Genomic DNA, 62,058 nt, shown 5'->3' with positions numbered 1-62,058 from the left:
ATCAAATAAAACACAGCCCTGTGTTCTCCTGCCCCTACAGAGAGAAGAGAAGAGAAAGTGCCAGCACCCTGTTGCCCTTTATGCTCACTTCATATAGATGTAAATGATAATGAATCTGAGCTAATGACACAGATTTCCATCATCTCGGGAGCTCTGATCCCTCAGCTCAGCTCTGTGGTGTTAAGGTGTAAATTTAATCCCCGTTACATGGGGACGTGCAGCTCCTGGCATAACCCAAGCTAGATTACAAGTTGTTTGGGGTTTTAGCAACCTGCATAGCTCCCAGGAGGATGCTGGTGTTGGGGGGGCTTCTGGAGACAAGCACATCCCTAACAGCCAGGCTTGGGGATAAGAAACTCATGGCACGATGGACAGGGTGAGGACTTTATCTGGCAGCTCCTGTTCCCCCCAGCGGCACACAGATCCTCATGGCAGCTTTAAAAATCACTGTCTGCCCACAGCTCAGCCAGCCTTGCCCATAAAATCCTGAGCACATGCTGCTATCCCCTCCCTCAAACATCAATCTCCTGAACCTTGACCGTCGGGCAGGCCATGTTTTCTAAATCCAATGTCAGTAGGCACAAAGGAGGTGCTCCTCTCAAGTTTCCTTGCTGCTTGTTCTCATTCGGGTCTGAGGGGGCAAAGGGACTGGTTTTATTGTCGGGGGTAGCTATTTATAGCTGCTCTTGTTAACGTCTAGAGACAACGCCCTTGTGAGAACACAACTTTAACACGAGCTCTCAGGTCCCAAGTCATAAAACCAGTTGATATTAGCCCCATGCACAAGTTCAGTTTCCATAAGCAGTATTTTCATTTTCACTGTCTCTACTGCTGCTGTCCATCTACTTGCACAACCCTCCCAACATCTACAATTAGAGTTAGAGGTCACCTTTAACCCTGGCTTGATCATGACCTGCAGCACTCTTCCTTAGGATTTCCTCCCCTTATTTTTGACACGTTAGGTAAGATTAATCCTGCCGAGAGAGCTGAGGTTTGCTAGCCTCAATAAAAGAAAACTCAGAGGGATTTTGTTGAGGTGTACAAATACCTGATGCTGGGGGATGTAAAGAAAATGAAGCCAGACTCTTCTCAGTGCTGAGAGGATTGTCAGGATGAGAGGTGATAGGCACAAACTAAAATATGGGAAATTTCACTTCAACCTTAAAAAATACCTTTTTTACTCTAAGGGCGATCAAAGCCTGGACCAGACTCCCCAGACCAGTTGTGGAGGCTCCATCCTTGGAGATACCATCCTTGATGGCTGGACCAGATGATCTTGAAGATCTTTTCCAACCTTCATGACTGTATGATACACAAAGCTCAATGGGGCACAGCCTGCTGTCAGTGACTCTGGTTTCAGGAGAGGGAAGCACTGGAGACCTCCAGAGACCTCTTCAAGCCTCAGCTATCCTGCAGCTCTGTGCATCCCAGACATGCCCAGAGCATGGCCAGAGATCTCGGGCAAATGTCCAAATGTCCTGTCTTGAGAACAGCTCAGTGCCTCACTGACAGTGTAGTGAAGTCAGCTAAATAGGGTGCTGTGAAGCCCTTATCATGTCTACTCCAACCACTGCTAATTATGAAGCGAAGAACATGACTGAAGAGGATGTGGTGCAGACTAGAGGGTGTGAGAAACCCCAAAGTTTTGTGCAGCTGCTTAAGCCTAAGAAAAGTCATGACGCATAGAAAGGAGTTTATTCAACTCTCTTCTCCAAGTCGTAAAAAATATTCAGTGATAGACACAAACCTTCTGGATGGTGCCCAACAGCGGACACCTAGAGCCTGTTGTCCTCACATCCTTGTGCCTGAGCTCCTTTGACAACTATATCCCTACTCTGTGAGTCCATAAAGTCATTCCTAGGGGTTGGGAGCCAAGGCAAAGAGAGCAACCTGTGGAGGAAACTCAGGAAATCTATAACAGGACAAGGAATTAATCCCAAGTTATTAGATTTTTTTTAAAGTTCACTTTTTTTTTTTTTAATATATCTTAGAGATTAGCAGAGAGAATTTCTCAGAAACAGAAATTAGCAGAGAGAAATCTGCTTTCCTGACCCTTTTTCCATGAAAAAAAAAAAAATGGATGAATGGATACCAGTGCTGGTGGCAGCTGCTGGAGGCTTCATCCCTGCTGGAAAATGTGCAGAGCAGTTCTGATTATGGGAGGGTCTATCAGAGCTCCGTCACAAATCCATAGCACAAAGCAAGGAGGAAAACTCAACCCCAGGGACCGAATATCAGCTGAGGACACTAAACTTCTGTCTGCTCTGGGCAGGGGGCTGAGCTGTGGATCGTGGTGGCTGGCTGGAGCAGCCTTTTCCTCAAGTTGACGTGGAGCCTCAGGCCAACAAGGGACTCCCGGCAGAAGGACACTCCAGGGAGCAGGAGGGAGGTGGTGCTGGCTCTGCCTATGCTTTGATCACCCTTTCCTAATGGCTTGCCTCACTTTGGGTTGTTTTTCACTGTCTTTGATGTTAGAGGGAAGGACGGGCGCAAGGCTCAGCGATGCTCAGACGCAGACGCATGCATCGCCCCGAGCACTGGGGAAACGACAGAAGACGTGATGGGAAAGGACATCAAGAAGCCACTTGTCTACCTTCTGCTTCAAGGCTTCTTCAGTTTTACCCAGACCATCCTGATAATGTGTTTCTAACCTTCTTCCTCCAGGGACATAAGCCCTTCCCCAAAATCTCTTCATGTTTTGAACTACCCTTACCATCAAGAAGCTTTTCGTAACATTTAACTAAAAATCCCCTGTTGCAGCATAAACCTACAATTCCTAACCTTTTCCCTTTGGATGTGGAAAATGGTTTATTCCCTTTGGTTTTATGGCTCCCTATTACCTTCCTGAAGACTATTAGCATCTCCTCTGCTCTCTCCCCTAGTGCTGAACAAATCCATTTCTCCCATATGACAGTAGGATATAAGATGCTCTGACACCCTTATTGCCAGCAGATCTTAAAACCTGCCCTTTATCTGATTCAGCCTCACTCGCAGAACCTTTCCTTGTCTCCCCCATTCCTTAAATATCTGCTGATGAAATATGAAGTGAGCAAGAAGTTCAGAAGCAAGGACAACTCAGACTCTAGGACCTGAGCTCAGCCCCTGGATCTTCTATTCTGCAGCCCAGAAGCACCATTATGCTTACCACAATGGAAAGGTTTTTCACTTCAACCCATCTCACTGCTTCTTCTTGGGGTGCAAACTTACCTGCACATGCCTCTCACACCCATACCAAATGCAGTCATCAGAAGGCAAACACACCTAAAAAAACCATGTCAAAACATCCAAGAATGGTGAAGTTGCTGGGCCCATTTCCTTCGTTACATTCCCAGTGTGATCAGAGGGCTCTCCTGCAGCTTCCTCCACCAGGGCCCCATTCATTTGCTCTTCTGCTCACAGCAGCTCTGAATTGAAATGGTTTCATTGACATCTAAGGAGTCACTCTGGATTTGTGCTGGTTGAACGGATGCGAACCAGTCGGCAGTTTTGTTAATGTTCGCCCCTCGAATCGATACTTAATGGATGAGAGGGATACCTCCGAGTGAATACAATTCCTCCAGAGTGTAAGATGCTTCATTACAACACGACTGTCTGCTTTGTTTCCAACAGCCAGCGTGCAGTCTCTTAAAGTGATAATAGATATAACTTAAATCAAAACAAACAAGCAAATATCCCATGTGAAAAATAGCACAATATTGCCCTTGGCAGATCTCCCTTTGGAAAGAGAAATGGTATTATCACCATTTTAAAGGTTTTATCCAAGTTATAAAGACAAAAGTTGCAGTTCAGAAGAAAGCTCAACTTGTTCAAGGGGGATGTGGTCCCAGCACCATGCTTTGGGTAGTCCTGGCTTGGACCTGATGACCTCCAGGGGTCCTGCCAACCTCAGCTGTGCTGTGACCCTCTGGCATCTCCCCAGACACATCCAGAGAAGCAAAGACACACCATAGCATAAAACGCAGCGTTACATTGCTGCCAGCTCATAAATACGCACTGATTTTGTTGTAAAACCTTTTTTCTAAAGCAGCAGGCCTTGAAATCTTGCAAGAAGCTAAGTAGATGCATCTCAGAAGGCAAAGGCCATCAAAACTTTACCTCCCTCTGTTTTCTGTTTGAGACAATGGGTGATATGAGACCGTTGCCCAGTTCTCCCATTCAGACCAGGCTGCAGTTGCCTCAGGTGACTTTTCTTATAAAACATTAACTTGACCCTAGTAAAACAAGCCCAAAGGCAAGGCCCGTGAGCAGCAATAGAAAATAGCAAAAGAAATTACTTATTTATGGAGGACAATCCACAGCAGGGCTGGACTGGCTTTATATCAAGGTGACAGACTAGGCTGGGAATGTCCATATCAATAGGAAAGCGGCTGAATGAAGCAGCCCCATGCAGCAGATCCCAGAGGAACAGGGCAGCATTAACCCCACTGCCAATCCCACCAGGTGTGAGGGTGCTTCATGACATCTCTGATTCCCTGTGAGAGAGCCCTGTACTCTCAGGGAGCTACATTTTTGCACCCAGGGATTTGAGGAATGGAGTGAATCACTGGTTTACCTCCTTGTGATCCAGATGTCAGCATCCTGCAGAGCACCACAAGCTCAGTTACACCAGCCATCAGCCGAAGTATCTGTAGAATCCAGGGAAAGAGGGTTTTCTTTTATAATTTGTTATCTCCTTTAAAAAATAGCTTTAATTTTTTTTTTTTTTAAATAGCAGGAAGGACGTGGGATTTTTCACACCATTACTGCCATGATGAAGACATTTGAGCAGCCCAGTTTTAGTGTCTGCTTGTCTAGCATGCTGACTATCACATGCTCTTGGCATCCAGAACAAAGTGGGAAACCACTTTTAAGGTAACTCCGGAGGAGTTCAATAAATTTACTCAAAGAAAACTGGAGGAAATCAAACTTCTGCAAGACACTCATTGCCATTTTCCTGCTAGAGAAATGGGCACTCCTGTTAGCACAGAGCACATTTACCTGGTTGGTAATATCACTGTTGTCTCCACCAGACAGAGCAATGGGGTTTGGCTCAGCACAGTAGCTTCTCCTTCCATTCATAACTCTCATAAACACCCTGACCTCAGCACTGGCTGTGGGAACAGAAAGCATCTTCATACACAAGAGCCTCTCACAGCTGCCCTTGCAGCAGCTCAGCTTGGCACGGGGACAGTGAGCTTGGCTTTGGTTTGAGGAAATGTTCCAGGAGATGATGGGACTAAAAGCAGGAGTTATTCTGGGAAATCCACGGCAGGTTTTGGCCGTGGCCCTAAAGGAAGGAGGAAACACAGGGCAGTAGACTCAATAAGGAAAAGAGCAAAGTTCCAGGATGCAGAGGTATGCTTCAGACAGAACCACAGGTGGGGTTTCCTGCCTGAAGCATAAAAAAATAGAAGGGATGGACTGAGAAAAAGGATGTCCATCTACCCATCTGCCTGCCTGCCACCACCCCTGGAGCAGCACCCAGTCTTCTAGAAGGAAAGATCTCTAAAAGCAAAGTCATCCTCCAAAAGCAATTCTCCAAGATCTCTAGAAGTCATCCTCCAAGGCGTTAGGATACCCCAGTCAGCGGAAAGAAGGGGAAACCAGAGATGTCCTTGGCTGAGAACTGCACGTTGCAGCCAGTTTTCTCCAGGTACGTGGTCCCTGTGGTGGTACTTTTGACCCCCTTTGGTGCTGAGCTGTTGCTACTGGAATGTCTCAAGACCAACTTCATCCATCACAGTCCATTGCAGAGCAAGCCCCATCCATGTGGACATCCAAATTCCTGCAGGTGGGAGTCCCAAAAGCCCCAGCACTGTCAGAGTGTGTCACCAGTTTATTCCAGCTGAGAATCCAGGCTTTTATTTTGAACTCAGTCGCATGAAAACTGGCAGCGACCTGAGCTACAACAGCCAGAGACAACTGAAAAGTTAACAGAGGGTGCTGGAAAAATAACCAGACTTAAGAGAGAGGTTTTTCAAATAAACATGACCTCAGGTTGGCTCCAGCTCAACAGAAAGACAGAGATTAATTAACTTTTCCCAATAAAATCCTATGCCCTGCTACTGTCAAGATACGGATGGGACTGGTGATATTTTCTTGGCTAGGGTACGGGAAGAGCAAATTTATGTTGGCCACGTGAGCTCTGGAAGATGACGGACCTTTGAAACAGGGATACACACAAATTCAGCTTCCACACATCTACACAAATGCACTTCTCCATGGTTACGTATCTCTGTGCCTTTACTACCCTGCAGTGGATACATGAGGGTGTGTGCGTGTCTTTGTGTCACCCTGGGCTCCTCCACACCCCAAAGAGGTCCCCTAAATGCAGCCCACCTTGCGAACAGCCATCCAAGCAGAGAAGATTACCTTCAAAGTGCTGATGTGGGCGGCCACAGGACTCTATATAAGATTAATCTATATAAATCACGTGGTTTAAACGTGGCTAGGTCATACACCAAGGACAGCACAAGTAGTAGACAGGGTGAGCAGCTTATTCCTGCTGTGACCTCAGGGAAAATGAGCATCAGGAAAATCATTGCACATGTGCTATGTTTGAAATGCCACCAGGAAGAGTCCCCTGCTCAAGAGTCGAAAAGGGCTCAGGGGACATAGTGATGGCCTGGAGGTGTTGGAAATGTCCCCTCTGTCCCAGTCAGGAAAGGCACAGCAGTTCTGTCTGATCCAGGTGACACAGCTCCTTCCTCCATCCACCGACCTGGGACAGAGGATTTAGAATTTGGGTAGAAATCTTCTCTGGGTGATATCTTTCAAGGGCCAAACTTTAGAAAAGAGTCGGGTTAGGTTCTGACACACTGAGCTCACATCATTCCCTAAACACAGATATCTAATGACACCTGAGAAGTGCTGAGACACCTGATGTGCCCACACAGGACAGGCACAGACCTTCAGGAGAACAAACCTGGGCTGGCAGCATGGGACCAGCCAGGGAGCCCAAGAGGACCTCAGGAGGCCTTAGGCACTGATATTCAGACAACCGAATCTCAGTGTGCCTAAATTAGGGGAAAAAAATAACCAAAGACACGAATTTACATGTCTCTTTATCAGAACCACATTAATATTCAGATGTTTACCACACCACTTATACCACAAATCATTTCTTTTTAAGCACCGCTTTTATATGCTTTGTATAAATCTCTTTGCAGAAGAAAACCAGCAATTATGCTAAGCTCTCTTCAAGTAATTCAAGCCTTTATCGGCCCAGTTTCAGTGTCTGCTTGTCTAGCATGCACACTAGCACTGTCTGCTTGAATCCTATGTCTGATAAGTGATCTTCATACTGATGGGTATCAACTAAATTTATGGATAAAATTTGATGCATCCACGTCATCAAAGGGCACCCAAGATGCAAGGTGATAGAAAGACCACCGAGCAACTTTTACATTTAAATAAGAAAAGTCTCCTTCAATCTTTAGAGAAACACCACTGAGTTCCTGCCCTTCATGTGTTAGCCACAGCTAAGGAGGGTGAGCTCATATCTTCTGTTAGAAGATATCATTCCAAAAACAAAGAGGATTTTCTGAACAAGCAGTCCCCTCTTCAGACTGACACCAAAACCTAGGTAGTGAAACTAAATATAGGGTGAGAGGAAAAGCTCCAAAACTAATAATGTTGGACATACAGGCAAGTTGAAAGAAGCAAGTAGTTAGCACCTGCAGGCCTCAGGTAAGGCCATAAGCTTCCTGAGGCACAACATGATGGGAAGGGGAGGGAGAGAGCAGGAATGTAATTATTTATTTACTTATTTATTGCCTGCCACTGCCAGGGGGGATGAGATACAGTGTGGGAAAAAGTGTAATATACCATGAAATCAATGTCTCTATTGATTTTTCACGTCTAGTAGATTTATATATTTTACTTGATAGGCTCAAGTTTCAACAGATTTTATAGGTCTTGCTTGGGGATGAAGATGGAGTGATTGGAGATGAAAGTGTCAGCCCATGAAAAATATTTTCCTGTGGGCGTCAGAGTGTTTCTGCCTGTACACATTTGCCCAGATGGGTTTTTGTTGGTTTTTTTTTAGATCCACACAAGGTGTATGGAGGTATTTGGAACCCTGAGTGAAATAATATGAAATATATCCCATTCTGCCATGTGATTGTACAGGGTTCAGGTTGGAAATGAGGAGACATTTCTGCTCAGAAAGAGCAGTCAGGCATTGGGACGGGTTGCCCAGGGAGGTGGTGGCGTCCCCGTCCCTGGGGGTGTTCAAGGAGAGGTTGGACGTGGTGCTTGGGGACATGGCTTAGTGGTGACACTGGTGGTAGGGGGATGGTTGGACCAGATGAGCCTGGGGAGCTTTTTCAGCCTTAATGGTTCTGGGATTCTATGATTCTAGGATTTTGGCAGTCTGGTAGTGGTGCATTTCTTAGGATACATACAGATAATCTTTGCATTTGGTTCCTCACCACCACCGGGCTCCTGAGAATGCACTGGTTCATGCAAAGTCTGTAAACTCAGCCAGCAGGGATTGAGGCGACATCTGAAGACTTGATCATGCAATGAAACCTTTTTTTAGGATATGTTCTTCTGTGAGTATAATTCTTTCATGTTTTTCTACCACATAGTTGGGTGTGTTAAGACACAGACATACACACAGACAACTCGGAGTCTATTGATGCTGGGTCTCCCTGATTCGTGTTCCTTGATACGTGTTGTTTTTTGTTTTTTTTTTTTGCTCTCCCTGATTTGTGTAGCAGTGAAGGCTGGCTGGATGTTCAGGCAGCTGGTTTTGAAGGTGAGAGCTGTCTTCCTCGATAGTGATTTGGAGCTGGTGTTTTTTCATGGTGTCCAGCAAGGGGATAGATCCTAGGAAGGAGGAGGAGAAGGAGGACAAAAATGGGTCAGTGACAGCTCAGCACTACGGTCGGAGTGAGGTGTTTTATTGCTGTTATTGTTTACTACATCACATGCAAGAAATAAAGCTCGGGTATTCGTTGTGCCCTTTATAGTGCAACCTAAGGTAAATTTAGCAACCCCAAAGCTATGCTGATGCTACAAAGCATCTCATGCTGCCATCCTGACTGCCTTTTAACTTCCTAAATCAGCTGAACAGGAGGATAATGAATTGCTGGAGAGGGAAAGCAACTGCACACTGAGCAGTTGTTTCATTTGCTTTCTCCAGCTTATGTATCCAACTCTCCAGTGGCACTTTGCCCAGTTCATTTTACTTTAGCAGCTGGTAAATGAATATGTGATCAGGAAGCATTTCCAATAAATGTAATTACTCCTCTGCTGGGGAGGCTTGTGGCAAACGCAGCCCAGCAACATTTTATACGAAACAATAAAAAGAGAGAGAAGAAATTAAACAGGGAGGCTTTTCTCAAGAAATTCCAGCTTAACTTGATTCTCACAGGCTAAAGAAACCCGGTGCTCAGATCCTTTCCTGGTGGAAATCGGGAAACAGCCCCTTAAACCACGGGCAGGATTTCCTCCAGTGGCTCTACACGCTCTGCAGCCTCTATGAGCTTTTCTTTAGGGGAATAAGCTGCGGGTGGAAACAACAGAGATTTTAATGCAGCAGCAGCTGGAAGCTCAGCCGAGAGCGGGGTCCGGCCGTGCAAGGCACTGTACAAAGCACAGCAGCTGTGGGGTTTGCCCTCAAGCATCCAGGCACTGAAGCTATGCCCCTCTGCTCCGCAGCCGGTTGCTCTCGGGTTGCAGGCTGTGGTCGCAAAGCACGGCCTCTCTCTGAGCAAACATGATATATGCAATGAAAGCGTTCCCAACCTGCGTTCAAAGGCACAGTTCTTGAAAATGCTGCATTTAAGTAAAGGAGAAACAAAGGAAAAAAAGAAAATAATAGCTGCTTGGAGACCCTATTATTCTTTTCTGTTTAAATGTGCTTGCAGAAGTATTGCCATTCCACAACAGAAGCAAAATGGCTAAGGTGAGGGATTTTTTTTGTTGTTGTTTTTGAGTTGTTTTGGTTTGTTTGCCTGTTTTCTGAAAGAACTTCTAGTTGGGCTCATTCAGATGTTCCCACAGCAATAAAGCTGAACACCGTGGCAAGACTTCGACTTCTGTTTCATTTGATTACCAAACTGAAAGAGGAGGAATTGTTTCAAAATTTCCCAATGCTCCGGTGTTTTCAAGAGAAATTTCATCAGAACAGGCTCATTTCCATCGGACTTTTCTTTGACAGAGAATAATCCAACAAAATCTTGTGTGGTCATTTTGTGCATGAAGACAAAGTGAGACATCCCACAGCCTGTGCACAGGCCAAAAAAAAAGCTCCCCTCAGTGTCAGATCTACCGCTCTCAAGGGGACTTGAGCCTGGGGAGGAGATGCTCCAATTCACTTTCTTGAGCTTAGACATTCTCCTAACCATGATGACTGATTCCTGTGCCTACGTGATGGAGCCCGAGCCCTAGGTGAGCTGCCCAAAGCCATGCAGGGTTTGTAGAGAGGAATTGAACACAGGTCCTTCACAAGGGGGTCAAAGACTTCATCTCCTTGGCTTTGCAGGACTCTCTGTTGAGACCTAGGTTGGTGAATCCAAACTGGCAACCCTCCAAGTCTTCAAGATGGAAAAAATATTATCAAATTAAGTAAACTTATGAGCTGGATTCAGTACAATGAGCTTCAGAAATCTGGCCCCAAGTCCAACCTATGTACATAAAGAAAGGAGTTGAATTGTCAGAGGTGCTCTGAAATTAGTCCTGCTTCTTGGGTTCCTGGGCATGCATCTCATAATCTGACATGAAGTTCTCTTTCTGTGTTCCTCGGGCTTCATCCTTCCTTCCCTCCTCACTACACCCAAACCCTCAGGTCTCTCCTAGTGGAGCAGTATGAGCACTCCTACCAGCCACATGGGACCTGGCACCATTTCCTTACCCCTCAAATACTCCCATAAAACAGTGCCTACTGATCCTTGGTGCAATTTTTTTTTTTTTACTGCTCTTTCTAAATCCAGCCTGTGGCATTCAGCACCCACAGGCCAATTAAAAACTTTGGGACTTGTCCATCTTGACAATTTCCTTTTGTAGCTTCATATAATGCTGCAGTTTTACAGCTGAGATCCTTTTTACTGAGCCATTCGTAGCCGTCAGGTAGACCAGATCTAAGCTGTCACCCTCAGGGACTGCAGACAGTTCTCTGGTTTTTCAGTTCTGCATAAATCTCTGCATCCATCACACCACAGCTCCCATTTTTTCCTCTATTCCCCCCATATTCAGTCTTGGCTCATGAAGTAGGTTTACATTGCTGCCACTCTGAAGTAACTAGAGTTACTGATGAAACAGAACAATTTAGTCCAAAGGAATCTCAGGATGTCTTTAATCTAATCCAACTCCCCGTTTCAAAGCAGACCCAGCTTCGGCATTTACTAAGGTGCCCCATCTTCTCCAGCCCAGTTTTGAATATCTGCAAGGGTGGAGATTACACGAAACCTCTCCAGACCCCTGTTTAAGTGTTTGACCACTTCCATGGTGAAAAATGTTTCTTTAATATCACTGAAATGTCCTTTGATACAGATTTTGCCTGTTGCTTCTCATCCTTTTGCTGGGCATCTCCAAGAAGAAGATGGTTTTGTCTTCTCTCTAGGTAGTTGAGGACAGCAATTAAATTTCCTTAAGCCACCTCTAATTCAGGATGAACAAGTGTAATTCTCCCAACTTCTCCTGTGCCATATGCTCCAGCCCCAGAGCCATCTCACCTCAGTTGGACTCACTTCAGTATGTTGGTGTCTTTCTTGTGCTGGGGAGTCCAAATATGAGCACAACACCCCAGGTACAGTCTCACGAGTGCCAGCTGGGAGGGAACCAGCTCTTCTCTTCATCTGAGGGCTACACTCTCGCTGGAAATTGACACACAGTTGGTCTTGTCCTGATCTCCCAACTATCCAAGAAGACCACGACTTGGTGCCACCATGGCACCAGGCTAGCTATGTTGTACCCTACCACGGATGTGCCCATGATGGCACAGATGAGCCACAAGGGAAATAACCCCTCCACCTAGGAATCTTCTGTATTGGTGTAACCCTCATTGCCACAAAGTCTGGAGACATTACAGCCTTCGCAAATACCCATATATATATATTTATTTTTGCAAATACCGTGAGCATCTACCTGGTGCCCAAAATCGTGCCATGACTCTCGGAGATGTCCTTTGAGGAGCTGCTGTTGTCATGCCATGGGTTGGTGCCTGTCCCACTGCAAGCACCAAGCAATGCTCTGCTAGATAGAAAATCAATCCCACCTGGCCAAGGCAGCTCCTGATGTCCCTAAACAGAGCAGACTCCGATGGGATAGGGTCATCCTCGAACTGGAGGTTCCTGGGCAGCACAATGTGCTGAGGCAGCTGGATTGCTGCGAGATGGCTTGGCTGCTGTGACAAATTGAACCACAAACATGCAGGTTTTAAAAGGCAGAGCCATAGACCATTCCTCCTTTAAGACACCAAGGCATTGTGTGCGGCACTGTGACCTTTTGCATTATTAAATATGCTCTCCGCTACAAAAATGATTGATTTTCTTCCCAAGCAGTTCTGGATGGGTAGATATGAGCCGGGAGGAAGAGCTGCTTATTAAGTTGGGTCAAAAAAACTCTCAAAGCCCTTTTCTTCCTTTGCCCAAACACCCAAGTGTCTGAATCAGCACCAGGTCCCACAATTAGCTGTCTGAAGCCCGTAATTACTGAGTACATCAATGGATTTGGGCACTATACAGCTGACCAGCCAGCAGTGGATGCACTCAGTTGCATTCTTTATTTTATTTATTGAGTATTTCAGTTTTTCAGCCAGTCCTAAAAGGCAGTGAGGTTTACACAGGGCTGAACACTGAATTTTAGGTGCTCAAGATTGTCAAAACAGGTGCTGAAGCCAGATATATCCCTGTCTTTAAAATCCTCGTGATCAAGCTGTTTGCTCACAGCTTACTGCTGCTGTCTCTAGGCCTTTCGGGACAAAAACTGTCTTGAATTGGACAAAATGTTTCATTTTCAGGATGTTTTCCTTTTAGCTTTTACTGAGATTGCAGCTGACAGTGAAGGAAGACAACATTTTGAACAAAAACTGCAACATTTCAAGTTAAAAATACATCATCATCTTTGTTTTTTTTCTCACCTTGTGACTGAAACAACTTAATTATATCAGTTCATGTTTGAAAATCTCCCTTTTTTTCTGAAGAAAATATCCACCAAAAATTTTGTGCTTGGCCCTGACGCATTATAAAATATTCATTGATTGGAACAGCGAGAAAGGATTGTCCAAATTCAAGGCAGCAGGCATCACGAATGGCAGATATTGCGGTGTCTGTCATCCCCCTCTCTAATGAGCATCATTCCCATCCATTAGATCAACTCCACAGCGTGTTTGCAATCAGAAGTGATTCACAGAGCTTTCAAATGGCCAGAAGTGATCAAATCAACACCTCCTTTCTGCACGAACCTGACTCACCCAGCCCCCAGGGGATGCCAAAGCGGCAAGGTCCACGTGGATGCTGCTGAGAACCAAGCAGCATGGTAGCAGCCTGGCTGGCCAAACCAAAACACAGCCCCGCAGGCCCCAGCACACTGGTTTTGTTCAGGAAGACAGAGTCTCACTCTTTGTTGCCACAATGAATGACTAAAAGTGGCTGGAAGTCCTCCAGAGAGTAGAAGCTCCCAAGAATGTGGACAAAGGTAGGGCTGGGAGTATGTTGGTGCTTCTCATTTCAGATCGGATCCTCACACACCCAATTCAATTAGTCAAGTAGGTCTCTGGTACAATCACATTTGGGGTTTTGTGTCTCAAACACACTAAAAACAAACAAAAAAACAAACAAACAAACAAAAAAAAAACAGTTACCCTAGTGCAGAGGAACACCACTGCCTTTCTCCAAACATAACCCACAGCAAACATGAATCCTGCTCGGGGAAGGCACTGGTTGTTGTAGTTCTCCCAGAGACATATCATACACATGTAAATTGGAGATTTATTAAGCCAGATTCCCAGTAACTGGAAAAATGATGTGAGGATGATGCCCAGGAAAATAAATAAATAAATAAAAGGAGGGGTCTTTTTATAGGAACAGTTGAGGCAACTTTAAATAACAATTCATGTGTAGTTACGCTGCTTCGCTACCAGCAGGCCCTAAGGTCATCTTTCTAAAAGGGAAGCGAGCTCATTAAAGCAAAAGCAATCTGCTCAGATGGTATCGTCAGCCCTAAATCTGCCGTGCTGCAAGTCAGCACTGCTCCCAGCCTCGGTGAACCCACTGCCGGCTGCTTTGTGTGTGTAAGGTCAGATGAGTCCCTACCAGGAAAGCCAGACACTGCCCATGCCAAGGGATAACAGTGAGGGCCTACAAATTACACTGCAAAGCCTCCCTGCTCTTTACAAATTTTGGTCAGCTCAGAGAGAGAGAACCCTCAGGATGATCAACTTGATTTAGGGTTGTCGCTTGGGATCCTTTTAATGTCATGTTAATTTATGAACCGACAGATGTGAAGTGGCTAAGCAGCATCCAGAATCCTAAACCACGGCACACCCTAGGACACATCTCTGAGATGCTGATTGCAAGGGACACGTAGTCCAGCCTCCTGCTGCCAACACTGGGTCGTGTTGTCTGATGGGCCAGCCACTGAGGCTGGAGGAACCCCATCCTATGCAACCTATTCCAGTGCTGCACTTCCCTCCCAGGGGGATTTTTATCTGGTGTCCATGCCTTTTGCACATGGCCATCCTGATGCTTTTTCACAGCATTGTCTCCAGTTTTTCCACATCCCTTTTGGATGGGATGTAGAGGTGCAGAGCAGGATCTGAACCACCCACCGGTCATGAGATGACCATGTCCTGTAAGGGCTTTTGCAAGAAATGCTGGACAAATCACTACTGTGAAAATAAAGGACCAAGGAGAACAAAGGGTTATCAGAGCTAATGCCAAAATAATGCAGTGAAGCCAATGCAGGAATGGTTTAAAACTGAGCCCTCCAGGCAACTCACTCCTCCAAGGGCCTGAGATGTCTCTTCAGGCAAGCAGGGAGCATCCCTCTCTGATGTGCCTCTGGGAGGAGGCAGTGTGGACAGCTTTCATGCCAGTTCACAATGAATTTCGCTCTAGAGCTGAGCTCCTGTTGAGACATCAGCTGGCAGCTACAGGTCTGATTGCTCCTGGTTAAACACAGCGAGCAAGCAGCTGGGAGCTGTCTGAGCTGTATCACAACTCAAACTGCTCTCATTAGTTCACTGACCCAGGAGTTTGGTTCAATGCTCATGTCCGGGAAACAGCAGCAGATGTTGGGTCACGTTGGGTGTTCCTGGCTTGCAGAGATACTCACATGGCCATTCCCAAAAGGAATTATTCCCATGGGGAACTCAGAAACCTTTATCACTCCTCGGCCAGGCAGGAGCAATGACCGTGCAATCACTTGGCTTGCTGCTGTCCCTGCCAGCAACCCCTAACCATGGTCAAAAACCTTCAGGGCAAGCTGGCAGGTGGCTCCCAAGCAAGGCAGGAGCACACTTGGGAGCTCAGGATTTGTGTAGAAAGCCTTGAAACTTCAGCTGCGAGCACACGCTGCCAGCTGAGAGCCCGCCCCCCAGCTCTCTGCTGGTGTGTGACAGCATCATTCTCCACACAACGATCAGAAAGAGATTAAAAGGGAAGAAATGGGTGAAAAAGCCTAAGATTTTTGATAGGGAAGGAAGTGATTCCTGACTATGTGGTGATAGCAGGAGCAGGCCAAGCAGATTTCCCCACCTCTCTCTGTGGAGCAGCCAGCTCCAGCCCTGCTGTCCCAAGGAGCAAGGCCTGGGGCCTGGCAGACCGAGGAGCTCCTGGCACAAACACACATAAAAAATATCTCTGAAGGAAAATCTCAGGCCACGGCCACCCAGAGGAGGTCCCTCACTACAACAGGAGCTGTGCTGATCATCTCAAGCTGCCACCTCAGCTCCCCTCCCCAGCCCGGCAGCTCCCCTTCACCCCCTCAGCTGTAGCGGATTTGCTGTGGGATTAAGGAGACCCCACAACCTCTCTGGGCAGCCTGTTCCTGAGCTCTGCCAGCTTCTTTTTGTCCTTATGCTGCCCACTGTGGCGTACTGGTGTGTGGAGGCAGCTCCAGGTCCCTCTTCCCTCCCATTCAATCCCCCCTTCAACCATGGAGAGGGGCACAGGGAAATCCCAGCAGTGCTGCGGGCAGGGCAGGAGGAGGAAGCAGCCACTACAAAAACAAGCTCGTACAAGAGCTGAGAAGGTGCTGAGAAGAAGGAAGGACTAACAGAATCCTGTGAGGTCCCTTCCAGCACATGTAAAGCCTCTCCCAGCCCAGGTTGGTGGCTGGAAGCGGACTGGTGAGCTCCACCAGCTCCAGCTCTGCCCAGCACTGGCTAAGGGCACAGACCCCAGCAGCATGGGGCCCCCCGTGTCCTGCAGCCCCACCAGCACCCCAAACACCCCACCTCCTGCTCCTGCCAGCATCACTGTTCTCCTGTTTATTAGCAAAGTTTCAGAAACATGGTTTTAGCCTCAAACGCCTTCCTCTCTGCCTTAACTTTCCAAGCAGTTACTGCAGGTGGATTAAGTGCCAGAAATGTGTGCGTGCCTGCCTCCAGCCTTCTCGCTAATTAAGCCACTGGATTCTCCTCTCATAAACCCTCCAGTCCCTTCCTGAATCCTTCAGGCTGAGAACAAAGCCCCGATGCTCGGAACAGCAGAGCCAATATTTAGCACAAAGAATCCCACTTTGTTCCTTAAAGACGAGCGAGGCAAAAAGAAAAGGAGATGATTTTGCTTTTGACAAATTAGTTCCAGCCTAGCTGGGTGGATTTGCATCCCTGAAGTGATCCTCCTAATGTCTCTGGGGTGTTTTATCTCTGTTTTGCGAATCCCACAGCAAAATCTTCTGGGAGAACAGTAGCATTTGTACAAGCAGGTAGAAAAATGGGCAGGTTCCTTGAATCAGCTACTTGGCTCGCCTCCCAGCCTGGGCACCCAGCCTTAGCTTGTACACTGGTGCCTCCCAGTGCCTGTAGGAGAGAGAAGCAGAAAGCTGGAGAAATAATGCTTAAAGGCTGTTTAGGTATTTCGATTGCGACTTCAAATGCACTTCGCACCTTCAAATCACGCCTGGGGGATCGGGAAATCCTGCGTGAGCGTGGGCAGTGCAGCCAAGGACATGGGAGGGGAACCAGCTGGGTTTAGCACCTTCAACTGCTCCCTCTGACCCCAGCATCCTCAGAGTAAACCAGCCTCAGAGAGAAGCTCCAAAGCAAGAGGAGAAAAATGACCCCATGAGTGAGGTGTGGATCCAGAGCAGCAGCTTCAGCACCAGCATGGGACACTATGGAGGAATTTTGGCTTTTGAATCCAAGCCGGCTTGACTACACTGCCAGCTCTGGAGATACCTCAAGCATCAGAGGTTTCTGTTCCGTGACCAGTAAGTTTCGCAAATATTAACAACTTTTACCTGTGCACAGGCCCCTTTACCTTGCCAGGAGTGCCATATTTTGGAAGGATGCTCTAGTTCCAAACCCTAGGCCAGGATCCCCACTTGAGCCTCCAGCCGGCCTCATCCAGCAGGCACACACAAATTTTGGGGGAGCTCATCGTGCCAGGACAGCTGGGCCCTTAGTACTGAGCCAAGGCTCAGCAGGTTGGAGAAGTTGGCACCTCCTAGCAGAAGGCCCCGTGGTTGTTTCGCAGGGTGCATACCGATGAGCACTAATGTATTTCGGAGCTGAACGTTCCGCCTAATTGCTTTTTAGTGCTTCCCTACAAGAGCCACGGAGTAAGGGATTTTGTATGTTAATGTCTTGCCTCGCATAATGAAGGAATAAATCTCAGGGCTCCCCAGCTGTACGTCAGGCTATACCGACTGGTGCCCTACATTTTAATGGTCATTACTTCGAGGCTTTCTTACCACTCTTGCATGAACGAGATTTATCCCAGCTAAGGGAATTCTACACGCTTCCACGTTTTGCTATTCTTATAACTGAAGTAAGAGCAGAAAGCGCTGGTTTTTAAGGGCTCTTTGAGGTTTGCGTGACCATTTCCTTACCTTACACACACAGTTCTCCAAGGCAGCCTTGAAACAGCATTTCTAGGGCTGGAAAAACAGGGTAGAAATAATGGGGAGCCACCCAAACTTTTATCCAAGTCCTCCTGATGGATAAGCCTGAGCCAGCTGTTAAAGAGGGATAAGTCCGAACTCGTGCTCCTCTTCTCTAAGACTGCGATGAGGGGGCACTGCCCCATCTCTTCCCATCCAGGGAAGGGACCTTTCCTGGTCAGTCTGCCCATGGGCAGAGGTTAACAGCCCTGGTCTCCAAACATGAGCCACCAACCCTACCTGAAGTGGCTGCAGAGCACAAGCGAATGACATCAGACATTGCAGTAGGGCACACGTACACGGATACCATTCATTGCCCCTCCAAGGTCCTCATTTTTTTGGAGGGGAAACACAGCACTGTAAGCAAGTGAATCGGTCGTATTTTAAAATCTCTTTGTTAAGCCTGTTGGAAAAGAAACAAGAGGTGGAAGAGCACTAAGTATTCCCGTCCCCAGGGAGCTCAAACACACCTTCATTCCCTTTCAACAGGATGCTGCTTCTTTCCAAAAACATTCTCTGAATGTCTCAAGCAGGCATTTATTTGCCAACAACCCTACAAAACCACCTACAAAAGCCACCAGCTGCAGAATAAAGCATCTGAGCTCCTTTGCCTGTGCCAAGACGTGCTTTTAGAGGCAGCCAGCACCCGACAGAGGCTCTCGGCTGCTCTCACCTCCTACCTACAAGCTCCTGGCCTTGCTGCGAGGGGTTTCATGCCACTTTTTCTCCCTGCCCTACAACAGCCGAGCTGAGCCGGTCACCCTGAGGAGGCAACGTGTGTGAAAACGGAGCTCAGCTGCTGCTTCTGGCCGCTGTTGCCTTCCCCATTCCCCAGTTTTTACATGCAATTAGGTCACATTTGAAAGACAGCGCACAGCACAAGCCGAGTTACTTTGTTTAAAACAAACCCGGGCATTTCTATCACCTGAGGAGTTGTTTCCTTTTTGGCGCAGGGGCCCTCTGATCCTCCCACCTCCTTTTATCAGCGCCTTCAAAAGAAAAAGGGAGTTATAATTGCTTTCTCCCCTCACCTTAAGAGGAGAAAAAAAAGGGGGGGAGTAAGGCTGCTGTTCTTCTCTGCTGGCATCTTGAGAAGAAAAAATAAAAAAAAAAAAAGATGCTTTGAGCAACTGTTTATGTACAGGAAGGAAAAAAAAAACACTCCTAGATTTCAAAAGGCAGAGCAGTTCAGAAGAATAAGGCTTCCCCCCCCCAAGTTTTGCTCATTAACGCCTGCTGTCTGCACTGCCTTCCCCTCATTACGGGGCCAGCCACAGGCTTCTCCCTTCCTTTTGTCAGCACTGCGATGAGCTGCGGCACCGCAACCATCTCGAACCCACTGCTGACACTGCAGTGCCTCGAGTCAGGGGAGGTTCAGGTTAGAAATGAGGAGACATTTCTGCTCAGAAAGAGCAGTCAGGAACTGGGACGGGTTGCCCAGGGAGGTGGTGGCGGCACCATCCCTGGGGGTGTTCAAGGAGAGGTTGGACGTGGTGCTTGGGGACACGGCTTAGTGGTGGCACTGGGGGTAGGAGATGTTGGACCTGATGAGCTTGGAGGTCTCTTTCAACCGTAATGATTCCGTGATTCTAGGATTTGGCACACAAGCCTGATTTCGTCCAATTTTGTGATTTTTACCCGATTCTTTGGTGTCTGATTAGGCAGGCTCCAAAAATACTCCCTCTGTGAGTCTTGCCCTTCAAAGCATCCCTCTCCCAAAGCCTGGTCGCTGAGACCTGACCCTGTTGTGTTCAGATGGTGGGGATGCGGGACTCAGTCACACATTTCAACAAAGCCTGATGAGGTTGTTTCAAAGGTAGCTGAAACTGGGAAAAATAAAAGTAAAGTCCATGAGGGAAGGGTTAAGGACCATCCCTAGTAGGGATACTTACTAGGCCTAGTTCATTTAACCAACTAGGCTACAAAAAAATCTAGTAACGATCTGCAAAATCCCCACCTCTCTCTGCCAAGCAGCTGGAAAAGGACCTACAGGACTGTGCAGCATCAGACTTCACATAATTCAATGCTCCAAAATGCAAGTTCTGCAGGAAAAGCCTCTCTAATGTGGTCTCAAAGTAAAAAGCAAGATTGCTGAAGCTGCAGAGACTATATCACAGCCTGCTGCTTGGAAAAACAAGTCTCTGTATACATTTTTATAGACATTTGATGCAGCTCACTCAGACACTCTTATTTTTGAGATATTTCGGACACTGCCACAGGGAACACTCATTTTCATATGCATCAAACAGTTCATCTACCTTGTGTCCAGTGTACCCAGCTATTTCCACGCTACAAACGAAGGTATAAATGAAGGCAACTATTACAAAAAAAGCCATTTATTAGATATGTACATATATACACATACATGCAAAATGATTTTATACACATTTACACAGGTTCAATTATTAACACAGTGCAAAAATGTCTAAAAAGGTACCAGCCCACCTTCTATAAACTTAACAGGTCTTTGGGAGAAGAAAAAAAAAAACACACAGAAAATAAACAGTTTCATAAAGTGACTATGCACTGCGAATCTTTTAAATTAATGAAGTTCATTTGTTGCCGATTTCCTTGTGCTATGCTGCTGGGTGAGGAAAAGAATTTCCAAGGGACTTATCTTGAAAACTGACAGTGTTAAGGAGATACAAGTCAAACCACATTAAACAGTTTGAAGTCGAACAAAAAGGGATGGATTCCTGTTTGGGGATTTGATTCAACACCAGGGTAATCCCACGTTATGAGTCAGATTTCATGTACTCAAACTGCAAGTCATTCTTTTTTATTAAATCTTAAAGCACTGAGATCGATGCAAGCTATTCTATTCCTCTTGCTGCTTCACCGGACAAAAAGTTTAATTGTATAAATACCACAGATACAGAAGCCATCCTAAATAACAACAAAAAATAAAAACAACCAACGCTTGCTCTTCCTCGCTCCCAAATCACAATCCAGAACTACAAAGTGCATAGATACCAATGCACGCAGATTAATCCACACTGATTCCTTAACACAGGTTGCACACATTACAGAAAAGAAAAAGTTGCAAAGGGATCAAGCAAACAGCAAAGTGGAACTTTGTCCGTCAGCCGAAGAGACCTTGTTGCATCCTCTGCCTAATCCACAAAGCCAAAAAGAAAATTACATGAAGGCAGAATTGTACCAACGGAGTTTGTTCAACAAAGCAATCTCAGGAAAAAAAAAAAGAAAGCATTAACCAAAAGCTGATTTTAACCTTTATCAACTCTAATGATGTTAATTACACGAGCTATCTGAACACCTCATTGTACCACTCGCATTGCGGAGCTGCTGCTCACATCACCTGGCACAGAGAGGTGGTTGCTTTAGGATAAAGCAGTCGAATACTCAGGGAGCATCAGGATCATTGCTCTTTCTTCCCATCAGCTAAATAAAAGGCTGAGGAACACAAAGCACATCATGGTTCACTGCCCCCCCTGCTGTCAATGCTCTGTGCATTTAGTTTTGTTCTGTTTTTCCTGACTTGTAACCCAACATCACGGCTTAATTTCCTGCAGCCTCCAATCAGACAGAAAGAGAACCCTGACAAGTAAAACCAGGACTGAACTGTACGGAAACTTAAAGCTTGACAGCACTAAAACTCCCACATCTGCGGGGTCATCTGGGTGTCTTAATGAGAATGTGTGAGTCCTGGCTTCATTCATCCACTTACCACCAGTTTTGTGCCAGAGTGAACGACAGGCAATCCATTTTAATCCACTCCTCTAGAACGGAACAGCATTACCTCATGGCACAGAGCTCCAGCTGTTTTCGTAACTGGCTGGCTAAAACATTCCTCCATCACTTCTACTAAGCTATTCCTCACGGTTTAAAGGACCTCATTACATAATTGTTACAGTAAATGGGGTAAGCATGAGTTGGAAGAGAAATGCCTCTATTTTATTACTGGAAAAAGCTCTGGAACCAAGTCTCTGGATGCCCTAGAAACTGTCCAGGCTATAACAGGCTGCAGGTTGCAGTTAGATGCATCCCAGAAGTGCTTCCAAGGCCACACATTTTTGGTCTAGCAGTCCACTGATACTTGCTATGTTTGCATCTTGAGATTTCAGGAAATCATAACAAAATTATTTTCTTGCATCTCGGTAAGTATTTCTGCAAACTCAGAAAGACAACTCTGCATCATGTTAACCTCCTTGCAACCACTAGAGGTAGAGACTACACGAGAGAAAAATAAGTCTTTGGTGAGAGACTGTTGGTGAAGGAAATGAGGTCATCAGAAAAAAAATAAAAAAATAAAGAAATCTAGGACCATACTGGGACAATAACACACCTACAGCTCCCTACATCATCTCAGTTTGAGTCTTTACAATCCTTCGGGGACAGCTGCATCAAAATGATATGCATTTTTTAAACACAAGCAGCCTAAAGTATTCGTATACGTGCTACAATGCCCATATGCACCTCGGTATATCACTTACAGGAATACCCAGTGCAGCAGAGGTTAAGAAATTCAGCTCCTAAGTACTATATTCAAAAGTGCACGCTCATAAATTCTTCTTAGGGTAAGAACTCAACACCGTTAGCTAAAGGTGTTTTATATAATAAAGAGAACCTGCTCTTGCTCTCCATTACTGGAGATGGCTTTCCACTCACCAGCTATTCGTTTTTCTAAAGGTGAAGGTGTCGGTGGCCTGCCGTAAGTAGGCTTGGAAGATTTATTATCTGTACAGACCAAGCAAACACGGAACCGCCCTTACAGTAAGGGTGACCTTAACTGGGGAAATAAAGGCCGCCTGAGCTGAAAGGGCACTAATATCCCCTTGGTTTATTTTATGCTGCCCCAAGCATATTTGTAATTAACCAACAAGCATGTACTTTAAAATGCGCTGTATAGCCAGGAAATATTTAAAACCTGTATGTTTTTTTAAAGAAGCCACAGCCTTCTCTTTTCATTGAAAACCCAGAAAAAATATCCTGAACCTCACCCTAACATTTTTTTCCCATTAATAACGGACTCGTCTAACTATGGCAAACTACTCCTTTACTTACACTTACCAAGAGTCTACAGACAGAAGTGTTACCCACCACTTTATCTTCTCCTTATAATACAATTTTAGGATTTTCTGAAGCATTTCCACGTCAAGACATCGACCTGCTAAACTGTTACAAAGCCAGTATGACAAATGGCAGAATGCTGTCTAGGTGGTAGCAGTCAAGGAGTAAGAGCCGGTTTTAAAGTGAACCTCCATCGCTGACGACACCTAACAAAATCTACCATGCACAATCACCACATGCCATGTTGAATACAGTTAAATTCTTCACTGTGTGTTTGACATTGCTACATGGATCCCACTTCGTTTCAGGTTGCTTTGAGACATCCTCCTCGCAATAACCACTGTCACAAGGCTTTAAAAAAAATACTCCAAGCTATTTTTGCCCCTTTTAATACAAAAAATGAGCCGTAAAAAGAGAATAGCAAACCCACAGTCTTTTTCATACTCCATAGTCAGGCTGTTTCTCCATGAGTTGCCTTGTCAGTATCTGGTAGGAAGACAGAGATGCCACTCCTATGTGAAAGGCTATTTGCCAGACGTTCCGCAATCCATACAAGTAAACGTTGCATGAACAGACCAAGAAAAAGAGTATAAATGTCTTCACTTTCCTCGTCGAGCTGTAGAATAGGTACAAGTAACACTACAAAAGGACCAGAGAGAGATCATTAGCATTAAAGTATGTATATGGAAGACCAGAGTTATACATATACATATATATAGGCAAGCTGGGGACTGCTGGCACATCCACACCTCTCAGACATGCCAGCCATTGCCATGACCACTAAGAATCTCAAAGCTTTCCTCCTGCTCCCATCCTGAAAGGTTCTCCAGGAACAGCAGCCTCTCAGTCCAGCACCTACTGGCTAAGTGTAGGCAGCAAAAGAAGCCTGTCAGCACACTCTGCATCCCTCCTGCCCACGCCAGCCTGGACTAAAAGCCAGCTTTCAAACCCACCTGTGATTCTTGCAAGGCAAAGGCTCAGAGGAAAGAAACAAGCAAACTCCAAACTGTTGCTGCTGGATTTGCTCTAGGGGTAAGTAAAGGACTACATTCTCTAGACTTGACTTGGCAGCAAGAGCATCATTTCTGCCAACACAGGGCTCAAAAGTGTTTTGGGGCTTTTTGTATTTTTATACTCGAAACCAGCTGGAACCCACTTGCTAAGCAAGTGTGAAGAGCAACAAGCCTTGCAGGAGAGAACTAAAAACTTCACAAATTGCTGGCAGAAGAGCTACTTTTTCTAAGTCAGGCAGTAACAGATCAGGCTTTCGCACTTAAGGTCACAGCTTCCAACTGTGCCGATGACACAAGTAGATACCATAAAGTAGAAAGCACTTCACATTTGAGCTCAATTTATGCACGAGCATTTTGTGAAGATGACTGCTACAGATCAAAAGGATAAGGAAGAACACTTTTTTTTTTTTAAAAAGCTTCTTTAGCTTCAGGTGCTAACTGGAATAAAGCAGGACAGAGCCTTTCTGTGTGATGACTGACTCGCATCCAGTTTTCAGATCCCGATTATTATCTCCATTTTAAAGCTCTGCCACTAGCACAGGTGTAAAAAGGCTGAAAGACACTCAATTGTCTATTACGATATGACAAATAGCATCATTACCAGTTTTAAATATCACAGATGAACAGAAGCCTTCAGATAGCTATCCCCAAATTTGGTTGGCCAAAGGCAACAGCACTACAAACACATTGTATTATGTTATGCTCTGTCAATTAGCATCCTAACTATAGCAGCTTCCTGTGACAACAGGCTAAAAATGGAAGATTTTGCAAACAGCAGATTTCCCTGAAACCTAAAGGTTGTGGATCACTGCATTAGGCATTTAAGAAACCTTTCAGGAAGAACCTGTTTGGAGCATATATCATTTTCGTCATTCAAACTCTTCTGCATAAGGAGGTAAGAGAAAATAATCCATTGGGGAAAAAAAAGAAAATCTAAGGAAGTTGGGAACTGTATTTGTCCCAAGACTTAAAAATAACTTTTCATGTAAATTAGAAGACTTTCAGTGGTGGTGTTATTCTATATGTGCTTTGTTTTTTACAGTGGTTATGCTACAAAAGCCCATCACTAGGTCAGAAAGACAACATGTCAATCACTTTGGGAAGAGAGGCATCTTTGGGCTAGCACTTCTTTATCACACTCAGCTCCATTTAGCATGCCACGGCATGGAAACACTGAAAAGCCTAAAACTTCAATTTGACAAGGTTAAGTTGTGCCCTTAATTATATTTGTGCCACTTCACTGGAGCACCTTTGTGGAATTGACTAGATAGGATGCTAAAAAACAAGTTGTTCCTCTGCTTAGCTGAAAATGGGTTTGTATTGTAATTCATAATGTCAAAACTCAGAAAGCGTTAAGTTAACGTACCTGAAAAACACAGGCTAGAAAAGGTAGAAAAAAGGCTATCACATTTCCAATTACTTCATGGTCCTCCTGTTTGGATAAAACAGCAAACAAGGAATTAAATAAATAAACTACACTTTTTTTTTTTTTTAGCAAGTACTACTTGATATTTTGGAATACTGTATATCATCAAGTACCCCTCATCATAATTTCTGTTATTTGACTGGAACAGTATCGAACAGCAGCAAGATCACTACCATTCAACAAGATACCAAGAACTGAGGCTTATGTGACAATAAATAACTAAATAATGATTAAACAGATAACTAACAGATAACTAAACAGATAAATAAAACTGTGAGACCCTGCAAGAAACTTTTTTTCCTCTTTTCAAAGTTGTTTACAGTTACATATTTAACAAAAATTACACAGAAGCATCTAGAACAAAATACAAGACAAATAATAATAATATATCCAGCCAGCCTAGCAAGATTACAACATTTCTCCAAATTCCAGTGTCACCAGAAAAAAAGTAGAATGCAACATGCTTGAATAGACAACAAAACACTCGCTCTAGAAGGTAAGCAATCAGAACTGTACAGTTCCTGGACAAGCAAAAGTTTTTATGAGACGTGTGGTCTGCTATGAAGCAGAAAAGCCACCCCTCATCTGGTTACTGCAATAACTCTCTTCCTTCATCTCATTTTCAGGTTTCAACCCAACCAGGATTACCTGAAATGAATGCTCTGCTAGGTGAACTCCTCGAATGAGATTCAAAGCCCCACACATGATGTTCAGAACAAGGGACAGGATCCCCAGGGGAGTCACACGTTGCATTCTGTAAGTAGGGACTTAAAAGAAAAGAACAAAAAAAGAGAATGAAAAGATAGCCATTAGTAAAAGTTAGCACTACAACTCCAAACATTTCAACATAAAGCAACTCAAATCAGCTTATCTGGATTTTCCAAACCTTTCATGCTTGTTCCGGAGAAGACCAATTATGAATAGAACCACGTTTGTTGTTGCATTACACTGCTCAATTTTTTTGACATCTAAAAAAATATACGACAGCTCTGGAGCACTTTTTAAACAGGTTAAGTAATAGAATTTGTTCTTGAACTATTTAGCATTGATTTCTTCTTTTGTGCTGCATATAGGTATTTTTCAACTCTTTATTACAGCAGATTAACAGAACTGACCATTCTTCATGGGTCAGGAGAAAAATCACAGGCTTTAAGCACTCAAAGGGACAGTAAAAACCTTAGATTTCTGGCACATGTAACAGCAAGAGACCAATTTGTTTCCCCTTCAACTGGTAACCACACATTTCTCCCCACAGACAATTTGAGGGTTTAATCCAGCACAGGGAAATCTAGTTTCTCCTGCACCATTTCCATACCACACTCGGTGCCCTAATTAAGCCGTTGCCACAATGTAATATAAAACTGTACTAAGACCAAGGATTTAGATGCCTTGCTGCAGGAATAGTTACTGGGGCAGTTCTCAGGATGACACAAACTGCCGGAGCCAGTCTTCAAGGCAGACTGACAAATCACAATCAAAACTGGGGCCTACGGATTGGATTCTGAAATTTTGGGCCTTTGAGACACATTTTACAGCCCGCTACAGTTTCTTTCATCCCCTTTCTGCCCACATCTCACAGGTAGGGAACTACCTGTCTCACCTCCTCTGCTACTAGCATTTGTTTGAACACCCAAACACCATTTCCTCAGGACAACCTAATTGATACGTACCTAGCTAAGGCCAAAGCAATTATTATTGATTTGTATTTAAGTTTGCAATTTGCCACTTCTAATTAAGGGTTTGGTTGTCCAAAAGCTTGCCTATTTTTCAACCTAGCTAGTGCAACAATAGATACAACACCTTTATCCTCACCTACATTTATTTCTTGCCATATTCTATCAGTGGCTCACCACCAATAGAGCTCTTTCAGCATAACAATAATAATGGCAATTTGCACCTCAGGCATCAAATCCAGGTCCTCTCCTGCACCAACAGAAGATACAGGACAGAACGGATGAGCCCTCAAGAAGCTCCCCCAGTCTCACGATGTTCTGTCCCCTGACCAGCTGTAGAAAGCTCCTGACGAGGAGATAAACTATGCAAAACAGAGATCAACTCTGGCTTTGCTTCAGAGCTAGGTGAAATACCCGTACCTACTTGAGCATTGCACTACTACTGCACAGTTCAAAAAGGAAAACACTTGTGTCTCCTCCTTTAAGAGGGATTTTGATAGATGAATGTGAAAAAGCTTGGTGCCAAATTAATGTAGGGATATAAATCCTCTTTTATAAATGTCTTTGTAATTAATTTCTCTGGCACGCACTCATACCTCCGTAATTTCATCCCGAAAGCTGCTGCAAAGGGAACTGTATTAATCTCATTTGCAATATGTCACATTATTTAGTATTACTGTGTATTATTGTCATGCACATTTTCACGTAAATAAATGGTGCAAGAAACCCGATCATTTAAAGGCAATTTTGCTTTTCTGCTATACAGGGAAATTTTAAATCCAAGCAACACGCTGAACAGAAGCTGTACCAACATGTTTGTTTTTATACTGACAGCAGCATTCAGTTTCCTATTATTTTTGATAAATTAAATAGCGTTGCAGCTATGTATTTCTCTCTCATGGAAATTTCCTGATAAAGACTACCGTTTCTTCTTCCTGAATTGCTAAGATTTGCTTCAGAGGCAGGCTGTGTCTCTCAGACAGAGAGAAATCATCCAGTACAAGTGTCGTTCACTGCACAGGATCTTGCAAACTACACGCATCAAGAGTTTCCAGAGCCCAGTGAAGAACAAGGGGGAATATATTGCTTCTGCAGGCTGAAGACAAGAGCATGAAATATTATTTAAAAGTGACATTTTTGTCCACTAGGATAAAAAGAATTGCTTTCACAGACGCAGGGGAGATTACAGTATCTAGTTGCTCAGGGCTCACAGTCTGTGAAAACTGATCTCTAAATTGTTTGCTGGGGAGTTTTGTTTCTGCTGGATCTTCCTGAGGTTTAATCCACGAACTGCAAATTGCACAGAGCAAGAGAAATGGGTACTGCTAGAACAAGATTATTACAATTCTGTGTGCAGATTCAATCATGTTTTTATGAAAACATTTTAATACTAGAATTGTTTATTACACGAAATAAGAGAACAAGAAACCGTAAGCTCTGTTAGCCCAGAGCAGCAGTTTTGCACACGCACACAATTAAATGCTAGCTGGGATTCAAACTGATCTGACTGTTCAGTAGAAAAGTCAGGCACTTCAGAGTACAAGAACTGTACAGAGGTATTCTGTGCACCGTGGATTATCCAGCACCCAGAAAAATGCATCTGCAGGTTTCAACAGGTGTAGAACAATTCTGTGAAAACACACTTGAACAATGAAGACGAGGAAATTTGTAAGAGATTTTCTGAGCAGAAGCCTCTGGCTATTTAACTGGCTGACATCAGTGCCAGTGCCATACTCCATTCTGTCTCTTCAAGGGTTTGACAATGACTCACTTACACAAAGCTCCAGATAAAGACAGCACCGGGAGTGAAAAGATGAAATCAGATTCAAGCACTTTAAAAATAAAATGCGAGCAACTGAAAAACAGAGATGTAAGAAGAGGTTATCAAATCTTCAAAAAACATCTTGAAAAGGACTCTGAAGTACTCCCCGTGTGCCTCCAAAAGACTAAGAACATTCATCAAGGGGAGCACAATGCTGCATAATTTAATAGCCTGCTTACTAGACAAATAGTACAAGTTGTTCTTCCATTTCTTATAGCCAGTTCTGAGGAGAAAAGTCTCCCTCTACGCAGAAAGCTACTTCCATTTCACTTTTCTTTTATATACACAGCCCACTGCCTTCCAAAGCTTTACCAGCTAGCCTAGATTGGGGCACAAGGTTAAGCTTTTGCAACAAAAGCTGAGGCTGTGGAGATGTTGAGCAAGGATACGGTGTTAGTGTCTTTCTAGGAAGAACTGGGCTGGATTTCGTTAACAAATGGAGTAATAAAAGGAAGAGAGAATGAAAAAATGAAAAAATGTCTTGTTTCTATATATACACTTGACAATGACAAAACTGCCCTGACTTTTCAGACTCCTTTCATACTAAAAAGAAGAGGAGCCAGGGGATGTGCTCACACAGCTGAACAAACAGGAGCGGGTTACATCCACGTGAGGAGACTGATGTTTTGATCAGTCCAGGATTTCTCGTCCGTACAGAATGCAGACGTGATTAAGTTCTGCTCTCCTGGAACCACTTCAACATATGCTCAGTAAGACTCCTGTATTGCAGAGCTGCAATATAAATAACAGTAATAAGGCAACAGACACTATGCACACGGCTAAACTTAGAGCAGCTAAGTGGGATTCAGCAGCTCGGTGGTGATGAGAGGAGAGAGGAACAAACCAGGCAAGCTGACTCCAGCTGATGGAAACAGATGACCATAAACACAGCCCTTAAAATAAAGATGGAACAATTTGTATGAGTATTTGGGTTAGAACAGAGAGAAAAAAAGAAGCCAGAAACACAAGCCAGATGGAAAATAAAAGAAAGTAATTAGGAAGATGGGGAAAACTGAAAACATATTTCTGATCTGTAGACACAGACTAGCTAGCAAATGTTCACTGGCACTGAAAATGTTCACACTAGTGCAAAGAATTTCTAAGCCCTGCCACACCATGAAAATATTTAACCTCCAAGCACGGTTTGGAGGCACACTTTCAAGTCTGACTTGTAAATCAAATGTTTTCTATTTTTAATTCTTCCTGGTCACTGATCCTTTTCATTTTACCTTAAAATACCTTTGTCAAATTAGATTCCAGCTCATCCATCAGAAACATTAAGACCAAGCAAGTAGAATTTAATTTTGTTAATGCTTCATAAGCCAAGAGCAACGAAAGAAGAAGAAATACAAGCTCATGGTACCCCAGAAGCTGCATTTAAACTGCAATGCTAATAGGATTAAAATCATTTTATTTTGCAAAGGAAGTAGGCAGGACTTTGACTACGCAACTGAAACACAAACAAGACACCAACTTCAGAGAAAATTAGGTAGAGGGTAGCACTTTTAAAAGGAAGAAAAATATCAGCTTTTGCTACAGAAAGTTCCTGTGCCAAGCCTCTACACATTGTTTGTGCAGACACATCTTCCAAAAAATTTGGTCAAACGCACTGAATTTTAAAGAACAGGGTAAAAGCAGAAAGTGCAGGTGGGAGAACAACCCAAGGTGGGTAGTATGAGAGTTCTGCCCTCAGCTCAAACACGTTCTTCTGATCTTTTCTTTCCTCAGGGCTAAAGTAACTCAATGAGTCTGTAATTACATATCTTCTGAGTCTGCAACAGCCGGTGAAATACTGGAGCTGCTTCTGCCAAATCAAATTTAACAATCAGCGACTTTAAAAGCAGGATACTTTCACATGCAAAATGCCAAGCCCGGTTATAACTGATTGCCCATGTGGAGCAGCTTATCTAAAACTGGGGGGGAAAAAACGCACTACCCTGAATACTTAACGCATACCTGCTACAATCCAAAGCCCCCACGCTCTTCAATGTGGCAGAAAGGCAGCCTTTTCTCCCAGGTTTTGTATACATGACCCCTATTTCTCAGTGTAGAAGGAACAACTGCTGCTACACACTTTCATAAATGCTTCGCTGTCCTTTGCGGTTAGGTTTAGGAAGTCTGCTGTCACCTGTGCAGAGTAGCAACTTACCAACCTCCACATGAACTTCTGCATGCCCACCGTTAGCCAGCCCGTTCATCAGCTCCGCGTCCTCCAGCTTCAGCTCAACTGGAGGCTGGAACTTCATCTCCTCCTCAACCTTCTCCCAGTTCACCTTCACTCGAGAGCCGCTCGTACAGTTGAAATGCCATTTTACTTTCTGAATGACGTTATCTGAAACGTTATAAAAACACATTTCTATTAGCTCTGCAGAATTTAAGGTCATTATTCCTCAAATCACTACATTCTTTGCTTTTTGGATTTTTTTTAATTACTTCTCTCATTTCTTTTCTTACTAGTTTCAAGTATAAAGGTCTACTGTGGGTTAACAAATGAAGGACCTTCCCTAGGTATTTTATATCACACCTAATCCCTTCAGGATGCTCTAAATAACCCACCTCAACATCCTGCCTGGAGAGGACTGAAGATTTAACACATTTTCAACTACCCACGAACTAGCATGAGGCCTGAATCAAGTAAATCCACTTCATGTTTTAATAATGCCAAGGATTAGGGATTTTTCGGCACACAGAAAAATTAATTCAACCCATATTCAAGTTATGAAACAGTTCTGAGTGGCAGAGGCAACTGCAGTGACTCCACCAAACTCCAAGCCACAGATTTAGGTACAGATCAACCTGCTCTGCCTCTCACACTTTACATTTAAAACCATTCATAAGCGAGTCCCTTTTCACAAATGTGGCTGCAGGTTTGACAGGAGTTACCACAGCACCGAGACAAAACTGAGAATGTGTCTGAGGAAGAACTGCCCACACACCCAGAGCTGAAGGACCAAGCCAAGGATACTGCTGCTTCCTATTTAACTGTGCAAAGACATGGGCAAATTTCACATGCTTTGGCAAATAAAATTCTCTAACATTAATTTTGCTAAGACATCCTATAATTAAGATCCAGATCCTTCAAGTATTGCTATGCTAGAAGACTTGCATAGATTGAGCACAGCTCTACTGCATATGATACATATGGAATAGCTTAAGCGTGAGTTTAGAGACCACACAGGACCTGGATGTTGTGCTGGAATACCTGGAGCCATAAGCATTCATTAAAGTAAAATATAGGATTTTTCAGTAAGTCAGCTTGCTATAATGATCTGTAACTACCAGGCAAAAGGTCAAGATCTTACGTATCAAGTGCATCTTCGATCCCAACACAAGAAAATCATGCAGCTTTAGTTAGACTCAGGAACAAAATACGGTACGACATTAAAAATGAGAAAAATGCGTTATCTTTAAAAAGAAGCATCATGGAATTAAAAGAGGCTCAAAATTCTTAATCGAGTTAAAAAAGGAATAATTTGGATCTCAGCATAAAATTACACCTGGAATGTACCCAGAAAACAAACATAAGATGGCTGCATAATGCACTTTCCTTGGGGATTTCTCAATCTTTTAAGCGCAGGCTTAACGATATTACAGAGATCTGGGTAGAAATGTGCTAACCTACTCCAGTATCTTATCCTTTCCCAAAATAGAGTTTCTCACTGCAAGGGAATCGTGTTTTTCAAAAGGTGTGAGGTTCAGCAGAGCATCTGCTGCTTAGCAGAAAAAAACAACATTTATATCAGGTTAAAAAAGAAACACTAGGCATGATTATGAAGTACTATATGAATCTAAATCATGCCAGAAGTAAATCTGTCCCTAATAATCTATTTTGTTTCTCTTTTTCCTTGTACCCATCTGTCTCCACCTGTCAATTTTTTTTTTTAATTAAGTTATAAAGTGTTTGAGATGTGGATTTCTTTTTCTTCTGTGCTTGTTTATTAACCACCACAGCGTTTTGCTCATCTGTTACAGGGGCTCTCAGGAACCGGAGGAACAATAATCTAATAGTTTAATGCAGTTACAAGACTCCCTCCTCCTCCTACACAAGCATGCAAAGGCACACACACACACGGGCATTTTTATGATCAGGCTTTGGCCAGGAGACATTGCTTAACAAAAAAAAAAAAGTATCAGACAAGATATTCTTATTAGAAAACAAAGCTACAAACCAAATTCCAGAAAAGCATACGGTCTGGAAGCTAAACTGATGCTCGTTGTATCATAGGAAGCAGCAAATTCCCACTGAAGCTCTTCCAGGAAGCAAAACGCCATGATGGTTGAGTAATTGCTGGAACAGATCGCCATGCAGGCAATATCCCCAGAAGAAAGGAAACTGAAATATACGTAAAAAAGAAAAAAAGTAGTATCAGCATACAAAGGTAGGAGGGTCATGCTGAAGGTGAGAAGTAAACTGTGCTTTCTATCGAAACAAAATGTACAGACTGCACTGACTGGAAGAGCAGACAAAAAAAAAATGTGTAGGTCCTGCAGCCCCTGCCAATCCATCACCCACTGCAACTCCTTCTGCAGGCCTGAGCATACTGAAGAACAAAACACCAATATTTTTGAAATTGCAACATCAGTAAAACCTAGGGCATTACTTTCCCAGACCGGCCTTAAATCAGGCTAATAACAAAAGAGGGGGCCAGAAAACAGCAGAGGGAAGGAGGTTTACAAAGCACAGTGGTGTTCCACGAACAAGAACAAGCAAGCTTTTCACAGGAAGCAGGCAGAGGTACTCCTTGTGCCCCTCGAACACCACGACGTTGTACTAACAGCAAGAAGTATGGGTCATCTTGCACAAAACCAAGGACACTTTTACTGCCATGTCACCTATAGCAAAGTAAGAGGATTTTGCATCAGAGGCACCATAATAAAAATTCTCATCCTAAAGGGTCCCTCTAACACAAAAGCCATATTTATACAGAGGTTTCTACCCACAGATGCACCAAAACCTACTAGGAAACTTAACGGGGAAAGAATGAGGAAATCTTTTCTTACAAGCTAGTAATTTGTTAGCAGTATTTCAGCATAAAGACTGCATTTTGGAGCTGAACAGTTACATTTTCTGTATTATCTCTTTTCTGCTGTTTCACCTTGCTTCTCCCAAGCAGCAGGTGGTAAGAGAAGAGGAAATGGCCTTAAGTTGCACCAGGGGAGGTTTAGGTTGGATATTAGGAAAAGCTTCTTCACTGAAAGGGTTGTGAGGCATCAGAACAGGCTGCTCAGGGAAGTGGTTGAGTCACCATCCCTGGAGGTGTTCAAAAGACGTGCAGATGTAGAGCTTAGGGACAGGGTTTAGTGGTGGACTTGTCAGTGCTATGTTAACAGTTGGACCAGATGATCTTGGAGGGCTTTTCCAACCTAAATGATTCTGTGCTTCTATGGTTCTGTTCTATTCTATTTCATCCCTCTCACAGAGAAATATTTGTGGTTTCTATTTTATCACAGTTTCTATTTATTCATTAAACTGTGTACTTGGGATTTATGGCTCTGATGAGCTCTGTGACTGCCTAATTAGTCTGCGTGTGTTCCCTAAACTCCCTTTGTCCCCAGCTCGAGCTAAGAATCAACACCATGCCTGAGTAAAACTACTTTTCCCCATTTGCCAACTATTTATAGTCTTTTTGCCACGTATCTGTTTGCACTCTTCTCATTTCAGAGCCAGACACGTAACTACTTTTGTAGAAACTAAAGAAGATTAAAAGCAGCAGAACACATTACTGTCAGAGGGCGTAAGTTCAATGTGAAGGAGAAGGAATTAAAATGCTAATCTCTGCTTTCCCCAAGTCATTCGGTGCAAGTTTATAGATCTTATTCCTCCAATCACTCTCCCCAAAAATGGATGCAGTGACCCTGAGCTAGAACTGTAAGTTCTCTTACATTTGCTAATCAGGTATGGAGTCACAAGGTAAAACACAGTTTTATAACTACACTGGACTGAATAGGAAATAAAATGCTCCTCTCTGAAAAGAACCTTAATTTCTTATAGTAAAGACTAGCAGATTCTTTTCCAAAAAATAAAAGCAGAAATTTATCATCTTTCCACAGTTACAGGCCACTGTCAAGAAGGAATCAGTTCTGTGCTGACCAGAATAAGAACTGTAGGAACCCAGGGGATTTCAGATCACCCACGGAGAGCAGGCATCAGGAAGATTTGATTGTCACTGAAGAAAGGTGTCTGGGCTCAGTTTTAGACAGAACTACTGAATTCCGAGGCACTAGGGCTCAGAAGATATTTGGATAAGTTCCACCTCCTCCAATTGCCACTACTAACAAGTATTGCCCATTGAGCTGAATGCAATTTAGTACAAAAAATAACAACTGAAATGAGCAATTCTTAACAGATGCTTACCTAAACTGAGACAGGGCTGTGTGGCTCTGGTACTGACTAAAAAGTTGCAAAATATGGCTAGGGGGTTACAAATCTATGATAGGATTTCCTATGGGAGTTAGGCACTGGAGAAGACACCTAATCCTTGACGTTGTACCGATCCTCAGAACAACCATCTAAAGAATCCAAGTCAGAAAGCAACCGACAGAAGCAGTGACTTACTGGATGCTAAGGTCACGTCCTTTCGCTGTGCCTCGACTTGGGTACCGGGCCAGAATCGAGGACAACGCCTTTAATCTTTTCCTGCATTCCAGAAAGTCCTGGTTGAAATGAAAATCTGTGGAGGCTGAGAGGGGAAGCCCGTCCCTCACCCGCACCACGCAGGCAAAGAAGATCATGGACATTCTCCGCTGGAGTACTCATGAGGACAACCTGAAAACGAAACGTGGCTTTAGGTTAACAATCCACCTCGGTTATTTACCAGCCAATACACAAGCCTGAAACATCTCAAGGTTGGAGTTTATTCACCACTGCTGCTGACCAACACCTTGTGTACAACCTCTGCCACTGGAAGACAGACAAACCAGCCCCAAAGATCAGAGCTGTATCCCTCAGACAAAAAGGTGAGGCCGGGGATCTGCCAGGGAGCTACCTGTCTGAAAACTTCCACTATTTTTCCTCCTTCTGCTTTACCTCAGTACCAGAAATGCTGAGTAAACTTCTTACGAGTATTTATGGAAAGCAGCTCACTCCCACGGACACTCTGCAGCCTCGGTAAGTCTCCAGTTGCATTAGCCTTGCAGATCAGGCCTGATTTTCCAGCGTAACACAGAAATAGATTTTAAAAAATGGCTATAGCCCATCAGGCTCTTTTTACAGAAGCAATTATGGCTAAATATAGAATAAACATTGCTCTCTCTCGACTTCTTACTCTTTGGCAGGTCACCATCTCCCACAAAAAGTTATTATTACTGGGATTTACCTGGTACATTCACATCACACAAGAGATCTGTCCTTCGGACACACCACGAGGAGTCAGCACAAGATGTTAGAGGACTAACACAGCTCACGTTGTCTCTGGAAGATAAACCATAACGAGCAGTTTAGATAACTCACTAATGACCCTTATCTGTACCAATATGTAAAACCTGCCTGCAGTGGGTGAACCTAACCAAAGGAGTATTTTGCCCCAAGGAAAACAAACAACTCATTTCCTTAACCCAGACATCAGTTGCTAGAGGCACTCAGATCACCTCCTCTGAAATGATATGCAAAGTATTTCTGCTGCCCTAATCACCGCCTTTAAAGTGCTGTAAACCAACAGCTCCAACTCAGCAGACAGGCAGTGATTACCACAAACTCTAAAGAAAAAAAAAAAAAAAAACACAAACATTTAATCTGCTTCAGGCAAACAACATAAATGAAGCATTAGACAAAACAAACCACTGTGAAGTCTAACTTTTGATATACGGTTGCTGTAAGCAGCCCTGTATCAAGAATCACTGCCAACGCTCCAAGATGGTTTAAAACGTGTCTCACTGTCAAGTGGTTTTGCTATCTAAGAAGGTAAGAGAGCAAAGTCCCCTCCAGTTCAGCCCTTCATCATCTCCCTTGCCCATAGAGTTTGTCGGATGTCTCACAGGAGCTGAGTTCTCACCACGAGCTGCATCAAGAGGGTGTCAGTTCTGCTCCACAGGCATCATTTCCACATAACTTGCAAAAACTTAGCAATTTCAGACCAGAACCCCTTTACCAAAGGTGGCTGGCATTTGCCAGCATGGTAAAGGAACTAACACTTGTCCAGGGAACAGACAGAAAGCATAACAAGTCACTTCCTTAAAAAGCAAATTTAAACTAATTATCTATTTATCTATCTATCTATCAAATGTTCTCATTTACCTTTCAGAAAGGCCCAGAAAACAACCAGGAAAATTGAAACAAATTTAGAAAACAAAGACATTTGCTCTAATATATCTACCCTACAAAATGACTCAACTCACTGTGCCACTAACAAGGGTTTAAGATAAAAAATGCACATATACACCCCTCACTACAGACATCACCACCTGCAGTTAGCTGCATGGAAAGGCACACAACTCCCCAGGGTGTACAAAACTTCATGCTTCAGGGCTAAAGGCTCTCATCAAGCATCAGCACACCCCTTCAAGAGGTTCTGTACTCTCCTGGGAGAGAGCAGGGTATCAGTCCCCACCAGGAGACTTCCAAACCAAAAGCCAGACTGAGTCAGTGCCCCTTACTAGGAGAGCAGAGCCCTAAACGTCCTGCCATGGCTGTGTTTATCCCAAAAGGCTGTGTTTATTTCTGGCTTTAAATCCGTGCGTTTTTACCTTTGATGTCTAAGGAATAAGGCTCACACAGTCAAGCTGTAGGTGCACATGGGACATGTATCTTCCGTGCCTTTTGGTTTGGTGAAAATAGGTGAATGCACAGAACAGAAGGGCCACAAACATCCCCAAGAGATTGTAAGGTGATGCAGTGACTCAAACCTTCAGATGTCTGAGAGTAGGTGAGCACAACCCCAGGGGAAATCACCTGGGGACACGTTCACCGATCTGCTTCTCACAGAGCTCCGATCTGCTTCTCACAGAGCTCCGTTTGCACAGTGACCTCCCTGCTCCCCAACAAAGCAAAAAGGGAGTAGGGCGGTTGCTGTGCAAACATTAAGAGAAAAAAAAAAAAAAAAAAAAAAAAGAGGTTTTCAGCAATTCAGGGGGTTATTTGAAGTGTAGCATAGATGTAGCTGAGAGAGGTGAGAGCCATAGGAGAAGGCAAAACCTACAAATAAATTAATGCAGCTGCTTCACCTGTCTTCTCCTCACCAACAGCTGCCACTCAGGCTCACCCAACTCTCCTCTCCTCTCCAATTCCCCCAGCACACCTGCTCTGGCACAGCACCACAACCACCTTTATTTGTTTTTCACCACAGCCTCATTACTCGCACACCAGAGGTGTTCTGTGCCCACGGCAACAAGTTACTAACACACCTCAAATATTTAACTACTCGCAAGCAGTTTTGCCACGCCACCTGTAAGGGAATGCACAGAATCGTGGCATCAGATAGTCTGGAGAAGACCTCCAAGATCTCTAAGATCGCCAAGTCCCATCATTAAACCCATCCCAATGCTTGCCCACCCTCTCTGTGAAGAAAATGCTGTCACAACTTACCAGACCGAGCATAACCAGGGAAATCTGATCCTGCTCTTGAAGCCTGACCTGCCCTTTCCTCCTCTGGCCTCTCTGTCTGCGTGTGACTCGCTGCCTAAAGTATCTGCAACGGCCTTTACGTGGCAGGCCTTTGAACTCAGGTCCCGAACTCTGACAACGTCCTCAGGTCTTTTGATTAATTACACATCAAAACTCCCGGTACTCCAATTAGTAACTCCCCTGCCTCAACTTCTGTGCTGGCAAGCAAGGCTCTGAGAGCAAATGCAAACCCCTAAGTAGGTGAGGGAGGGGATTACGTTTAAAATGCTGTTCTTTAAGAAATGATTTTTATCCAACCATCAAAAGCAGTTTCCTTTTAAGAATGGCACAGCACTAGCAGGGAACACCTCGCTACCAGCTCCTCTCTCGAGGAATTTGTTCCCTCTCCCTGGTCAGAATTTCCCCTTTCTCTAAGGGCAGCACAGAGGTCAGGTTCAAACCTAACACCGTGCAACTGTTCTGTGAAGATCTGATCTTACTGCAGAAAGCTTTAGTGGGTATTACCATAACCCAAGAGGCTCCCAAAGCAGTCTGAAAAGTTGCTTTTGTACACGATGGCTCGATATGTGGTAGCAACCTACTGCACCAAACGCTCCTTTCCTCAGCTGGATAAGAGTCAGAGGGAGCTAGAAGTGGGCTGACAGAACGTGAAAGAGACTCAAATTCCCTCAATCAAACATGAAACATGGAAAAGAGCTGCAGCTCCATGTTGATTTGAGCCTCACCTAACAGGAAAAGGAATTTAGAAATGGTTTAAAAGGGGGATGAAAGCCAGTTACTACTAATTTTCAGGATCACAAGGTGGATTTTCTCCTTTTCTCACATTTATAGAGGCAAAACTGAAGTCCAGTCAAATTTCTCATATTTTAAGACTGCAGTAAGTGTATCTCTCTGTGTCCCTTCTGTCCCTCACCGCTCACACCAGTGCTGTCCAGCTTCCTGAAATCACAGGCCTGCACTGCAACGAGCACCACGCTCAGAGTAAATCTCTCCAGATTGAGCAGTGAACAAAAAAATCACCTGAAAGCACAGTATCGTAACTTTTAAAATGTCATTTGTGGACATTAAGAGCCTTCAGGCCACTAAGAAGCCCCCAGGTTCTGTAGTCATCATCAAAGGGAAGTTCAGAGCCTTCCAGCACCAACAACCTGCTCAGACACAGGGCTATCAATATCACAAACACCACGTGTCACACGGAGCTCAAAGCCCAACGTTCAGCTCCCCCTGCCCCAGCAGGGCCACCCCGAGCTGGTGCCCAGCCCCACATCCACCTCTGGGAGCTGGGCCCAGCGCTCCAGGTGTGACCCCACTGGTGCTGAGAGGACAGAAAGGGTCCCCTCCTTGTCCTGCTGGGGACACCTTGACTTATGCAGCCCAGGACACCGTTGGCCTTCCTTGAAGACAGCACATTTGGCGCCCACCAGGAACATACACACCCACCCCTCAACAACCTGAGGTCTCCTAAAAAACAGTCTCTGTACTTCCAGCAGCTCACGAGCCTTCAGACTCCTTCCCACCCCACTCCATTCACCACATTATGTACGTCCAGCTCAACTTCTCCTCATTAGGGGTCCCCAGAGCCCCCCAGGCATCCCTCTTCACACCCTTCCAACACCCCAGACACCTGAATGCCACCCCACAAGGGCCCTCCCATACTGACAAGTCCCACACACCCCCCCTCAAACACCCCCACACCCCCAAACCTCACCACACCCCACAACCTCTCCAACCCACCTCCAGGCATCCCCAGCCCACCTCAAGCCTTCCTCAGTGCCCCAAGCTCCCTCCCCTCACACCCCTCCACAACCCCAAACCTCACTTCCCTCCCAAGCAAGCCCCAAAACCCCATATCTCCCTCACCTCCCCCTCTACCCTCCCAAAACCCCCCCAAAACCTCACTTTCCCCCCACAGCACCCTCCAGGCCCCCTGCTCACCCCCAAACCTCCTCAGGGTTCCCCCAAATCCCCTCTGGGTTCCCCCAAACCCCCTCAGGGTTCCCCCAAACCCCCTCAGGGTTCCCCCAAACCCCCTCAGGGCTCCCTCAGCCCCCCCAAACCCCACACCCACACCACAGCCCCCCCCCATACACCCTCCCCCTCACCCCCTCACGCTTCCCAACCCCCGCGGGCACCCTCACAACCCCTCCCCGGGGCTCGGCAGGGGATGAAGATGAAGAAGAGGAGGAGGAGGGAGAGGAGCAGGGGCCCGGGGCCGCCGCTCACCTCACCCCGGCCGCCCCGCTCCCTTCCGCCCACAGAGACGGCGGCCAGAGCGGCCGCGGCGCGGGGCACGACGGGAGCGTGGAGGCCGCCGGGCGCCGCGCGGGGGGGGGGAGCGCGGGAGGACCGGGGCTGAGCAAGCTGTGGGGGGTAGACTTGGCGGCCCTGCAGTGCCCCGCCTCAGTGTGGGGAGAGATGTGAGGGGAAAGTGATGATAAAAAAGCACGTTGGTTGCATAGCGAGGAGTGAGAAATGAAGCTAAGCACACCTTTATAGAATCATCGAGTCGCAGAATCATTAGGGTTGGAAAAGCCCTCCCGAGATCATCTGGTCCAACATCTCTACCACCAATGTCACCACCAAGCCATGTCACCAAGCACCACGTCCAACCTTTCCTTGAACACCCCCAGGGACAGGGACGCCACCACCTCCCTGGGCAACCTGTCCCAACGCCTGACTGCTCTTTCTGAGCAGAAATGTCTCCTCATTTCCAACCTGAACCTCCCCTGGCACAACTTGAGGCCATTCCCTCTTGATCGAGAACCTAGTCAACTTCATGGAAATTGACTGGTCTTTTTTTTATTATTATTATTATTATTATTTTCATTTTTAGTTCAGCAAAACAATGCTACGCACAACGTCTATGCTGGCCATTGAGTGTTGTCCCTAGATCACCGACCAGCAGCTCAGGTGCCCAGCTCACTTGCTGTGGTGGCTTCACCCAGCTGGGCAGCTGAACCCTACCACATCTGCTCTCACTCCCCCTCCTCAACAGAACTGAGAGGAGAAAATATAATGAAAATGGTTCGTGGGTTGAGATAAGGAGTTCCCTCACAAGTTACAGTTATGGGCAAAACACTCAGTATAGGGAGATTAATGTAATTTATTGCCTATTGCTAACAGGCTAAAGCAGTGAGCACTAAAGGCAAACCAAAAACACCTTCCCCCATCCACCCTCTTCTACCCAAGCAGCACAGGGGAACAGGGATTGGAGGTCAGTCCCTGACACTTTGTCTCTGCTGCTCCTTCATGGTCATTCTCTGCCCCTGCTCCATGTGGGACCCATGGGTGCAGGGGGACAGCCTGCTCCACCAGGGCCTCTCCAAAGGCTGCAGGGGAACTGCTGCTGTGTGCCTGGAGCACCTCCTACCCTCCTGCTGCACTCACTTTGGGGGCTGCAGGGCTGCTTCTCTCCCATTTCTCACCCCTCTCTCCTGGCTGCTGTAGCACAGCAGGTTTTCCCCTTAACTATGCTCTCCCAGAGGCCCAACCAGCATCACTCACAGCTCGGCTCTGGCCAGCAGCAGGTCCCTTTTGGAGCCATCTGGAGCTGGCTCTGGTCTGACATGGGGCAACTGCTGGGCTCTGCTCTCAGAGGCCACCCCTGCACTATCAAAACCTTGCCACATAAGGCCAAAGCACTTGGACACCAAGTCAAAAACGAAGCAGTGTTACTAGACCCTTCTGGAAGGTGCTGGCGAAAGTAAAACTTAAGCCCTCTAGCTTAGTTCTTGCACTGGTGCTTCAAGAGGATGTCTGCACTACAGTACATCCTAGGTGACAAATGGATTTTCCTTTTCAATTAGCAGCCACTGCAGAAGATGAAGTGGGAACATTGCATAGCAAAGTAGATTGCCTCCTTCCTTCTGGTGGTACCGTGTACATAAAAAAGTCCAGAAGCATCAGGAGTGATCCCCATTCCTTGTTGTGGGCACTGTGGCAGTTACTAAGCACAAACTGTATCTTCTCATGGGACATTCATCTCAACAATAGCAGGATAAAAACAGTGTAAAGAAACCTAAGTTATTGAGCGTGACAGCTCTGAATTCACAGATCTTTACATGGGGACATTATCTGAGTACAATCAAGTTGTTGCTATTTCTGAGTAACAGCAGCATTGCTTAGCACCATGAGCACTGAATAACCATTAAAGTTCTTCTGTTCTTCTAACATCTTCCAGTCATCAAAGCATGTCATCATGCTGGTGCAGATCTTGCTTGTTTCACAGTCTGATTCCATCCCCGCTGAGTTTTGCTGCTTTGGATTCTTTCTGCTGGTGAAAATAAAATGACCTGCTTTAGGGGAAAATTATGTATTTGAGATGGGAGGGGTGGGGGGAGAGCAGTAATTCAGTTTAATTCCAAACCCATCTTTCCTTTCATCTATGCAGGGTGTTGTTTGCCTGCTTCCTATAGTGCAGTGTATTTTGATCTCATTTTGATTTCATTCATGCTACCTTTAAAGGCAACATCTCTCTGTTTACCAGCACCACTAAAATAAAGCAGTTGTACTGCTTGGTAGATATTTCTCTCTCTGTTTTAGATCTCTGTTAGGAAGCTGGTCACCTTCTGTGGTGGTTTTACTCAGCTGGGCAGCTGAGCTCCACCGCAGCTGCTCTCTCACTCCCCCTTCTCAAATGGAAAGGGGGAGAAAATATGATGAAAAGGGCTCAAGGGTTAAGACCAAGGGTGAAGAGTGAAGATAAGAACAGGGAGATCACTCAACAATTATTGTCACGGGCAAACCAGACTCAACTTAAGGAGATTAATGTAGTTTATTACATATTAATGATAAGCTAGAGCAATGAGAAACTAAAAGTGAAAACATATTCCCCTATCTACCCTCTTCTCCCTCCTCTTCCCGAGTAGTGCAGGGAAATGGGGCATGGAGGCTGCAGTCAGTCCCTGATGCTTTGTCTCTGCTGCTCCATCATGGTCAGTCTCTGCCCCTGCTCCATGTGGGACCCATGGGCTGCAGGGGGACAGCCTGCTCCACCAGGGGCCTCTCCACAGGCCACAGGGGAACTGCTGCTGGGTGCCTGGAGCACCTTCTGCCCTCCTGCTGCACTCACCTTGGGGGCTGCAGGGCTGCTTCTCTCATATTTCTCACCCCACTCTCCTGGCTGCTGTTGTGCAGCAGTTTTTTTCCCCTTTCTTAAATCTGCTCTCACAGTGGCACAAACAGCATCACTTGTTTGGCTGTGGGTCCCTTTGGAGCCAGCTGAAACTGGCCCTTACCCGACATGGGGCAGCTGCTGGACTCTTCTCACAGAGGCCACCCCTGCAGCCCCCCACTACCAAAACCTTGCCACGTAAACCCAACACACCTTCCCATGTGCACGTCGATAATGTAAAAGGTAGCACCAAATACTCATCTGTTGCTGCGTCTGCACTTTCTGGGCACGTTAGAGGGTGCTGTGCTGTGGCACATCAATCCTCCCCCTGTGACTGGCAGAACTGTGTGTACCACCACTGTCAGGCTCTGTTAGCAGCAGCTGCTTTTATTAGTAGGCAGAGGGGAGCCAGTTTGAGATCTTAGGGTGTCACAAGCTGTTTCCTTCACAAGTTCTTTTGAGGAGCTGGCTAAAGTCTGGCAGAGTGGGGATTTGCTAGCCCAAGACAGGCATCCTTTGAAAGCAGTAGAGACTCCAGCCTTCGCTTCCCTCTTTTACTCTTCCAGCTTTTTAATATTCAAGATAACTTCTGCGGCCAGAAGTCTGAGCAGGGCTGTTACTCAAGCTGTGACTGGATTTCTGCTGGCCCAGGAGGGATAAGCGGACAGAAGTTGTGTCAGATGGTTAGCACTGCACAGCGGAGATTAAGATCGATCATGCTCATCTTGACTTAGAGACAAAAAGCTTCCTGCTACCCATTGCTCATAAAGCAGTGGGGAAAAAATACAAATAAAAAATACAAGATTTCTGTCCTTTACAAAGACTGGAGGGTTGATCTTTGAATATTCATTGTATGTTCAGAAGTGAACTCCTTATGTTATCATAGCTTAGCAGCATCCCAATGAATGACTGCCAGTGCTTTGCAGGGCTCCACCCTGCCGGCTACACAGAGCTGGAGCACAAGAGTGGCCAAGAATATTGGTGAACATCCCTCCAGGCAGTGCTTTGCAACTTCTTGTAGGCAGAGCTGCTGTCGTTTTGTCCCACTACCTGCTGTCAGAAAAAAAAAAAAAAAAAAAAACAAAGGGAAAGAAAAAATACTGAAGTGCTGCAGCTCTGTCGGTAAGGCTGCAGCGACCACCACATGCTCCATATCTTTCCCGTTGCTCCACCAGCCTGCCTCCAGTCCCCCCACATTGTCCCTCTTTGCAATGGGCAGTGGACCTGAGATAAGGCCGAAGGCTGAATCCAAACAATTTTGAGGTAAAAATGTTTCCAGCATTTGCCCGCTGGTGCTGAAGAGGAAAGAAACAAAAAGCTGATTTTTCTTTTGCCACAGCTCCGACTGGAAGAAGTGAGAACAATGAAACACAGAACAAAGACGCTGAACTTCCAAAGAAAACAATGTTACGTGCAGACAGGCTTGAACCAGATAAGCTGAGATGATCTGTATCCTCGTATGAGGAGCTTTGCCAGGGAAAGGAGGCCAATCTTTGCTTCTATTTTCAAGCAGCACATCGTCATGTCAAAGACAAAAGCACAGACTGAGTATTTGGGGAAAAAAAGATCATCCATTACTGAGTAGTGGAGTGTTTGAGGAATCATCCTGTGTTAACCAGCACGTTGACAATGCACGAAACCCTGCTGCTGAAGAGCTGTTTCACCTCCTGGCTGTGAGGTGGTGATAGCAACGGCTAGCAAAAGCAAACCAGACAGAAAACTACTTGCCGCTACTCAGACTATTCAATTTTTCCACTTCAAGCATGAAGTAACTTAAAGATGTTCCAGTAAAAAAAGAAAAAAAAAACAGTGTACAGCCTGAAAACAGAGCAGCTCCTAGTTTGCCGTGCAGCCAGGCCACTTTCCTGATACTGAATTTGAGCTGATGGAAGACTGAACACCGATAACACTTATCACACTGATGATGAGGGATGAATTTATTTGAAGATTTCCCTCCACAAAGGGATACGGGCTGGGGTTAGCATACATTAGACCATGGCACATTCAGGGTCAGGCAGGCTGGGCCAGTTGATTACCCAAAATCATGCGTAGTCCCTGAGTCCCCAGGGGGCTGTGGAAATGCCAGCCCACAAGAGAGGTGCCGTGCTGTGGAAATATCTTGCTCTTGTTTCTCTGAATGAGTTTGTACACTTTCATCTCTTGCACTAAATGCACATTAACTTCTTATAGCTGTGGCACGGTGGTTAGAAGGAGGCAGGGTACTCGTCCACTCGTTTCCCCTCCGCATTCAGAAAAGCACGTTTTTTTGACTGACCTTATGTTTGAATTTTCATGCCAGCCACAAAACAAAGGGCTGCTTTATGAGATCACTTGCCTACAGGACTGTGTAGGATTTAATGATCCCAGCTATGGCTGGGGAACAACAGAGCACTTTTCAAAGTGCAAAGTACTGAAACTTTGACTAAGGTTAAAATTCCAGTAGAAATAAACACACTGACACGCAAAGACCTTGACATATTTCTGGGCGAATACAAATTGGCATCTGGCAGTGATGTTAAAAACAAAATAGACACAATAACCTGTTAGAGTTCAAATGTCTTCACCAATACTTCCTGGCTGAGCGAGAACACTGGACACAGATCCTGTTTTCAGATGGCCACGGCGCTGGTTCCAAGATAAACATGTGTGAATTATCCAACTGATAGTTCACAGTTCTGCTTAAAAAGGACACCCCAAGCTGAAAGAGAAGGCTATTACAGTCTTTATGTCTTCCACAGACACTGATTTATGGTATGTGGATACATCTTGTGGGGGTAAACAGTGGAGCTCAGCAACTATTGCATATCTTAGCTATGCAAAGAGTCAGTCTGAACTATCTGCAAAATAGGAAAGCGTGTGTAAGATTAAAACCTGAATGTGCTCAATTTTAAGCATATCCAGTCATCACAGCTTCACTGAAAATATGTTTTAGATTAGTCATTTTCTGAAAGGAGTTTTTATGTCTTACCTGAGACCTTGGATGATGCTGCTCCTCTGCTAACGGCTGACGAGGCAAGGTAGCTCAGGACCCTGGTGTGTAGCCAGTGTTTCTTCTGTAGCTGCCACATTGCCCTCCCACGCTCTCAGCAGGGTGGCAGGCTGTCAAGAGAAACACCATTCAACGTTTTGCATCGCACAAGCAAATAAATACGCAGTCAAGCCCTGAGCTACACTGCGATGCTCACAGCATCACAGGGCCACCCCGAGCTGGTGCCCAGCCCCACGTTACCTTTGGGAGACTTCCCCAGGCTGAGCAGCTCAGGGTCTCTCGGCCTCTTCTCCCCACAGAGGGGCTCCAGGCCTTGAAGAACCTTTCTGGCCCATCACTGACCTCTCCCCAGGGTGTCCAGGTCCCTCCTGTCCTCGGGAGCCCAGAGCTGGGCCTAATGCTCCAGGTGAGGTCCTAATGGTGCTGAGAGGAGAGGAAGGGTCCTCTCCTCGTCCTGCTGGGGACACCGTGACTAATTCAGCCCAGGACACCTCTTTGTGGCACGGACACATTGTTCATTTCATTCTTTCCCAAAATACTCACGAAGAAGGAACACAAGAAGCAAAGTCGTGAACTTCCATTTCCTAGGAATTTGGGAAGTAGACTTTTTCACTTCTAGCACTGCTCGTTTATCATTGTAACAGGAGGTGAAACCTTACATTTGCTCCACGTCCTTGTGGACGACCATGGTGTAACTTGTAACGTCAATCCTCAATCCTGTATTTGATGTATTTTGATGTTTGTCTTACTGTGCTCACTGAACTGAACGCAACTCATCACATGCATTTAAGAAATGTAATGTTGGTTTGTATAAACATTATTGGGAAGTAGCATGAAGAACCACCTCTTCTGTCTCTGCATCTATGTGGCAATATATAAACACACACTGACTTTCTTGCATGTTTTCTTAAACACTGTGGATTGTTTCTGATGCCCTCATGACTTACACACAGATTGTTTCCACCGCTCCTCCATAGCCTACAGCAACGACTTCCCTAACAAATCATTTTTATTCCTTCAAGAATAATTATCGCTGGATGGATTTATCCTGGAGCTCTAGCCTCATCTCGTTTTTCTATTGCTTGTAGCAAAGTGTTCCCAGCGACATGCAGTGAACTTTGAAAGACTTTAATTTAGTGATCACGCAGTCATTATACTTTAAACCTATGGATTAAAATTGAATGGCTCGTGGAAAAATATCGAATGGGTGTAAGACAGCTTGGAGTCTTGCCAAAGAAATTGCAACCTGTGAGTCCTGATTGCGTGGCTCACTGCTCATTTTGTTACTCAGAAATGTGAGAGCCATCAGATGGGAGCAGCTCTGTCCATCCAGGGGAACACCCTTACTTCACCAGCACCCAGCAGTGGCACTGCGGGGCCAGGCACAAGCTGCACAGGAGTGTCCCACCACCCACTTTTCTCCGAGCGATCCCATATACTCCATGCTCCTCTTTCTCTCCTCTCGTTCCCCAGCTAATTCTCGAAGCATAGAGGCAGCAACTTGACCTCAAAGCAGTTCACTGCCGCTTTTAACTTTCTGCCCGACTCCCACATGACGTAGGAGCGACACAACCAGCCCGAAGCATTCCTGCACCCTGCTGTTTGCGGGTTTGGTGGGGAAAGCTGTGAGCGGGATCAGAGAACAGAGCACAAAAAAAGAGGCCGTGCACTTCCCTTTAAAGATGTCATCTCTTTAAAACCTCCATCAGCTTCCCACTCCAGCTCAGAGCAGAGCCCCACGGGCACATCGGTGCAACCAAAGAAGTGGTGCAGGAGGCCGATGCGAATGCTTTGAGCCAATACCACCGAATGCTTTGAGGCTTCACATTGCATTCATCCGTCAGCCAAGCAGCAACTTGGAATATTTTTATCAGCGGGAAGCCCTGCGGACTCTGACTTTTAAAAGCCCGAGCAGCACAAGCAATAAGCCAGCTGTGTTTTCTGCTAAATGTGGCCCCGTCACCAGGCTTTCATCCCGCGCTTGACTTGCAGTCCACGTGAAGTGGGGGCTAAAGGACACGATGCCTCTGCAAAGGGAATTAATAATTATGTGCTTATCTGTACCAGCAAAGAATCACACAGCTTTAATCCTAATTTAAATGAGCAAACTGGGAATAAACCTTAATATTTCTGCCGTTACCCTGGCCTCCCATCTTCCTTGTTCCCTCTGGAGGAAGAAGCACGAGTGGGAGGCTCGGCAAGGCAGAGAAGGACACAGCCAGAGCTTTCAGGCCAAGTGCTGGAGGGTTTGTGGCTGAAGGCACCAGACAGGACTCCTCATAGCTCCTTCTCCCAGGCGAGCTGTTTGTGCAGCAGTCTGCTCCAAATTTCCAGCCATCCCACATCAGGGCTGACCCTGGGCAGAGGAGGGGCAGGTTGCAGAGCCTGTTGGTGCGCTCAGGGCTGTGACAGCCACCTCCCTTCCCGTGTCACAGCTCGTCCCCACGCCTCGCAAATGTTTGGCTTGGCACCTGTTGTGAAATGCTCAGGTCTTAGCTGAGCGTGCATCCCATCCCCCGGCACGCCAGAGTCTTCCTGAGGTGGTCGAGGGCCACGATTCGGGGGGCAGCACTGCAAGATGCTCACAGAAGATTCTTCCTGGCCTGGGGTCGAACCAGTGGGCACCCATATGGGCAGCGTGGAGGCAGTGTTTCCACGTGTGTCAGAGAAGCAAGGCCAAGACCTGCCTCTGTAGGCTGGCTGGAGCCCCCTACGGGGTTTGGAGACAAGTTAGGAGCCTCCTAATGAAGTCTTGGTCCCTCAGCCCCCAAGCAAGGAGAGCAGAGAAGCTCTGAGAGCAACCAAGAGTCCAGCAGACTCTTGTCCATGACATCCAGGCCAGGCCACGAAGCCAAGTCAGGCCGGGATCAGCAAGGTGGGAGGCAGGGCACAGGCAAACCTCAAGCTGAGCATGAGCTTGAGTTCCTGAAATATGGGGAAGAAACCCCAAATGGGTCTTCCCACAGGAATTCCTCACACACGCTTCGTGGCAGTCTGACCCAAGGCTGCACGGCTTCAGCACAGGCAGCTACAGCCCCTTTGTGAGGGGAAGGGAGGAGGTTGTAGGGTGTAATGGTGTGTGAAACACCCCGATGAAAGCCTCCTCTGGTTCTTCACACCCTCTTGCCACACTTTATTAACATTTAAGACCAGACGCTTAGGCCAGGGCCCTCTCAAGCAACCTGGGAGTTGGTGCAGGCCGTGAGGGAGCTGGGCACAGCTTCGTGTCCCTCACAGAGCTCCTATTTATATTGATGAATAAATTTATATCGCTGCTCCCAATCTTTCCCCCCAGGACAAGGTGATTTCCTTCCTCCTGCTGACCAGGAGAAGCCACTGGCCCCTGACTTCTGGCTGTGCCCAGGTCCATCAGCAGAAGACAAAGCCAAACCGAGAGCAGTGCCCACGGCCAGACAGCACAGATGCCTATGGAAAACTGTCCACACCAGTGCCTGGCCCTATTAAATTTACTGGTCTGGCTGTGTCCAATTTGGATATGTCCATCTCATAAGCACGTGCAATTTATTTATTTATTTATTTATTTTTGCAATATTTGGCCCTAAACCCATTTAATTTTCTCCTCTGATTCTGCGCTCAAAAAGGGGGGAAGATTTTTGTTACCTGTTATATGCAGGCTACCGCATTTCTTTGTTCCCCTTTAAATGACGAGTTATCAGGCTCTTGGGAGAAATAATTGGGGGAAAATCTAATCACAAATGAGGTCAGACTGAGTAATTTCCTCATCCCTTTTAGCTCCGAATGTCTGACAACGTGGGTGCTGGCACTTCTGCCTTTTTTCCACTCTTCCCTTCCTGCCTTGTGTCACTCGATCGGCTCGGCTGTGCTGGAGACCCGACTTTCCCTTTTGTGCCAGCACGGAGCAAGAGGTAGGCGATGACCTTGGGCTGCAGGCATCTCGCTGTCCCCCGTGGCACTGTCAGATAGCAGATAAAGAGACTTCATGCTTGATGAGCGCTTTTGCCTTCCGTCTCCGAGCCAGGAAGAATTATTTCAATTTCCCATCCTTATTTCATTCGTTAACCCTTCCCCACCAGCTTTCAGGGTGTTTTTCTTCCTCCCAGGCTCCACTGGAAGTTATATCTACCGATTAGCAGTAGGCCAGGAGGCAGTGATGTATGTTCAAAGACCCTTTTTTCCCCAAGGATCTCTAGGATTAGCCCTTTAGAGAAACATCATCCACCCTGCTTGCAGCACAGATGTGCTGAATGCACAGGAATGGAAAACTACAAGTTAAAAACGTGTCTCGAAAGCGGCCGGTTGTAGTTACAGGGGGAATTTCAGTGGCAGCATCAGCTAGGAACATCAGAGATGCATCCAGTCTGGAGCTGTGCAATGCTCCGAAATGTAATCTGCTCCTCCTGTTGTTTGCCACCAGCTGCACAGGGTTAGGAGCGAGGAATGGGATATCTGGTGCACACCCGAGCGTGGCTTCCCTGCAATCAGATGGGGTGAAGCCCAAACTCCCCACACAGCTTTCGTTTAGCCTGGGAATACAGAGGCGGCTCCTTGAGCATGGGCCACACAAAGCTTGTGTTCCCTGGTTGCCGTATTGCAGCGAGAGGCTGTGCCACCAAGCTGCTTTTACTGCCGTGCCCTTGGGTAAACACGGCCCAAGCACGCCTACAGGATCCGGGCACACATCCACCTGCACACACCTATGGGCTTTCACTGATGAGACAGAGAAAACAGCAGCTTCTGAGTGTCCCTGGAGAATTTCTCCGTAAGAAGAAGCCATGTGCTTCACCATGAGGGGTAACGCAGTGTATTTAGGGAACCACAGTGCATTTACCTACATCCCCAGGTAGTGTTTTTTGGGGGGAAAGAGGCTGCCTTCCCTCCTGCTGCATCCCTTTCCAGCCAAACGCTCATCCCAGCCTGTACGGCGGCCACGCAGTCTGTCAGCCCAACCCACTTCGGTCCAGAAAACCTAAATCCCACATGTTCCTCATAAGGAACATCCTTTCTATCATTTGATTTTTTTTATTTGAGTTTTCCTCTCCTTTCCAGTTACACAAGAGGCAGTCTGAAAATTAAGCAGCTCTTCATCTGGTATGTAGAGAGGAGAAAAGAGCTCACGTAGCTTATTTTGAGCACTGTGATCATGCTCATCAATTTTACCAGGACCTCTGATATTTTTTTAAGGTTCCAAATTCTTCATTAATGGGAGGCCTGGGGAAGTCTCGACTTTCTCTGTAAAAGAAAGGTAGCTTCTGGATTTCACAATGCAGAGCAAAAATATGAGCCCTCAAAATCCTAAAAGAACCCCCAGATTCCTTGCTTTAAAAACCTCGTGTACTGAAATTCAATTCTGGGATTATTTGGGGCTGGACTCAGGGGAGGAATGTCTGGAGGTGTTGGTATCACAGATGTGCCCTGGGAGTGGTGCATCAGGAGGAGGTGAGTCAGCTGCTGCCCAGTTATCACCTGTGCTGGTGGGAGAAGGAGAACCTCGCATCAGGTTTACACGGCGACACCTCTGCATAAAGACATGCAAAAGAATGAGAAACGTGCACTGAACTATGAGATAACACAGGTTAAACCACGCACAGATGTATTTTCTTGGAAGAAAAATCACTTGGGTCCAGAAATTATACTGGTCTTTTGTTTTTATACAAGTATCCTGTTATTTCACAACGATATTTTACCGTATCTTCTCTGCCAAAACTGGCTTGTGCAACCCAAAATCTGAATGTGAGCAGAGCGTGGCATTTCCAAATCTTGTTTTCCCTTCAGTTAAGAGCTCTGCGAGCTCTGAACAAGAGGGCTGCTTCCACAAGTGATGCCCACACGCTGTATGCATGCTGCAGAAAAAATATTGGCTAAACAGGAGGATATTTTGTGGGTATTAGGCAGGGAGGAATGTAGAAAATGGCTACATAGCCAGATTTATGCAAACCCCGCAGCTCAGGAGCTCCTGAGTTTTCCATGAGATTCAGTGCTGGTGGAGAAGGGTTGGAAGCTGCCCAACAGCCTGATGAGTGGCTCAGAAGTGGTTTCAATTTTGTTTTCTCAACCCTCCTCCAAAGAGCTGGCATTGCGAGGCCCCCAGCAACGATGTCTGCGCTCCCAGATCTTGTTTGTCCCAGAAACCTGCCTCCTGGAGCAAAGCTCAGCCAGCCGTGGCTCTGCGACACTCCTGTTACGACTAACCCAGCCTCACCAACCCCACTTTGTTTTAGAAGCTCTGATATCAAAAAAGCTGCATCCGAGAGGCCAAAGCGTCGGGATTTTTCTTCTGGAAAGTCTGCTCAAATGGGGACTGAACAACAGCAACAACAAAATAACAAAATCACAGGCCTCGGGAACAGAGAGAGGATTGTGCCGAGTGATCCCATTGTTTGCTGTAAATAACACGGCGCAGGCACGCTGACTTTTGCAAACACTGCAATTACGGTCGGGCTGCCCTAAATCTTCGCCAACCCTCTGGAGACTTTCTCTGCTGGGTGTGATTTTTCACCGCTCTTCCCATGGGCATTTTGCTCCCTGGCAATGTTGTTTATTTGCTCGTTGTTTTCTGCTTTTCCCCTTCATTTCCCTAAAACCAGGTCAACAAAAAAAACAATGTGTAGGGGTAGGGTGTGAGTGAATGCCTGCCAGGGGTCAGTGGTGGCTCAGTCGAGCCCCACATCAGGAGGTGTCTGCTGACAGCGAGTTCATCATCCGAACGTTTGAGACAAGTCTGAAGCAGAGATAGTCCTCGGCGATGGAAAATGATTGATGCAGAGCTCTGGCAGAGGGGAGAATAGGAAGGAAATGAAGAGAGAGATGGTCCGGGCGAGAGGCAGAGACACATTCTCGTTGCAAGAAATGAATCATTTTCACCTGAGGATGAGGGGACAGCGTCTGCTCCCGCGTAGCCCGCCAGGAGAATTTGACTCAGCCGCAGCTCGCTTGTCACTGCCAGCAGGGCACACACGGGAAACGTGGCCGCGGAAGAGAGCTGTGACTAAATCCTCTCGGATGAAGTTTTCTGCTGATTTTTCTTGGCTTCTGGGTTTTAACCAGACCTGAGCGTTGCCAATTCCTGGGTCAGAAATTACACACAAAACCCGTTTCTGTTACATGGAGCTCGATCTGGGCAGCTGTGCCGATGCTGGCCAGCTGCAGCGAAGCTCAGTTTTTGGGAATCTTGCAGAAACATTTATTAGTGTGGCCACGATCTGAAAACAGAGGAATACAGGTCTCTAAATTAGCTTACAACAACTAGATTCATAGTTGTTGTTGTTCTTTTTTCTTTTTTTTTAAATTCACGGCTCTCGATTATAAATAGAACACAAATTAGATAATTGCAGGTTAGGCTCTTTCTGCTTGCAAAGCCTTTTTTTCCTACTCTGTTCCTGATGCAGCTAAACCTCGCTGCTCGCTCCTAGGTGCTCTACATGTATTTTATGTGTGTTTTAAGGAATTCAGTGCAGCCACCTGCACAGGAAGAGATGAATGCATTTTTTAGGACATAACGCATTTAGGAGGAGTAGGATGCTGAAGTAGGCTCATTGGCGAGGTGATCAGGAAATTAAATTTTGTAGCTGTAAAGCTGCTGAGTCCACTCTCGGAACCCGTGCAGCCGGTGTCTTCATTGATGTTGATTTATGTTTATAGACCCCGGGTGATTTTATCACTCCTTCGTTTACCCAGATCCGTGAATGCTTCCACAGCTGACAATCTTCGTTAGGTGCTAACTGACAGTAATTGCTGCACGGCTGGCTTTTTTCACATTCCTTAATTTACCATTAATGCCTCATTTATTATTTTGACTGTAAAAAGCTTGGTTATTCATTACTAGCTTCACAAAGGCCAGGCAGTTACTCCAGGTAACTGCTGGACAGATTTGAGCACCAGTACTAAAACTCATCGGGTGTAGCAGAACGCCACACAACTCGTTTCCCAGTTGATTTATAATCCTTCATCAGCGCGGCAACGCCGATCTCTATTTGATGGGCAGATCATACAAGTCGATCAGGACACCTTTGCCAAGCTGCAGGAATGGAAAACCTCTCCTAGATGACACCTCTGTGGTTCAGGTTCGTCCTCCTTAACCTCGGACGCTTATCTGATGCTCCTGTCGGTGAGATGCCTTCTCCCCTGGTAGCTTCAGAACAAAGGGTGCACACCAAAGGCTGTTTATTTGCACAAAACTTCGGCTGAGTGATGGAAAAGGTGGTGCTGGGGGGAGATTTCTGCTTGCACTCCCCACTTCAGCTGGAGCTGTGCAGGGGACGGAGTTGGCAGCTTCCCCACCATGCAGCCAGGGCACCAGGCTTAATAGCCTTCTCCTTTTTCCCCCAGCCCAGCAAAACCCCCTCCGGTTCTACCCGCAGAAGTCTTGATTTATGCGAGGAAGCCTGAAGGCTCCATTTTGGAGATCTCTGCATGCTTTCAGATACAGCCAGTCCTCATTTCTTGCACCGCAGGACGTTTGGCTGTGCCTCGCCAGGAGCAGGGCAGGAGGCTGCACAGACCCGAAGCTTCCTCCTGTTCCTCTGGATCTCACAAAACAGCCCTTGCACCTGTATTTTAAACAGATCAAAACAGAAGACGCCGCAATTACCATCCCGATACAACGACGTCTCAATGATTAATTGGAAACAAAGAAATAAAAGGGCAATTAAGGCATATCTTCAATCACAAGCAATTACTGTTTGCTAATAGCAACAACGGCAATCCATTAACTGGGTACGCCAGCACGAGTGACACTAGGTCTGCAGTATTAGCATGCCACTCAACTAGAGCAAACCGATGGCACGCTAGCCTGCATTTCAAGTGGGAGCTAGAATAAATACCAGGCTATCTTATTTATATTTTGAGAGCTACAATTTAGAGCCTAAAGTAAACGCCAAATGGTTTTATTTATATGTTTACATTCAGGTTTTACTTGAAGCTCCTGCCTTCTCCTAAGACAAACTCATCCGATGCAGAGGCATAAACAAGATTCTCACTAGATCACCCTGGCAGTTTTATGTCGCTCTGTCAACCAGGATCTTTTAGTGTCGAATTAAGTGAGGCCAAACGCTTCTGAACTTCCAGCACAAATATTCTGCGGTTGTTGCAGAAAAGAGAAATTGTCATTCCCGAGCAGATCGATGCAGCATCCTGTCTCTGAGCGTGGTCAGTGTTGAATCTTTCAGAAGGCGAGCTAAACCCTCCCCTTCCCAGCCTCTCTGGCCCTAAGTGCAGACAATGCACTTAATTGTTCAACCCAGAAAAAGAATATCGTCCTGACCTTAGCTGAGCATAACTGCACAGAGCTTTATTTATATCAACATTAGCATTAATCTCAATGCTTATTACTGACACCGTTAAGGGGAGGGACTGCATATTTCATTAATCCTCTACTCCAAGCTCACTGTGCCAGCCGAGGACTTGGGGCAATCCTTCACTCCCCTGAAGTTCCTGCTGTAGAAACCTCCCACTTCTTTGCAGGAGCTCCCTGCGTGAACCCATCCCTCTCTCTCATCCCAATATCCACACACCAGAATTTCTCTGTGGCCTCTCTTTTTTTACTGGGATTCTCCATTCTTCCCCCAGTGCCAGGGGCAGGCAGTTGTTCCCTTGTGCCTGCTCATATCCACGGGGTATTACACGCCTCGCTGCAGCATGGCTCTGCTAACTTCACTTCTCGTTTCCTTACTGGCACTGCTCTTGCTATTAATGATCGTTGTGTTTAGGAGCCCTGGCTGCAGATTCACCGATCTAACACCGGGGCAGAGCGCTGTATCAATTAGCTTGACCTCCCGGATCGTGGGGGCCGCTACGTTTCCCCCAGTTACCTTTGCGTTGTGCCCTGAATTTTGATTTTTAAAACGCCGTCAGCTCTCAGGATTTAGATGTACCTCCGATGCCTTTGCGCAAAGTCAGCTCGCCTGCCGTATGATTTACTGGATCGGGCTGCACAGCGCATACAGATGAAGCTGTATTTGTTCTGGGGCCAAGCTGGGTCTGGGAGCAACACAGCCGCCTTGACACGGTGCTGAGCCCGGGCGAACAAACCCTGCCTGCACGCAGCTGGTCCTGCAACCAGCTCGAGCATCTTCCGTGCCACGTGTCACACCCCTGGGAGCAGCAGCAGTGGGAGGACAGCACCAAGGTGTCCCACGAGCACCACATGAAGCCACATCTGGCTCAGCACAGCAGATGAAGCATTGCTCGTGGTAGACCTGGAGCCCCTTTGATGCCCCCAACACAGGCTCAGCCCTGAACCCGTGCAGGCTGGGTACATTTGCCTGGCATCAGAGGTGAAATAATAAATTTATAAGCCCTCCTGCAACCCACTGTGCTGGCAGCCAGGGTGCAGAAGCATCCAAGCCGTAGCTACTAAGGGCTGAAGTACCTGAGCTGACTCGCTTCCAAGCGGTCCCTCCCGTGCTGCTCAGGGAAGCGTTCGCAGATGGTGCCTGGTGAGAACAGCAAGCTGGGCACACGCATCGCTAGCACAAAGGTAAAAAGAGAAATACAACTTTAGAGAAAGGAAAAGGGGAAAAAAAAATCAAACAAAAGGAATCACTGTCCCATTTTCCCCTCGAAAAGCTGTTAGTTATTAGTTTGAATCAGAGGGAGCCTGGGGATGCTCCATTTCGTGCCAAGCCTCTCACAGGGTCAGCGAGCCTTCTCCAGCAAAACGTGTCACCTTTCCCTTTCTCTATTTGCTCAGTTCCAGTTTTAAGTTCTAGTTCCTACCTCACTTCTGAACAAGGGTAGGATTTTAGTCTAAATTGCCTTATTTCTCTTCCTGAATTAAGACCGATACAGGTTGTCAAACTGCTCACCAAAACCCATTTGTTGGTATCCGTTCCAAAAGCTTAAAATCACTGAAGACAGCAGGCTTGGAGAAACAGATGGGGGACTGCAACAAGCCAGTAACACAAACAGCCTAATTTTACCGTGAGAGTAAAAGCTGACTTGGGCTGCTGCCATGCAGCGTGGCCCCTCAGTGCTTTCCACACAAGGCTCCACATGCAAAATCAGGCATCAGTCACCTCTGCACTTTGCTGTGGCACCAGCATTCACAGGTTAATTATATGCTGTCTGGAATAATCTCTTTTTTTTTTTTTTTTTTTTTTTTTTTACCTAATTGACATATTATAGAATAGCTAAATCAACTCTGATATGAAACAGGATTCACCCTTCGGATAAAGAATAGTTTTGATGACTAGTAAGACATGTTTTGTTTCAACAGCCCTGAGTTCTAACCCACAGCAGTAAATTAAAAAAATAAATAAATTGCATTGAGGTTTGGATCAGGCCAAATGTGATCTTCAAGCCTACATCTTGTATCACCCCACACATCAGACACCTGGTGTTATGGATTAAGAAACTCTAAAGTCATCAACCCCCTTCTCCAAAAGCAGTGAAAAAAGAGTGAAATGGAGATACCTCTGTAAAATTATTTGGAGAGAACCCAGGTAATAACAATGGGGAGCAAATAAGCAGCCAGGCAGCTGGAAACATTGTGGAGGTAGGAATCAGTTTGGAGCAGCTGGGAGAACTTTATAGGAAACCCTATGAAATGACAGAGGGTTTCGGCTTCTGAACTCACTCGTATTCAGGCTCCTTCTCAGCATTTGCTTTTGGGTTTTCTGGGTGAGATGCTTAAACCCCTAAATACCAGTTTATCTGAGTGTCAGGGTCTAAGGAAGCTATAGGCACAGGGATAGCCCCTGACCACACAATTGAGCATGAAATAGATTAAGGATTTGCTTCTATTTCTATCACGCTGGGACAATCATTAACAAATTCTGCTTACTGCCTGGGTAGCAGATGGCTCCACCTACTCGTGCCAGGGATGGAAACATTCCTAAAGCTTCAGGGCAGGACGGGGGAGTGAGCTCAGTGAGCTGCTAGGAGGGATGTCAACGGTTCAGGTACTCAGAGCGATGGTTCACAGGAAATCCCTGGGGAAGGGATGTGTGAATAAACAGAACCACGGGGGAGCGTTCGGATGTGCGAGGTTACCAATGCCCCCAAAACCTGCCTGAGGAAATATGAGTCCCCAAACCAATGCTCTTTTCAGCAAAAGCAATCCTAGGACAAAGGTTTTGCTTGAGACGTGGATTCCAGCTATGGCACAGCTGCATTAAGTGTCCTAAGAGTTGGTCTGAGGCAGAAGAGAGAGAAATCCACTGGATCCGACTTGGTGTATGGGATCTGGTTTTATTTTACTTCTGTGCCCCCATCTCTATGAAGATATTCATGGCATTGCTAGGGGGCTAATAGTATATAATGTTCCCTGTAACGTGGACAGGAGCTTCCTGCTGCCCATATGCAGCCCATCAGCATCTTGGCATTCGGCGGGTAGAAAAATGTCAGCTACTACTGACATGGTGTGGATTTTGATCAGCAGCCTAGAGCTGGCAGGTTTTGCTGTTTGTTACTTAGCCCCGAGCCATCTCATTCCCTTTAACTCTCTGAACTCCTCTCTTCAACGCTGGCACGTGTGGTTTTTAATTCAGTACCTTCTCACTGGTGAAGTTTGCTTAACAGAGAACTGCCTGTCGGCTTTTCACTTTTAGCTTCGTGTTTGCTCACCAGCGAGGCTTTTCATAATTAAAGCCATTTTTCAGCTATTCCGGCATGCAATATTTATACTTCAGAAAAAAATACCAAAGAAATGTTTTTGCATGACTGAACTACTGAAGGAAACACTCACAGTGCTCCTCTGTTCTTCCACGGTAACACAAGCTTTTAAATTTAGCTGTAGAAATTTCTGGCTCTTTTATTCGGTGTCTCTCGACGTTCATCACTTGTGACCCTCGTGAAGAGCTCTGAGTCACTTCTCTCGGCACCAACACCTCGTATTCACACTGGAAGAGATCCGCGCGGGGCAGCTACAGAGCGAGATGAAGAATAAGCAGTCATGGATTTGTCTCACAGAAGTATTTTGAGCACCACCACCACAACCAAAATGCTCCACATGATGGAAAGCTACATTGAAAATTCCCCCTCCTTCTTATCTAAAGTGCCTGCAAACCACTAATTAGGCAAGAAGCTCATCAGCATCCAAGGAACACACCAGAGGTTTTTAGGACACCGGGCCCTCTATAATATTACAGTTGGCAAATTAAATCTAACAGCAATGGCAACACCTAGAATTGCATAAGAAAGAACTGATCAACAACTCCTTGCTCATAAAAAAGCTTGCTTTCAGTTTCAGACTCAAGCTCTACCCACGGAGATATCTTTTATCCACAAAGATCAACAAAAACCTCTATAAATACCTAAACATTAACCTCAAACCAATTAGGTAGAGTTCCGTGGCCACATTCACACTAATAATTACTAGGACAATCAAAGACACTTTGGAAAATAAAGACTGGGTCCTAGTTTGAACAGTTTCCCCCTGATTTGTACGTAGGTCGCAGAACCTAGTATTATTCAAAAGCAATTTGCCATCCATAACTCCACTGCCTTGTCACACAGGCCATAAGCCCCCTCCAACAGCCTACGTCCATGGTCGCTGAAATGAAATCAATGGGGACTTTGTCGCTGCTTTCAATGGGCACAGGACGTTTCCAGAACCACATCTGCAGCAGTTCCCAGATAGAAACGCCAGGAGTGATCTCCATTCGTAACTAAATGTTTCACGTTTCAAAAGACTGGCCTCAAATATGCTTTAGAAACTTTTTTTTTTTTTTTTTTTTTTTTATGTCTTTCTTCCACCAGGCTGCATATTCATCAGGTTTAGTCCTAGAGATGATCTTAAGAGCTTCTCCCAGGGGACCAGAAACTTCTTTCTAATTTGTGTCTTTATTAAAATAATCACAGCTTGAAATTAACTTTTTCGTTTTAATTGCTCACAATCTTTGCTACTTGCATGAAAAGCAAATAGCACATTTCCATGCCTTTTATGAGTCTTTTGCTTATTTCTTTGTCCATTTGCCTTTAGCAAGCAATTCACATTCCAAACACAGAAAAGCAAGAAAATGCAGGTAAGGAGAAATTAATTAACAGTTTATTTTAGCTCAGGAGAAAAAAAAAAAAAAAAAAAAAAAAAGCAAAACCATTAAAATGCAAACATACAGTATTTTTGTTTGGGAAGATCAGGGAAATCAAGAAGATATATTTTCAATTGTTCATTTTGGAAAGGGAATCCTATAGACCTACTTAATTTCTACCTGATATTTCTACTTGAATACCTAGTATTAATTTCTCTGTAGCTCTGTTTCTCAGTTTCTAGTTTTAAAGTGAGGCAAATAATACCCTTCTATATTATAAAGGCGTTTCATAAATAGTTTAGGGCCAGGCAATGCTGCATTTTGTTTATGTTGTGTGATAGCCTACAATGCAGGTATCCCTAACAGCTCCAAAGACTTCCTTCTTTAGGGAGAGCTCACACAACCAGATATTAGGGAGAGTAAGAAATGCCAGAATCCGGCTGTTAAAACATCATCGGATGCTCAGATGCTGTGGTGACAGCAGCCATAAAAGCCATAGATCAAGTACACCTAAAATAATTGCACTTTGTTACATTCCTATTGTCGAAACCATCCCCTGATCTCAGTGCTGCCACTGTTTATTCTCAGCACATTTCATTTTTCTTATCTAAGAGCTCTGAATTTCTCTGTGGACAAGGACGTAAGTGCAGATACTGCTGCCAAGGAAAACTACTGCAATGAGTTCTGTTTTGTGCAACTTTTGAAAAATACTGAGAAACACATTGCTTCTCGGGTGGTGAGGGCTTAGTAAGGGTGTCCCTACTGCTCTGAAAGGTACAAGTCATATTATCCCAGAACCATTAGGGTTGAAAAAGCCCTCCAAGATCATCTGGCTCAACCATCCCCTACCACCAATGCCACCACTAAACCATGTCCCCAAGCACCACGTCCAACCACTCCTTGAACACCCCCAGGGATGGGGACGCCACCACCTCCCTGGGCAACCTGTCCCAATGCCTGACTGCTCTTTCTGAGCAGAAATGTCTCCTCATTTCCAACCTGAACCTCCCCTGGCACAACTTGAGGCCATTCACTCTGGTCCTATCACCGGTTATCTGTGAGAAGAGGCCAACCACTAGGCCCCCACACCTTCCTTTCAGGTACTGATAGGGAGCAATAAGGTCTCCCCTGAGCCTCCTCTTCTCCAGACTAACTATTCCCCAGACTAAACCCATTACTTCCAGAAAGTCTTCTTTCAGGAAGCAATAGGAGACATCTCTTGCACAAAGTGGTGGGGCTGTGGTTTAAATTGAGTCTGTACGAGATGGGGGTGCCATAGGTGGTGCAGGGTACGTGCTCTGCTGCCTTCCACCATCTCCCACAAAAAGATGACTCTGTAAGGATGCGAACAAAGTAATTACACAAATGAGATGGATATGAGGGGACACATGAAAAGCTGTTGTAAGCTGCGGGGCATCCTTGCTGTGAGGGATGCCTGAAGGATGTCGTG

General features: G+C 45.7%; 1 protein-coding gene and 1 long non-coding RNA gene across 5 annotated transcripts; both read right to left on the bottom strand.

Moving 5' to 3' along the window:
* Positions 1 to 20,353: 20,353 nt before the first annotated feature.
* Positions 20,354 to 40,880, bottom strand: SEC22C (SEC22 homolog C, vesicle trafficking protein). 4 transcript variants are annotated; one of them, XM_084508206.1, is made up of 8 exons: positions 40,781 to 40,880; positions 36,315 to 36,409; positions 35,555 to 35,764; positions 33,168 to 33,331; positions 31,148 to 31,330; positions 26,152 to 26,270; positions 25,444 to 25,509; positions 20,354 to 23,703 (listed from the first exon to the last, which is right to left on the bottom strand). In XM_084508206.1, exons 3-8 carry the CDS (start codon positions 35,734 to 35,736, stop codon positions 23,503 to 23,505), a joined length of 915 nt encoding a protein of 304 aa, XP_084364332.1. In that variant the 5' UTR covers positions 35,737 to 35,764; positions 36,315 to 36,409; positions 40,781 to 40,880; the 3' UTR covers positions 20,354 to 23,502. The 4 variants fall into 4 exon arrangements, with proteins under 4 accessions (XP_084364332.1, XP_084364331.1, XP_084364333.1 ...); XM_084508205.1 differs by having other exon boundaries at positions 40,690 to 40,819; XM_084508207.1 differs by having other exon boundaries at positions 40,660 to 40,797.
* Positions 40,881 to 42,864: 1,984 nt separating this feature from the next.
* Positions 42,865 to 49,702, bottom strand: LOC311432802. The gene is made up of 4 exons (XR_014690342.1): positions 49,131 to 49,702; positions 48,780 to 49,015; positions 46,639 to 46,769; positions 42,865 to 44,723 (listed from the first exon to the last, which is right to left on the bottom strand). It is a non-coding gene; the product is annotated as an uncharacterized lncRNA (long non-coding RNA).
* Positions 49,703 to 62,058: the final 12,356 nt, after the last annotated feature.

Source organism: Aythya ferina (genome assembly GCF_964211825.1).
Source record: "Aythya ferina genome assembly, chromosome: 2".
NCBI lineage: Eukaryota > Metazoa > Chordata > Aves > Anseriformes > Anatidae > Aythya > Aythya ferina.
This window is presented reverse-complemented; position numbering and strand designations above follow the sequence as displayed.

Excerpts from the sequence above, each read along its gene's own strand:
- SEC22C (XM_084508206.1), bottom strand. The coding sequence starts at position 35,736 with ATGTCCATGATCTTCTTTGCCTGCGTGGTGCGGGTGAGGGACGGGCTT. Across the intron at positions 26,271-31,147 it reads AGAAGTTCATGTGGAGGTTG|TCCCTACTTACAGAATGCAA; the intron begins GTAAGTTGCTAC and ends TTTTCTTTTAAG. Across the intron at positions 25,510-26,151 it reads TAGCAGAGCATTCATTTCAG|GAGGACCATGAAGTAATTGG; the intron begins GTAATCCTGGTT and ends TTATCCAAACAG.